General features: G+C 42.2%; 2 protein-coding genes across 5 annotated transcripts; one reads left to right on the forward strand and one right to left on the reverse strand.

Annotated features, from left to right (window-relative positions):
* The first annotated feature begins 15,614 nt into the window (after nucleotides 1-15,614).
* On the forward strand, nucleotides 15,615-27,934 carry LOC120052632 (elongation factor 1-delta-like). 4 transcript variants are annotated; one of them, XM_038999663.1, is made up of 10 exons: nucleotides 15,686-15,744; nucleotides 16,268-16,277; nucleotides 20,342-20,462; nucleotides 20,679-20,750; nucleotides 21,332-21,388; nucleotides 22,010-22,094; nucleotides 24,862-24,971; nucleotides 26,973-27,170; nucleotides 27,346-27,540; nucleotides 27,701-27,934. In XM_038999663.1, the coding sequence occupies exons 3-10, from the start codon at nucleotides 20,346-20,348 to the stop codon at nucleotides 27,737-27,739; spliced, it is 873 nt and encodes a 290-aa protein (XP_038855591.1). In that variant the 5' UTR covers nucleotides 15,686-15,744; nucleotides 16,268-16,277; nucleotides 20,342-20,345; the 3' UTR covers nucleotides 27,740-27,934. The 4 variants fall into 4 exon arrangements, with proteins under 4 accessions (XP_038855590.1, XP_038855592.1, XP_038855591.1 ...); XM_038999662.1 differs by lacking the exon at nucleotides 16,268-16,277 and having other exon boundaries at nucleotides 15,615-15,744; XM_038999661.1 differs by lacking the exons at nucleotides 15,686-15,744; nucleotides 16,268-16,277 and adding an exon at nucleotides 18,496-19,859.
* A 5,863-nt stretch (nucleotides 27,935-33,797) lies between these two features.
* Nucleotides 33,798-48,379, reverse strand: LOC120052633 (leukocyte elastase inhibitor-like). Its single transcript, XM_038999665.1, has 7 exons — nucleotides 48,138-48,379; nucleotides 46,254-46,436; nucleotides 44,968-45,105; nucleotides 44,543-44,660; nucleotides 40,513-40,655; nucleotides 40,038-40,205; nucleotides 33,798-34,376 (listed from the first exon to the last, which is right to left on the reverse strand). Exons 2-7 carry the CDS (start codon nucleotides 46,416-46,418, stop codon nucleotides 33,969-33,971), a joined length of 1,140 nt encoding a protein of 379 aa, XP_038855593.1. The 5' UTR covers nucleotides 46,419-46,436; nucleotides 48,138-48,379; the 3' UTR covers nucleotides 33,798-33,968.
* Between the last annotated feature and the right edge of the window lie 23,710 nt (nucleotides 48,380-72,089).

Genomic DNA, 72,089 nt, shown 5'->3' on the forward strand with positions numbered 1-72,089 from the left:
ACGCAGCATGGTTCCCAGCATTCCATTCATGCGTTCCAGTTTTCCCATTAGGTCCGTGTAGTACTGAGCAGTCCGGTTCTGATTCTGCAGGAACACAGACATATTGTGGTCTGAGGAGAAAAACTGAAATTATACAACTGATAATCCGACCCCAAAACCAGAAGTACATTTTTTGACAGCTCCTGTTAGTTACAAGGGGACAGGGTTCAGGTCTTGAAGCACAGTTGACTGCTCCTACAGTTTTGCGTCGGTACTGCAGTTTAACGGACGCCAGGCCCAGAAAGACAATTTCCACATATGGCCATATAGAGAATTCAGATTAGAAAATTCCTAGTAAGACACTTTAGTCATAATTTTTGTGCACAAAACATCCATTGAATTATTCAAACAATTGTGGCTGAAGCAAAATTTTCCCCCATCCCTCACAGATGAAGATATTAACATTTTACATTCAGCCAATGTCTGCCATGTTTTTGGATGACGTGATGACGTTGTCGCTGCTCCCTGTGCATGTGATGTTGGTCTGTATACCGGATGCAACCCGGATATAGACCTTTTGGACGCAGATTCCAGTTATTATTATAGTGGTTAATTGGCTTCGCTAGAATATTTTCATCATGGCAGCAACATTACAATGTCTGGTTTTCCAATTTTGCCTTCAAAATAAAAGAAGTCTGCTGAAAAACGCAATGTTTATGATACAAAATTAATCATTTTGGCACCTTTGCATAGTGCAAAATGTTCAAATTATAACTACACTGGGTAATAATCTAAACTAAAGACAATTACTACTTTATATAAGATATAATTTAAAGTTTGAGTACAATGAGAAATGGTTGGAGCTTAAGTAACGTAAACTCACCCCATTCCGTACAAATGTGCGCAACCACAACATTCAAACGAGGCTACAAAGAAAACTAATGGGACTGTAGCGACAGTGTTGACTTCAAAATCGGGAGTGTGAACTACGTTTCTATTCAAGCGTTGATCGACATGGTAATGGCTGTATAGTATTGGAGAAAAGTTGAAAAAACGGACCCTCCGTTACATCGTGACTTGTCATGTCGTAACGTACAGCACGCATAAAGCAACTATTTCTGTCTTACAATCTCTCTCCACCAGGTGTAGCACTAATCTCATCCTTTAAAAACAAGAAGTGGACAGTGATGGGGGTAAGGGGGGATAACTAGTCATTTTTTGCATCATCGTTGCATGCGATCATCATTCTCAAAGCCGCTGTTTACTTCTAAGATCACTTTAGCACCGCCCTAAAAACCTGATTCAAATTCGACACAAACCTTCAAATAGGTATGTAATGACACATTATATAAACTCTTTATAGTGTTTTATTTACATTTTAGAGGCGATAAGGTGATAAGTTGGACAGATCGAGTGGGAAAAAAAGCAATTTTCCCACACATCTCTCCTTCTCACTATCACGCATTAGTTTCGCTTCCCCACCCGCCATTTTTAAAAAGACCCGACGGGGCTCATTGCCATCTTGAATCATGCAGACACGGGCAGCGTTTAGGTCATGTAATTGATTCTGTTGGAAAGGGGAGAAATTGTGCTTTACAATGGTATTGACATTACAGTTGATCTGGAAGTATTACGTTTTTGGGGCGCTAAAATAAGTCAATTGTACGGACCAAGGCGATGTACAAAAGTGAGTGAGTTTACGTTAATGAACGTAAAGAACATATTGTACAGACCCTTTTATTTTGACATTTTTTGAAATTCCGTGACGCCGATGTACTTTAGTGTTGCTGACGAGACACTGATCGCTAGAATAATGAATTATTTATGGGACTACGGATATCTGCAAATCTGTTAAATGCAGTAAATGATTCAGTCCCATTCTACTTGATTTCATATAAGATATAATTGATTGATAGTCGGAGACATTTGTATATACACGTTTGAGAATAAAATTTTGCGCCGAACGTGAAATGCTTACTTACAAGCCCTTATCCAACAATGCAGTTTTAAGACAATAGAGTTAAGAAAATATTTACTAAATAAAATAAAGTAAATATATAAAAAAAAATATATATAAAAAAAGAACTATAAAATAACAATAATGAGGCTATATACAGGGGGTACCAGTAGAGTCAATGTGCGGGGGTACAGGTTAGTCGAGGTAATTTGTACATGTAGGTAGTGGTGAAGTGACTGTGCATTGATAAAAAAAACAGCAAGTAGCAGCAGGGGGGAGAGGGGTCAATGCAAATAGTCCGGGTGGCCATTTGATTAATTGTTCAGCAGTCTTATGCCTTGGGGGTAGAAGCTGTTAAGGAGCCTTTTGGACCTAGACTTGGCGCTCCGGTACCACTTGCCGTGCGGTAGCAGAGAGAACTGTCTCTGACTTAGGTGACTGGAGCGACAAGTTCTTGGGCCTTCCTCCTTTAGCTGGGTTTACTAGAGTTCTATTACACTACTTTACAGTACAGACAGTAACAATCCTGGTTTCCCTTAGAAACTCACATAACAGCTAGATTACACTGCTGGTCTTACACAGTGTGTAGCCGGGGTTGTCATATTTTTTTTTGTCAGACATATTTAGTTTCTGGCGCCTCTAATGTCTCAGGGTCTCCTAGTGTTGACACCCTGGTTGACTGAGTGTTTCTGAACGAGTTCAAATGAAAGGAGTGTCAACCTACATCTTAACCCCTCATTCCCCCCATGCAGATCAAGACAGACCCCAAAAACTCCTCCTGAGATGGACTCCAACCTGAGAATTGGCTTCATCGGGGCAGGCAACATGGCTTACGGGATAAGGGAGTCAACAGGGTCAGTTTAAAAAATGAGAGCTGGTTGTGTTGTGAGATCCTCGATGTCACTGAGCTCCATTGTTAGTTTTTTTTAGCACCCCTGAGCCTGAACCAAACCCATCCTAGAAGTCGGTCAATTCAGCAAGTGATTTGAATATAACATTAAAAAATTCTGATATAAAGAGCTTCTCTTTAAGTTTATTGAGAAGTCCTTGAAAATAAACAAAAAAGAAACGCCCCTTTTTTAGGACCCTGTCTTCAAAGATAAATCGTAAAAATCCAAATAACTCCACAGATCTTCATTGTAAAGGGTTTTTAACACTGCTTGTTCAATGTTCAATGAACCATAAACAATGAATGAACATGCACCTGTGGAACGGTCGTTAAGACACTAACAGCTTACAGACGGTGGGCAATTAAGGTCACAGTTATGAAAACTTAGGACACTACAGAGGCCTTTCTACTGACTCTGAAAAACACAAAAAGAAAGATGCCCAGGGTCCCTGCTCATCTGCGTGCACGTGCCTTAGGCATGCTGCAAGGAGGCATGAGGACTGCAGATGTGGCCAGGGCAATAAATTGCAATGTCCGTACTGTGAGACGCCTAAGACAGCGCTATATGGAGACAGGACGGACAGCTGATCGTCCTCGCAGTGGCAGACCACGTGTAACAACACCTGCACAGGATCGGTACATCCGAACATCACACCTGCGGGACAGGTACAGGATGGCAACAACAACTACCCAAGTTACACCAGGAAAGCACAATCCCTCCATCAGTGCTCAGACTGTCCGCAATATGCTGAGAGAGGCTGGACTGAGGGCTTGTAGGCCTGTTGTAAGGCAGGTCCTCACCAGACATCACCGACAACAACGTCGCCTATGGGCACAAACCAACCGTCGCTGGACCAGACAGAACTGGCAAAAAGTGCTCTTCACTGACGAGTCGTGGTTTTCTCTCACCAGGGGTGATGGTCGGATTCGCGCTTATCGTCGAATGAATGAGCGTTACACCGAGGCCTGTACTCTGGAGCGGGATCGATTTTGGAGGTGGAGGGTCCGTCATGGTCTGGGGCGGTGTGTCACAGCATTATCGAACTGAGCTTGTTGTCAATACAGGCAATCTCAAAGCTGTGCGTTACAGGGAAAACATCCTCCTCCCTCATGTGGTACTCTTCCTGCAGGCTCATCCTGACATGACCCTCCAGCATGACAATGCCACCAGCCATACTGCTCGTTCTGTGTGTGATTTCCTGCAAGACAGGAATGTCAGTGTTCTGCCATGGCCAGCGAAGAGCCCGGATCTCAATCGCATTTAGCACGTCTGGGACCTGTTGGATCGGAGGGTGAGGGTTAGGGCCATTCCCCCCAGAAATGTCCAGGAACTTGCAAGAGTGGGGTAACATCATACAGCAAGAACGGGCAAATCTGGTGCAGTCCATGAGGAGGAGATGCACTGCATTAATTAATGCAGCTGGTGGCCACACCAGATACTGACTGTTACTTTTGATTTTGACCCCCCCTTTGTTCAGGGACACATTATTCAATTTCTGTTAGTCACATGTCTGTGGAACTTGTTCAGTTTATGTCTCAGTTGTTGAATCTTATGTTCATACAAATATTTACACATGTTAAGTTTGCTGAAAATAAACGCAGTTGACAGTGAGAGGACGTTTCTTTTTTGGTGAGTTTAGATGCCCTTTTTTCAAATATTGAATTTGAATTTCAGTTTACTTCCTGAATTGACTGCCTTCAATTGGAATTCGGCCGGGAATTTGGCCGGGCGGCCAGCAAACTTCTTCCATTAAAAAATGATGGAGGCCAATGTGTTCTTGGGAACCTTCAATGCTGCAGAAATGTTTTGATACCCTTCCCCAAATCTGTGCCTCGACACAATCCTGTTTTGGAGCTCTACAGACAATTCCTTCGACCTCATGGCTTGGTTTTTGCTCTGACATGCACTGTCAACTGTGGGACCTTATGTGTGTGCCATTCCAAATCATGTCCAATCAATTGAATTTATCACAGGTGGACTCCAATCAAGTTGTAGAAACTTCTCAAGGATGATCAATGGAAACAGGATGCAGCTGAGCTTAATTTCAAGTCTCATAGCAAAGGGTCTGAATACTTATGTAAATAAGGTATTTCTGTTTTTTAAGGCTGTAACGTAACAAAATGTGGAAAAGGTAAAGGGGTCTGAATAGTTTCCGAATGCACTGTATATATGTTCACTTCACGGATACAAAGCTCGCAAGATAAGGGATGAATATGTATGAACTTGTATGAACTTTCCAATTTGTAAGTCGCTCTGGATAAGAGCGTCTGCTAAATGACTTAAATGTAAATGTATAAGGCAGCTTTGCGAGGCTTGATCAAAGATGGTGGATAAATGAAGATGTTCACTCAGGCCGTTTACCATTGGAAAAAAATGTCAGTTCCGGTCTACTGAACTGGGTGTCTCCCATAGCAGCTGGATCTAGCATACTTAGTTCAATGAGGGTATCCGATTAATCTGGGTCGGGCGCCTGGGTAAGCGTGTTTTGCACTGGGTGAAAGTTGATTGCATTTTTTGGGGGAAAATTGCTACCTCCTGGGCGTGAGACAGGTGCCCCGTTCAAAGCCCATGGCGAAGTCGGCTCAAAACAAAAGTGACATAGGAGCATGTGGAGTAATGATTAGGATTCTGTGTTTTCACATGAAAAAGTGATCGCTTTTGATAAAAATGCTTTATCTGCCTTCCCAATAAAAACTAGTTTGAAAATTCAAACATATATTTTATGGAAAAGCGATGTATGTTTCTGGAGTATGTACCATGCTTTCTTGTCGACAACATGGCAGAGCGGCGCAAATTACTGTTCGATTGGAGAAGGGCACTCCTCCCTCACCACTTTTGCCCATTCACGCCACGGGCCAAAGACCGGTGCCCCGCGGCTCAGCAGAATCGAATCTGCCCATTGACTTTCATTGAACCAAAAGAAAAATAATAAAACAGCGAGGTGGGGTGTCTCGCTTCCTATTCTGTCTCTGGCTCTATTTTAGGGTTCTATATAATACTGTACGCTTTCTTGAATGTGTTCTGGATTTGGGGACTGTGAAAAGACCCCTTGTGGCATGTCTGGTGGGGTAAGTGTGTGTGTCAGAGCTGTGTGTATGTTGACTATGCAAACAATTTGTGATTTCCAACACATTAATGTTTCTTATTAAAATAAGTGATGCTGTCAGTCTCTCCTCAAGTCTTAGCCAAGAGAGACTGGCATGCATAATATTTATATCAGCCCTCTGATTACAATGAAGAGCAAAACGTACGGCTCTGTTCTGGGTCAGCTGCAGCTTAACTCGGTCTTTCCTTGCAGCACTGGACCACACGACTGGACAATAATCAATATTAGACAAAACTAGAGCCTGCAGAACTTGCTTTTTGGAGTGTGGTGTCAAAAAATCAGAGCACCTCTTTATTACGGACAGACCTCTCCCCATCTTTACAACCACTGAATCTATATGTTTTGACCATGACAGTTTACAATCTAAGGTAACGCCAAGTAATTTAGTCTCCTCAACTTGTTCAACAGCCACACCATTCATTACCAGATTCAGCTGAGGTCTAGAACTTATGGAATGATTTGTACCAAATACAATGCTCTTAGTTTTAGAGATGTTCAGGTCCAGTTTATTAGTGGCCACCCATTCCAAAACAGACTGCAACTCTTTGTCACGGGTTTCAGTGACTTCATTAGCTGTGGTTGCTGATGCGTATATGGTTGAGTCATCAACACACATACTTTGTTTAATGCCAGTGGCAGGTCATTGGTAAAAATAGAAAAGAGTAGAGCGCCTTGAGAGCTGCCCTGCGGTACGCCACACTTTACATGTTTGACATTAGAGAAGCTTCCATTAAAGAAAACCCTTTGAGTTATATTAGATAGATAGCTCTGAATCCACAATATGGCAAAGGTTGAAAAGCCATAACATATATTTTTTCAACAACAGTTTATGGTCAATAATATCAAAGGCTGCACTGAAATCAAACAGTACAGCTCCCACAATCTTCTTCTTATCAATTTATTTTAACCAATCATCAGCCATTTGTGTCAGTGCAATCAGTACATGTTGAGTGCCCTCTCTATAAGCATTCTGAAAGTCTGTTATTAATTTGTTTACAGAGAAATAGCATTGTATTTGGTCAAACACAATTTTTTCCAACAGTTGCTAAGAGCTGGCAGCAAGCTTATAGGTCTGCTGTTAGAACCTGTAAAGGCCGCTTTACCACTCTTGGGTAGCATAATTACTTTGGCTTCCCTTCAGGCCTGAGGACAAAGACTTTCTTCTAGGCTCAGATTAAAAATATGACAGATAGGAGTGGCTATAGAGTCAGCTACCATCCTCAGTAGCTTTCCATATAAGTTGTCAATGCCAGGAGGTTTGTCATTATTGATCATAACAATTTTTCCACCTCTCCCAGACTAACTTTACAAAATTCAAACTTGCAATGCTTTTCTTTCATTATTAGTTTTTTATGCATGAATACAATTGCTCACTGTTCGTTGTTGGCATTTTCTGCCTAAGTTTGATTACTTCATTGGCAAAGTAGGCATTAAAATAATTGGCAACGTCAAATGGTTTTGTGATGAATAAGCCATTTGATTCTGTGAAAGAATCTTTTCTGCCCATAATTTAATTTAAAGTACTCCAAAGTTTTTTTCCCATCATTCTTTATACCATTGATATTGGCTTCATAATACAGTTTCATCTTTTTGTTGAGTTTAGTCACAGAATTTCTCAATTTGCAGTATGTCAGCCAGTCAGATGTGCAGCCAGACTTATTAAATCAAATCAAAATGTATTTGTCACGTACAGGCCCTAACCAACAGTGCAATTTTTAAGTAAAAAATAGATATTAGGTGAACAATAAAAACAACAGTAAAAAGACAGTGAAAATAACAGTAGTTAGGCTATATACAGTAGGGAGGCTATAACAGTAGCGAGGCTATATACAGGCACCGGTTAGTCGGGCTAATTGAGGTAGTATGTACATGTAGGTATGGTTAAAGTGACTATGCATATATGACAAACAGAAAGTAGCAGTAGCGTAAAAGAGGGGTAGGCGGGTGGTGGGTGGCGGGACACAATGCAGATAGTCCGGGTAGCCAATGTGCGGAGGCACCGGTTAGCCGGGCTAATTGAGGTAGTATGTACATGAATGTATAGTTAAAGTGACTATGCATATATGATAAACAGAGAGTAGCAGCAGCGTAAAAGAGGGGTTGGGGGGGGGGGGGGGGGGGGGGGGACAATGCAAATAGTCAGGGTAGCCATTTGATTACCTGTACAGGAGTCTTATGGCTTGGGGGTAAAAGCTGTTGAGAAGCCTTTTGGACCTAGACTTGGTGCTCCAGTACCGCTTTCCGTGCGGTAGTAGAGAGAACTGTCTATGACTGGGGTGTCTGGGGTCTTTGACAATTTTTAGGGCCTTCCTCTGACACCGCCTGGTGTAGAGGTCCTGGATGGCAGGAAGCTTGGCCCCAGTGATGTACTGGGCCGTTCGCACTACCCTCTGTAGTGCCTTGCGGTCGGAAGCCGAGCAGTTGCCGTACCAGGCAGTGATGCAACGAGTCAGGATACTCTCGATGTTGCAGCTGTAGAACCTTTTTGAGGATCTGAGGACCCATGCCATACGTAACCTTCGTTATGTAGCACTATATTGGATCACTCCAATATAGTACCACAGTACCAGATTAAATTGGTAAACTAGGTAAGTGCCAGACAGAGAGCAAAGTCACGTAGGACTGAGCTCAAGGCAGTCATAGTTGCTATGTCCCTCTGTCCCCACTCAGGGAAGCGGAGGCAACAGCCAACACAGCCATTCTGACCTCATTGGCGGGGACAACAATGACTCGATAGTACCAAGAAATAGGTGTTAGATGATGCCCAACTGGCCGAGGCGCAAATAGTCATTGAGGGGACCTACCACGGTGTAGTGCCCACAATGTAGCTACGTCTCTCAAGACAATGTCCACTAGATTGTTCAGGACCCCGTGGGGTATGTGCTGCTCCCAGTGATGCCAAGCGAGTCTGGGCCAACAGCAAGACCTCCTGTGCCATTGAATCAGGAAATGCTGTCCTACCAGGTAAGGCTTGGCGAACCACCCTGAGCTCCAGCACATTGATTTGTTGACCACTCCATGGGGGAATCCAGCAGCCAGCTGCCTTTAAACACGGCACCTCAACCCGTCAGAGAGGCTTCAGTGCACACCAGCTTTCTTCGTTGGACTCTGATCATGCTCACCCCCTTTAACATGAAGGAGTGGGATAGCACTTCGCAAGGGTCCTGAAACATGCACTCATCATCAACAGTTGTCGGTGTCTGTGTTGTTTTGGGTGCCGGCCGTGGGAGTTGAACCATCACTGGAGTGGCCTGATGGAGAATGCCGAGCGGAACCAACAGTGAAGCCACCGTCAGTAAGCCGAGTAACTGTTGGCACGCTATCACCTACATGGCTCGTCTGAGCCGGAAACGGTTGAGGTAGGATAGGATTTTGTTACTCTCACCTGAGGGAGACGTGCCCTCATGAGAGTCGAGTCTATGGATATCCCGAGGTAGATCACCTCCCGTGAGGGGGTTAGGTGGTATTTCTTACATTGACAAGCATTTCACTAGACCCGCAATAGCATCTGCTAAATAGGTGTATGCGACCAATAAAAATTAATTTGACTCTTCCCCTCGTTTAGGGTGAGGCCCATAATTTGAATGTGTTCAAGAGGGTCCTCGTGTCCGTTGTGGCCTTTTCCCTGGATGAGGTAACGCAGTTACTCCTCCAGTAGAATGTGCCATCACAGCAAAAGGCAAAGGCCGGTGGGCCAGCCGAAATGATGCAGTAGCAGTGCCCACCATGTAATGTGAGAGTCCGGTAGGCTAGGCCATGGCCCAAACTCTCTCACCATAATTAACAAAAACTGATAAAGCTTTTGGCCTGCCTGCACCTGTGAAAAGTGTCCATTGCAATAGCCGGGCACAATACACTAGGGGAAGGTCCTAGTTGACCCGCAACAGCGAGAGGGGCATGTGTGGACAACTGCACTGGCCAGTTAACGTGTCCGTCAGACAGAACCCTTGGCCAGAATGAGGGGTTTGGATGTAGGTTGACACTCCTTCCTCTGAACTCTTTCAGAAACATTCTGTCAACCAGGGCGTCAACACTAGAAGACACTGAAACATTTGAGGCGCCAGAACTATAGCGGTGGCCAGCATCAGAATTGCATCACTGTATTCAGTGCCCATGGGAACTCCACTTGCCTCTCTCAGTTTGGCCTTTGGGCCTGTGAGAAGCTGCCAATGCCAGCAGGAGGCACCTCAGGGTGACTGCAGAGTGCCATCCTTCTTAGACACAGTCCACTGCCTGTGGCCACGGACACAGTTTCTCCCTGTGGGAAGAAGAGATGGGTACAATACCCTGCAGTATAACAAAAGAACATGGCAACCCCAGTTACACACTGCTTAAGAGCAGCAATGTAATCTAGTTGTTATGTGAGTTTCTAAGGGAAAATAGGACAGTTACTGTCTTAACTGTAAGTACAACAGGACTGGTAACCCCAGCTACACACTGTGCAAGACCGCAGTGTAATAGCTGAAAAGTGAGTTTCCAAGGGAAACTTCGGTAGTACTGTAAAACAGAGTTTTTGTTACAATCACAACCCAGCAACTGTGAAAAAAACACTACATTACACTACGGTTGGGCAAACAAACTCAGCGCAATACTAGAAAATGAAGCCAACAGTGTAATATTACTGTCTCTATAGTATACACTGCACAATACTGTACGATAGTATAGAATGGCACCTACAGTATCAGCGTTAGTCTCATACGCTATCTGAAGGAGAGGAGATGTGAATGGCTCTACCTTTTCCTTGTGGAAATAATTAACCCAACAGTGTAATATACTATGTTTATAGTAAACACTGCGCAATACTGTATAATAGTAAAGATTACCATGGACCCAGTATCAGCCTTTGTCTCATACACAATCTGAAGGAGAGGAGACACCAATGGCTGTAGCTTTTCGTTGTGGAAAAATAATTAAGCCAACACTGTAAACTGCCTGACCGTGAGGGGGAAAGGCATTCTACCTCACACGCATTTATTTCTTGCTTTATTCGTGTGGGTCAGCTGTATCTCACGCCACGTTTATAGTTTATCTCTTGCTATATACTTGGGGGTGCTGGTTGGCAGGACTTGAGAGAAAGTGTGTTTATAACCATACTTAGTCCTGCAATGCTCTCGTTAAGCTAGCTACTTTGCATAGCTTGTTTACCGCGGGAACACACACGTCTAGGCAAGACGGCTGTGCCCTGTGAGAGATGAAACGTGGTGTATGGGATCAATATCATGCCAAATGTAAATGTAAATCACCAATCCACAAATGTAAATCACTGTTACGTTCCCCAGTTTCTGTGTTGTATTTGAGTGTGTGTGTTTCAGGAGATGGCTTCCTGGAAGCCTCCCCAACCAGCTGATTGGTCGACTCAATGGCTAATTGATGATTGGAGAGCTGACCCCGCCCCCTCGTCAAGAAGCAGCTGACTCTAATCACTATTGCCACCTGAAGCTATAAAAGCCAGTGTTCTGTTCAGGAGGGAAAGAGAAATGGTTAGAGAGAGAGAGAGAGAGAGAGAGAGAGAGAGAGAGAGAGAGAGAGAGAGAGAGAGAGAGAGAGAGAGAGAGAGAGAGAGAGAGAGAGAGAGAGAGAGAGAGAGAGAGAGAGAGAGAGAGAGAGAGAGAGAGAGAGAGAGAGAGAGAGAGAGAGAGAGAGAGAGAGAGAGAGAGAGAGAGAGAGAGAGAGAGAGAGAGAGAGAGAGAGAGAGAGAGAGAGAGAGAGAGAGAGAGAGAGAGAGAGAGAGAGAGAGAGAGAGAGAGAGAGAGAGAGAGAGAGAGAGAGAGAGAGAGAGAGAGAGAGAGAGAGAGAGAGAGAGAGAGAGAGAGAGAGAGAGAGAATTTTTTTTCTGGAGAATTTGATTGTGATAAAGTGTTGGTTGTTTCTCAAAGAGATTTGGTATGTACTATGTAAGTTGTTGCTGAGGGAGCTGATTGGTTATGTCTGTTATGTGTTATAGGACGCACTGTTTTGATTATTGAAATTGTTTGTTGTTCTGTTTCATTTGTTCCCAGGGGGGAAGGGGAAGGCACTTTGGGAGTGCTTAGGCAAGAGGCCCGGGGGCATACATATACCCGTAGTATATTCACTGTCTAGGCACACTAGGTAAGACCTGGGCGGACCTCCCCCTGTATTTTGGTTAGGGCACCAGGTGGTGCAAGTTAGGTAAGTTAAGTGGGTAGGCAGGTTAGATAGGAGAGGGGGAGCTTTGATATTTACTTTCTTTGCTTTGGTTCCATCCAGCCCCTTTTCCCCATATTACCGTGTAGGAAATAAATCCTAGTAAACGGTAAATTCTGCTTTTCATTCCAAGGGCCTTATTAAGTAAAATGACTGCCAGAAAAACAAAAAGTTATCACTCATAGAAAGCGATTTGTAGTCGTAGAAAAAAAAGTTGATCCCGTAAAAGTTGATCCCATTGATGCTGTTGACCCGGATCACTGGTTGCTGCGGAAAAGGAGGCGGTCAAAGGGAGTGAGTGTAAGCGGTGTGAAATGGCTAGCTAGTTGGCGGTGCGCACTAATAGTGTTTCAATCGGTGACGTCACTTGCTCTGAAACCTTGAAGTAGTTGTTTCCCTTGCACTGCAAGGACCATGGCTTTTGTGGAGCGATAGGTAAGGATGCTTCGAGGGTGACTGTTGTCAATGTGTGCAGAGGGTCCCTGGTTCAAGCCCAGGTTGGGGCGAGGAGAGGGACGGAAGCAATACTGTTACAAAGTCATATCCTACACCTCCCCTCTACCTTTTACATGCCTCTCCTGGGGAAATGGTTAGAGGCCTCAGGAATACTTATATCTCCTTAATGCTCATCGTCTGTGCAACATGAGACAACGGATGGATTATAATCACGTACATCCGTCACATTTAGTGGTGCTATCACACTGGCCAGCTTATTCAACTATTTGGGTGATGAACAGGTCTACACCGCAATAGTGTTGCAAATCTAGAGTAATCTAGGGCTTCGATTATTTACGTTGGACATACTATGGTTACACATATGATTAACATATTATGGTTAACATACTATAATTTCTGCAGCCTTGAAAAGCAGGCATCAACATGGCCGAACGAGAGGCTGCCAGCGATTTATAGAAATCGCTTTCTATGGGTAGAAACCTTTTTTCTATGAATACAAATCGCTTTCTACCGTGATAACTTTTTTTTATATGTGTGAGAACTTTCTGGCCGAGGTCCAAACACCCTCGTCCACTTACCCTCACCTTATGCCCCTGGGGGAATCCCCGTCGCCATTTTGGAGGGCGGTCCAAATGATTAGCCTAGCAAGGGAAGTTTGCAGCGTAAGCCCCTCAGCCCTCGTTTTTAGTCAGCTTTGCGAGTGTACAATTATGTTCACTCCGGAGTCGAAACTCCCCATAATTCAATTTGCGACAATTGTACGGACTTCTAAGAGAAGTCCGCAAAAACTTAAAAACAACATCAATGGAGAAGTCAACATACAAGTGTAAGCGAAAACAAATGCAAATAAGTTAGAAATTGTGCTACTGATGCACATGACGGCACAAACATGTCTCGTAAAAAGTAAGTTACATATATTTTGGTTTGGTTATCTTTTGGAAATTGTATTAATAAAACATTTTCCTTCAGAAGTTCAAGCTAGGCAGGCTAACGTTAGTTAGTGAATTAATTTGCTAGCTATTATACAGTAGGTGGATATTAAATTATATATTTAATATAAGTAGGCATGCAATCATAGTTGACTGCAGCGCATATAAATAACCACAAGCCGGTGGCTGAAAACACAATCATTGCTGTGAACGAGTGACAAATTTCCGGCCAAGGGTGGTCCATTTAAAAATCATTCCTTCCTCCCTCGCCCCTTGTCCTGCAAGTGTATACTCGTCAGACGTCATGAAACGTCAACAGAAATGTCAATTTAATTTGAGGGCTGAGGGGATAGGGTGTGTCTTTTAAGTGTTTGGGTTTCAACCTTTGTCTTGTCTTTTTCTTGTCATCAATTGTCAAATCCCTGCCAAAAGTCAGTTGACCTAAGTGCTTCCAAATATGGAGCTGCAGGGTAGCCAATCATCAAATCCCTGCCAAAAGTCAGGTGACTTAAGTGCTTCCAAGGCTTGCAGTCATTTTACTTAAGGCCCTTGGAAATGACCTGCATATCTGCAGTTATAAACAAATTATAATGCAATATATCGATTTACAAATACAAATCAAAAAGTGTTTGTTTGTGGATAGTGATTTACATTTGTGAATATTGTAACGACCCTGGGTTTATAAACGCGGAAATCGACTCTGCCGCACGAGCATGCTTTTTTGGCACTGTCGATAGCGCGCCGGACCTCGGGCTAGAAGGTCGAGACCTGCTCCCTGCTGTTTCATTATATTGGTGTCAGAAGTGATCGGACCTTGAATCCACGACAGTGCGTGTGCATGGCCGGTGAACGAGTTCCTGTAAGACGTAGTCGCAAGCTAGCGCGAGGACGCGCTCTTTGAAAGGAGGGAGTAGTGTACCGACCCTGGGTTTATTCGCGCGGAAATCGACTCTGCCGCACGAGCATGCTTTTGCGGCACAGTCGATAGCGCGCCGGACCTCGGGCTAGAAGGTCGAGGGTTCGAGACCTGCTCCGTGCTGTTTCATTACAATATATTTGGCATGATATTGATCCCATAGTGGTGCGCCTCGCGACACCTAGCTCACTCTCAAAGGAGAACTGCAAGCCCGCTGGAGCGAAACATACAGTCTCCCGATCGTGCGGGCTAGGCGAGGTCCACGAACCTGAAGGCTATAACCGGGAGAGTTCCGGTTGATTGACAAGTCATGCAGACAACTAAGACCAACCCTCAGCGCCGCAAAAATAGTAGACTAAACCGAGTATCGCCCAAATTAGTACACTATCACTAGGACGCAAACCAAACGAGATGGCACAAATCACACCGAGTTGGAGGACAGCAGAGCACCCTGATGGAGAGGCTAGCTGCTCCGAGCTATTGAATATCTGCGGGTATGCTTATGCACTCCAACATACAGCTCTTATCAAACGAATCCTTTCTGGAATGAGCAGAGAAAATGAAGAGGTGGAAGTAGTGCCCCGGTACACTGGACTAATCTGAAATTACTCGGAATGTATCCTGCCGCGCGGATGGATACCCTATTGGAGTGATACAATATAGTGCTACATAAGTGATACAGCTAATTCAATCTAGCTTCCGTTTCCGCTGAAACCTGGATGAGGAAAGTCCGCTCAGCCGTTTTCATTTAAGCCTGCTACGATAGGTTAGCGTGGTTAAAACAACCCTAATGATTGGTTGACAAATAGTGCCTCTCATAATGCAGATGATGACTGCATGGTGCGGTTAGTGAGAAGCAACTGCAGCGACTTCATCAAAAACGGACCTTTGATCATATTATTTATGTAAAGTGCATGCAGTTGACATGTCGTCGCAAGTCTGAAAATGTTTATAACCATAATGCCACACACTTTGAAAGGTGGTGACAAACGATGGTCAATGAATTCAGCCTGCTGGCGAAATAATTTATGATTTAGTTCTTGATTCTGTCATGAGCAAGTGCAGTGGGAACATACCAACCCTAAATAAAACTGATGGACAAAAATAATTAAAAACAAAATCATTAATACACTGTTCTGGACATTCATAATATGTGGATAAAAAAATTATATTTTCACTCGTTTGAGTGTAAAACAACCGGGTGTTTAAAAGAACAGGGCCCTTTCCCCCTCCCCTTCGGTTCACACGCATTTTATTTTCCCACTCGTCACTCTTTCTGTTCTAGGCTCCCAGCTGAACAATCGCACGAGGACCACCGGCCCGGTTAACCACCGACATACAGAACAGTAAGTAACTGACAGTTCGCTTTTCGAGCCGGGGATTCTCGAGAAATTAACATGTGAGTCGTTAGTCAACTTGTTTGGTGGGAGGGAGAAATAATGTGAATGGTTAAGAAAAGAGAAATGTCGTGAAGCCATGATGGGCGCCCAAAACGGGGCCGACCGGCTAAAAATGAATGTCTACGCAAACGGAGATACCTAGGAAACATATTAAAATAATCCAACATTTTCAGCGAATTCGTTGCTAAAGAATATAGATGTGTATTAAGGCTTTAATTTGTCACAACCTGCCTCGATATCTTGAGAGCGATTGAAGATGTCGACACTGCAGTGGCAGTGCGAGCTGGTGACCTGAAATAGTTGCATTGTAACGTTAACACCGATCAAACAAAGGAATAGCTCCGCGGTTGATACAATGTTGCTGTTAGTCAGCTAATAACAAGCTATAATGTATTACTGTGTCTTGTCACTGTTTACAATACGACAACCTCTAATAGTATGCCTCTGTCCCCTTTTCTATGTTCTCAAGAATTGGAAAAGTGAGTATGATTGCGACGTGTAGCCTAACATTAGTAAAATGTGGTTTAGGCTATTGATTATTCCTCTAATGACATACACATCTAAACGTTTTCGTTGCAACGATGCAGTCTTTATAGCCTTTCCCACCCCCACATGGCCCCACTCCAAAGGCAGGCATTGAATGAATACCTTAGATTTCCTCTATAACACGTTGCTCTTGCATGCTCCATGGGGAGGATCCAAAAGGAAGTGAAGGCACTTTAGACTAATTATGAAGCTGCCACCATTTAGGCTACTGTAAACACACTGTACACGCCTATACTGTACCCTATTCCCAAAAGTGTTGGTGTTCCGGTAGGTCTGTATGGCGTATTAGGCTATAATGTTTGTTTGTTCATGGCTGGCGGCTGCTGAATGGATGAACATGTTGAACATTCTAATCTAATCACGACCGTTTTTGGTCTTATGCTCACCAAGGAAGGTGAGTTACATAGGGTTTCATATAGGCCAACTATACACACACCTGTCATGCACAAAATCATTTTCTGAATGGTGAATTCATCAAGATTTGAATAATTGTGACAATAAACAAATATTTTTTAATATAATTTAAAGCACTTTGCTCAGCAATAGTATCCTACAGCCAAGTTTGATATTAGTAGGCCTAAAAACAATTGGGGGAAAAAACATGGAAATCGGTATAAGGAAATGTATTTTCTGTTTCACAATACTACTGTATGAATCATGAATGATGCATGGACCGTCCTCCTTCATCAAAACCACAGCTGCATCCCACACTGCTAATGACTGTGGCAGGTTATGTTGTGTAGACATACTGTATAGCATCTATGATTCTCTTTCTATGCTGTGTACACAGAACACACAGGATTTGTCCCACATTGCACCCTATTCCCTTTATAGTACACTACTTTTGACCAGAGCTCTAGCACTATAAACGGAATAGGGTGCCACTTGGTCCGCTCCACAGTGCGAGTTGGTCTTACCTGCATTAGTTCTGACTGAGCATGCCGGTGCTGTTACTGTTATCACCATTCACCACTACACAACACATCATTCATTCACCAAGGCCGCCCAGTAACCTTGCTGAGTGATCATATTACATGTTTTGCCCTTTACGGTTATGCAGAAACCTTTTCAGTTTGCATGCAGAATTTGCATGTTGATATATGCTGTCATTATTGGCATTTGCTTGCGATAGTCGTCTTTACAGTTTCACCATTTCGAAGTAGTCAACTGGGTGGGACTTTCTATCGGTTAAGGAGGCATCACATAATTCCATCCAGGTCATCAGTAGGACTCAGCCAATGAATTATACTCCAATTGGCTCATTCATCCCCCCTGTAACTATTTCCCAGGTCGTTGCTGTAAATGAGAATGTGTTCTCTCTCAATTTACCTGGTAAAATAAGGGTAAAACAAATACGTAAAATGAGCAAGCATTACATAACTGCAGGTGGCAGTAAATCGCCAACCTTGGCCCAATACCTGTTCAAGCAACACACTCCAGGTGGCAGTATGCACCCTTTCAGTTTGTTTACCAACTCATAGAAGTAATAAAATAAGAAAATTGACTACTTCAAAATGGAGCTGGCCTCAATGGCGCTGCCCATTTTCTCACAGACTCCATAATGGGAACGATACAATGTTGTGTCCTCTACCTCCGTGTAGACCTGAATAGAAGTAGTCCAGAGACATGCTGGTTAAAGGGGTGTTTATCTACTATGGGTAGCCTCTGAAGTATGAGAATCACAAGAACTCCAGATTGTAACATTGGACATCAGGAGTTGTGTTCAGAAGGCATGAAATGGGAGTAAAACTTGTGAAAGAGGCACTAGCCTATGTTACTTAGTGTACACTTTGAATACTTTTTTCTCTTGTTTGTGTTCTTCAAACACAACCAGTGAAGTGGACATCATCCATCGTTCAGTTCATTTTTCATAATCTATTGGTCTGCTTGATCTGGTTCTTTTCACTTTCTTTTCCGCTCTCTTCCTTTCCTGCATGCCTAAAAGCATTCTGGGATTGGTCTGTTGAATTCTCTCTTAGCTCTGTTAAACTGAAAGTTGCTTTGTAAGTAAAATTTACAAAGATACTAAAATTATAAGATATTTAAAAGACATATAATCTATATGGATCAATCTGTCTCTCTAAATTCCTCTCTGTGTAACTAACCCTCTAGCCTGTCCCTGTCACTCTCTTTCTCTGCTTCGGATCAAAGATGATGCCTCAGAGGAACCCCTTGTGTTCAGCAATGGACCAGTCCGATCCTGATCTCCCTTCCAGACGCTGCCAGGTGGACTGTACCACTGAGTTGGCAGTGGAGGGAGGTCAGAGGAACGGGGGTGGTGCCGCTTCGTCCTCCCCAGAGAATAGCAGCGTGAACGGAGACGGCAATGGGAAACGCAGTGGGAAGAGGCGTCGCCGTCGTAAACGCTCCGCTCAACCCGATAACCGCCCGGCTCCTGTTGCCATGGTGACTCAGCTGCCACCACCACCACCTGGCCAGGAGAAAGGGGAGGAGCCCCAGCTTTGCCAAGGGGGCAGTAGCCGTACCTCTCCCGACCCTGCTCCTGACTCCCCCGGCGCGGTCCTGCTCGGCCTGCGGTCTGAGTGTGGTTCAGTGTGGTTTGACCACAGTGTATATGAGCAGGCTGAGAGTCTGTATCAGTGCTGGTTGGCACACTCTGCCAACGGGGTGATGACACGGCCCAGCGGCTCACCCCCAACCCTGACTACTGACAACCACCCCACCTCCCCTCAACCCTCACTATCACCCCAAGCCCCGAACCACCCCAGCAACCATCCACCCATAGTCGCCAAAGAGCATTGCATTGTTGCAGAGCCCCTGCAGCCAGCAGCCCCAGATTTCCTAGCCCTCCCTGCCAACAGCCCCAGCACACCAGCCACGCCAGACGAGGGGTACCTGTCCCTGGCCCAGACCCCCCAGGCAGCCTCCACATCCCCACTGACCCCGGCCCCTGGCCAGCCAGTGAATGGGCTCCCCTGTCTCCCCATGGAGCTGCTGAGGGACGTGTGGCTGGAGAAACCTCTCTACGACCGGGCCGAGGCAGCCTTCTACCAGAGCCTCTATGGAAACAACCGCTCTCCCACCGGCAACAACCTGGGTGGTGGAGCTTCCACCTCACGTACCAACCCCAACGCTCCCTCAACCTCCAGAGGTAGTGGAGACCACCCACAGAGTCTTGTTGAAGAAGAGGAGGAGGAGGAGGAAGAAGTGGTAGAAGAAGAAGCCGTGGTCTCACAGGGGAAGCTCGAAGTCTTCCACGCTCTGCGCACCATTCAGGAGGAGGAGGAGCCTGCTGACGTCACAGAGGAGGAAGGTGTGGCCATGTCGATGGGAGGAGTCTGTTACTTCCTGCATCCAGACAGCGAGAGGGTTTGGCTGGACCAGAGACGCTACGAGGCTGCAGAGAGCCGTTTCTACAGTTACCGCCAGATTGTACCTGCTGAGTCAACAGTAGCAGACAGAGAGGGGGCTCGTGGGCAAGAAGATGCTGTGGTGTCGGCAACATTGTTACCACAACCGCCATCGGTCGCCTGCACCGGCCCTCTGAGGGACAAGTATGACCCATCCCAGGAGACTGGACCTCTACAAACACAGCCAGCTTCATTTACTCTTTCTCCTTTATTCCCCCTTATTTTTTTCTCCTTTTTAGTGTTGTCTGTGTCTTGATTTGGTTCATTTGCTTGTTTCACATAATTTATTTAACTTTGTGTTTTGCTTGCTCATTTGTCACTTTGTTGTTTTATTTGGTTTTAGATGTTATCCTTTTCCATTTATTTTTTGCATGCTTGATTTATTTTACTCAATGTTAGTGGTTTTCAAAGATGTAGCTTACTTCTAAGGATGATGTTAGTGTGGGGGTGACTGGGAAAGAGAAGTGGTCTTGTCTGTAAATAGTGGGACACAGATGGTTAAAACAGAGGGACACAAGCTTTCTGATGGACTGAATGTTACTTTACTAACCATTTGTTATCCTCTTTCTGTCCCTCTCTCTCTCTCTGCCTCCTCTCTGTCCCTCTCTCTCTCTCTGTCCGTGTAGCACCATGAGTTCAGCAGTAGACTACTTTGTCCAGGAAAAGATCTGGTTTGATAAGCCTCGCTATGATGATGCGGAGAGACACTTCTACGAACGCATTAACAGCACCTCACACCCAGCACAGGTAGGTAGAGCATCTCTTTAGTTTGGGTGTATGTATGTGTGCCAATGCTCTCCCCCACATTGTCTGTCTTTTCCTCACACGTGTCGCCACCTGATATCGATTACCGCATTGTTGGGAAGCAAGAAAGGCGTTTCGCTGTACTTAAAACTTGATACGTCTCTGGTGTGTGTATGCCTACATCCTGTCAGACCTGGTCTCCTGTACTGTGCCCTATAGGAGCTGGGAGCCAACACCATCCTGCAGGACATAGCCCGGGCCAGAGAGAACATCCAGAAGTCCCTGGCAGGAGTGAGTATAATATAAACTCATCCGAGCCTTCATACAACCCATATATCACACATTATCTGTTTTTAAAGCTGCACTTAAAGTAAGATACTTTATTAAATGCCGTTTTACAGGGACAGTGCACACCATTACTGTAAATATGCCAGTTTTAGCCAGCCGGATAGTTTTCTACAGCAGTCCCTGTATGTTTAGTTTCTGTTACATGGTCAAAGACACACACACACACAAACGTGTAAGCTAGGCTGAACCAGCTATATGTGACCACACGGCTAAGGCTACATGTCACAGGGAAAAGCAAGGTGTGGATACCTTGACCCTGAACTGCTGCTAAGAGCATTGAATAACCTGGGTCGTATTCATGAAGCAAGATTTCATTTTATTTCTTCCCGAAAGCATGATTTCTTGCATTGCTGGCTAGCCCTTAATTTCTCTGATTCCTCTTTAGACCAACCCTGGGTATACTTTAACTTTGCCTGATCCTCTTTTATAGCTTTCTCTCTCTTTCTGCTAGTGTCCCTTCTGCATCTCCAACCTCATTCAACTCTCTCCCTCTTCCCCTTCCTCCTTCCCTCCCCGCACCCCAGCTGAAGAATTCGCTGTTACCTAGCAGAGGCTTTGATCAACCCCAGAACCCCCATCCCGTAAGTGTCCCACCCTGTGTGACAGTAGCTAGACCCCCCCCCCCACTAAGAGCAATGTCACAGACTTGTGCACACACACACACACACTCACACAAACAAACAAACCCAACCACCCTCCTTCATTCTCCCTGTATGATGGGTCTGCTTCTCTCTCTATCTGTCTCCATAGTCTGCCCTGTCCTTGTCCACCCTCCACTGAGCTTACTCTCTCTCTAGGTGGTGCTGAGATGGACACTTGTTTCTTTGGTTTTTGAAGAGTTGTGATTGGTCAACTTCAGGATTCTAATATTTGGACACCTCCCATGTATAATGCTCCAAAGGGGTTACCTGGATTTCCTGAAACTTTCCTCTGATCATCACCATGACCACAGACTCTAAAGTACTTTTTATTCCTGAGTGAGACCGCTTTGCATGAGCTGCAATTGTAGCTGTCGTTGTCCAATCTGTGCCTCTAGGTGATGGTGGTTATTTATGTGTACAGGTGATATGTGTTGCTCATTCTCTTCATGTCTGCCCTGTCTCCTCAATTTAACTGGTTGTGGTGGTACCTGAGTTTAGCCACTAGAGTTTGCTGGTGATATGCTTATAGTGACATGCTGACACTCTTTCGTGTGTGTTCAGAGTGCAGCTAATGGGGCAGGAGATCAAGGCGAACTCATCACACGGATTAAGAGTCTGGAGCTAGAGAACCACAGTCTGAACCAAGGTGTGTGTGTGTGTGTGTGTGTGTGTGTGTGTGTGTGTGTGTGTGTGTGTGTGTGTGTGTGTGTGTGTGTGTGTGTGTGTGTGTGTGTGTGTGTGTGTGTGTATACTGAACAAAAATATAAATGCAACATTTAAAGTTTTGGTCCCATGTGTCATGAGTTGAAATAGAAGATCCCCAAAATGTTCTATACACATAAAAATGTTGTCCACAAATTTGTTTACATCCCTGTTAGTGAGCATTTCTCCTTTGCCAAGATGATCCATCTACCTGACAGGTGTGGCATATCAAGAAGCTGATTGAACAGCATGATCATTACTAGGGATGCATGATATACTGGTGAACATATCTGAATCGACCGATATTAGCTAAAAATCCCGACATCAACATCGGCCCGATGTCTAGTTTAACACCGATGTCAAAGCTACCGTGCATATCTATATAGCTTAGGTACATGACGTAATAACGGCACGTAAAATTTTACGATAAACGTGCAACACAGCATTCCTAACCTAGCCCACACAATGTCTCCTGTGGATCGAGCAGTCAACAAGTCGAGCAGTCATTTGAAAGAGTACGTTGCCCTTGACAATCAACCGTTCTCTGTCGTGAGTGATGTTGGTTTTCGCTGACTGGTCGAGCACCGGTACACACTACCAAGTGCGCTATTTTTCAGATGTTGCCCTACCGGAGTTACACAGTAATAGCATCACTGCTATTAGCTTCACGACATACATACTATGGAACGCCGTTTGGGTCTTGGCGTATCATAAAAGATATAGTAGCACTGTCAAAGCTGTACAAAAGTCTGCAAACACCGGCCACGAACGATGTGTTTACAATACTGCGTTGGTAATAAAGCATCAATTGTTCAACCCCAACTTCTGGGATAGCTGGCTTTAGCTTGGTACCTAGCTAGCACCAATACAACCAGCCTGAAAACAATGACCAGTAGAAACTGCAGTCATTTTCATTATTCTTAGCAATGATTTAGGAATCCTTGTGAGTAAGTATTAGCTAGGTTGCCACTTGTTGTTTGCCTATTGAAATTGAACATTGAAAGTTCATGAAAATAAATAGCTAGCCAGCTACTTAACCCTGTTTCCCAAAGCTAACGTAATAAGCAGCCAGCTAGCTTCATCTGGCTAGTGAGGCTCGACCGGACTGGGTTATGTGTTGTGAAGATGGCCACAATAAGGATTAGGCACAATAGTAGAATTTGCAGTTTGCCTTCAAAATAAAAGTGTCATTGACAGTGATGCAAATGAATACAAATAGTAGAATTATGCCATCCTTTTATTTTGAAGGCTAACCGCAAAGTCCACTATTGTGCGTAAACCTTATTGTGGCTAGCTTCACACAGATGGGTCTGACCACCATTAATCAAATAAGAACTGTCATATGAACTAGGGTTATTTTAGATGACACCTAGCTATATAGTTAGCTAGCTAACTATAGCTACTGAAACAGATTGTTGTTATTGGACACGTCAAATAGTTTTATTTGACGTGTATCTTTTTTGACATGCAAAGACCCAAACGGCATTCCATATAAATCCTGGTTGAGAATGAAACGACTGAACAAATGAACCACGAAACAGCACAGCAAGTAAGTGAAATAAATAGGTTTTGATTATGTTTTACTGGTAATGTGGACATACGGAAATGGCAACAATATTACTTTTTGGTGTGTGTGTGTAACCTTTTATTTAACTAGGCAAGTCAGTTAAGAACAAATTATTATTTACAATGACGGCCCGGATGACGCTAGACCAATTGTGCGCCGCCCTATGGGTCTCCCAATCACGGTCGGATGTGATGCAGCCTGGATTCGAACCGGGGCTGTAGTGACGTCTCTTGCAATGAGATGCAGTGCCTTAGACAGCTGCATCCGTGTGTGTGTGTTAACTATTAACTGCTAGAATGCTTAAAAGGCAGCTAAAATTCTAAATATCAGGTATCGTTTTTTTTTTTGCAAGGAAAATATTGGATATTGGTATCGGCCAAAAATGTAATATCGGTGCATCACTAATCAATACAGGTGCACCTTGTGCTGGGGAAAAGACAAAAGGCCACTAAAATGTGCAGTTTGGTTTCAACACAATGCCACGGATGTCTCAAGTTGAGCGAGAGTGCAATTGGCATGCAGACTGCAGGAATGTCCACCAGAGCTGTTGCCAGAGAATGGAATGTTAATTTCTCTACCATACGCCGCCTCCAACGTCGTTTTAGAGAATTTGGCAGTACATCCAACCCGCCTCTCAACCGCAGACTGTAACCACGCCAGCCCAGGACCTCCACAATCGGCTTCTTCACCTGCGGGATCGTCTGAGACCAGCCAGCTGGACAGCTGATGAAACTGAGGAGTATTTCTGACTGTAATAAAGCCCTTTTGTGGGGGAAAAAATCATTCTGATTGGCTGGGCCTGGCTCCCAAGTGTGTGAGCCTATGCCCTCCCAGGCCTACCCGTGGCTGCACCCCTGCCCAGTCATGTGAAATCCATAGATTAGGGCCTAATGAATTCATTTAAATTGACTGATTTCCTTATATGAACTGTAACTCAGTAAAATCGTTGCAAATGTCGCATGTTGCGTTTTCATATTTTTGTTCAGTGTATGTATGTGTGTCCACATGTTTAGAGATCAAATTACCCTTCTGTAATGTTACTGAAAGGTGTTTGTTTCCCTATCTGTATACAGAATGTCTAATCTGTATTACAGATGTTATAACTCATCTGTAATCTTACTGACTTCCTTTGTGTGTGTTCAAGTGGTGGAGGACCTGCGGTTGGCTCTGTCTAAATTGGAGTGTCGGGTAGCGGTGCTGGAGAAATCACCGTCACCAGCTGCAGCCCCAGTCTCTGCAGCCCCCTGTACAAACGTAAGTCCCTCGCTCTGGTCCTATGTGGCTTAGTCGGGAAGAGCATGGTGTGCGCAATGCCAAGGTTGTGGGTTCAATTACCGCAAGGATCGCATACACATACTAAAAATGCACTCACTTCACTGTCTGTCGCTTTGAATAAAATAATCTGCTAAGTGGCCATTATCTTACGAGACAAGTGGGGCGGCAGGGTAGCCTAGTGGTTAGAGCGTTGGACTAATAACCGAAAGGTTGCAAGTTCAAATCCCCGAGCTGACAAGGTACAAATCTGTCGTTCTGCCCCTGAACAGGCAGTTAACCCACTGTTCCTAGGCCGTCATTGAAAAATAAGAATTTGTTCTTAACTGACTTGCCTAGTTAAATATAAAAAATAAAAGGTAAATTTGTAAGTCGCTCTGGATAAGAGCGTCTGCTAAATGACTTAAATGTAAATGTAACAAGTAGCCATGGACTATTTTCAGTGCAGACTGAATCTTCTGACGTCACACAAAGCGGCATATATTTTTATTATGTTCATATGTCTACCCGGGGGTGTGTGTGTGTGGTACCAGTCAAACGTTTGGACACACCTTCATGGTTTTTAAAAATTATTTTTTACTATTTTCTACATTGTAGAATAATAGTGAAGACATCGAAACTATGAAATTACACATGGAATCATGTAGTAACCAAAAAAGTATTCAACAAATCTAATTATATTTTAGATTCTTCAAAGTAGCCACCCTTTGCCTTGATGACAGCTTTGCACACTCTTGGCTTCACCCGGAATGCCTTTCCAACAGTCCAACAGTCATATGCTGAGCACTTGTTGGCTGCTTTTCGTTCACGCTGTGGTCCAACTCATCCCAAACCATATCAATTTGGTTGAGGTCATGTAATTGTGGAGGCCAGGTCATCGGATGCAGCACTCCATCACTCTCCTTCTTGGTCAAATAGCCCTTACACAGCTGGAGGTGTGTTGGGTCATTGTTCTGTTGAAAAACAAATGATAGTCCCACTAAGCACAAACCAGATGGGATGACGTATCACTGCAGAATGCTGTGGTAGCCATGCTGGTTAAATGTGCCTTGAATTCTAAATAAATCACTGACAGTGTCACCAGCAAAGCACCATCACACCTCCTTCTCCATGCTTCACGGTGGCAACCACACATGCAGAGATCATCCGTTCACCTACTTTGTGTATTTCAAAGACACAGCGGTTGGACCCAAAATTCTCAAATATGGACTCATCAGACCAAAAGGACAGATTTCCACAGGTCTAATGTCCATTGCTCGTGTTTCTTGGCCCAAGCAAGTCTCTTCTTCTTATTGGTGTCCTTTAGTAGTGGTTTCTTTGCAGCAATTGACCATGAAGGCCTGACGTATACATCTCAACAGTTGATGTTGAGATGTGTTTGTTACTTGAACTCTGAAGCATTTATTTCGGCTACAATTTCTGAGGCTGGTAACTCTAATGAACTTATCCTCTGCAGCAGAGGTAACTCTTCCTTTCCTGTGGCGGTCCTCATGAGAGCCAGTTTCATCATAGTGCTTGATGGTTTTTGCGACTGCACTTGAAGAATCTTTCAAAGGTCTTGAAATTTTCCAGATTGACTGACCTTCATGTCTTAAAGTAGGGATGCACTGTGGTTTCTCTTTGCTTATTTGAGCTGTCCTTGCCATAATATGAACTTGGTCTTTTACCAAATAGGGCTATTTTGTGTATACCACCCCTACATTGTCACAACATAACTGATTGGCTCAAATGCATTAAGAAGGAAAGAAATTCCACAAATTAACTTTTAACAAGGCACACCTGTTAATTGAAATGCATTCCAGGTGACTACCTCATGAAGCTGGTTGAGGGAATGCAAAGAGTGTGCAAAGCTGCCATCAAGGCAAAGGGTGGCTACTTTGAAGAATCTCAAATATGAAATGTGTTATTTCATAGTTTATGTCTGGTACAATATATGTCTGGTACAATATATGTGTGTGTATTTCAACCACCTCTTCTCTTCAGGGAACCTCTGTCCAGCAGCAGAAGACCAGCCCCCCAGTGGAGGATGAAGATGATGATATGGACTTGTTCGGCAGCGATGAAGAGGAGGATGCGGAGGCTGAGCGAATCAAAGAGCAGAGGCTGAACGAGTATGCAGAGAAGAAGGCAAAGAAACCCACCCTCATCGCAAAGTCCTCCATCCTATTGGACGTCAAGCCTGTATGTCACATAGACCCCGGGCTTTTCCTAATACTTTCTCCAATCACTATACACTATTTAAAAAAAAATATGAATGGAATTTTGGTCTCTTCCTCTGTGTGTTTGTGTTCCTGACATTACTATCTCCCCATCCCTGCCCTCTCTCTATACCCCACCTCCCTCCCCTCTCTTACAGTGGGATGATGAGACAGACATGGCTAAGCTGGAGGAATGTGTGAGGTCTGTTGTCGCTGACGGTCTACTTTGGGGTCAGTCTAAGCTGGTTCCTGTGGGTTATGGTATCCGGAAGCTACAGATCCAGTGTGTTGTCGAGGACGACAAGGTCGGGACAGACCTGCTAGAGGAGGAGATTACAAAGTTTGAGGACTTTGTGAGTACAGGCGCGCACACACACACACACGTAATCCTTCGGGGGTCCACAATGAAATATAAAAATGTAACTGACACTTTGTACAGGTTAGCATTCCCAAATTAGATATGGTTATGTACTTTATTTTGATGAATGTTATCTCTAGTCTCTTGTTCTGCAGGTCCAGAGTGTTGACGTAGCAGCTTTCAACAAGATCTGATTCCGACCTTCCTCTTCATTGGGCCCGTCCCACGTGGCACTCCATTCAGTCTGTAGTGCTCTACCTTAAGCCCTATGAGCTGTTCAAAGGTAGTGCACTATATAGAGAATAGCGTGTCATGTGGGACGTAGCCATGTTTCCAGTCCGTCCCTTGCGTCACACGGTTAATAATAAAGAGCTTTTGGTGCACTTTAACTAGTTTCTTGTCTGTCTCTCTGAGTATTAATACATGTATGCAGCCACGTGGGGAACAATGGTAGGAAATAAAGGAAATAAATGTATCCCCTAGATGTATGAGGTAGCGGCATGCTCCTACAAGATATATCAGTCATTCTCTTTATTAAGAGAATGCTCTGGACCCCTTTATCAAATCAACTGTTCTTACATTGTGTGCATTTCTGTATCCAAACAAGGCGAGGTGATCACTTATGGATTTAGATTCTTTTTAATTTGTGAATTATTTTGAAAGTTGACAGCAAAACGGCAAACAGTAGAAGAAGTTATAGCTATACGAATGGGTAAAATGGCTGGGATTTCCCAGCCCATTCCTTAGCACCTATCTGTCAACTCATCTCTTGCTAACATAATGATTATTCATTGTTCTACAACATCTTAATACTTATAATAATCATAATCTGTGTAACCGTGGGGCTTTGCTGCATGCTCTTTCTCCTTTTGTCATATCCCCACAGTGGATCCCAAACCAAGATAAAACACAGGGTAGAAATCCTCAGGGAATTCAGTCTTTACCGTATGGAGGAGTTTGTTAACAGAAATGGTGCCTGTTCAAGAAGGAAAGAGCAACGGGGATATTTTTCACATTATTGATGGCATTTGAGACATACTCATGGATTTTGTCAGATAACGCCATAAAGCTGTGTTCACATTGGCAGTTTGAAGTGACTCAAAACCTATTTATTTGCAGATCTGATTCAAATATGTGCTTTTTCCTGCAGTCTGAACAGCCAAAACGCACATGGAATCGGATATTTCAAACTAACTTCGTAGTTGGTTCATACAAATCTGAATCCCAGCCATGTGACTTTTGTCTAAATGGTTAACTGCAGTTCAAGAAGAAGAAAATATTTACCAAGTAACACAATAACAGTAACGAGGCTATATACGGGGGGCACCGGTACCGAGTCAGTGTGCAAGGGTACAGGCTAGTTGAGGTCATCTGTACATGTAGGTGGTGGTGAAGTGACTATGCATAGGTAACAAACAAACAGCGAGTAGCAGCAGTGTACAAGGCGGGTCAATGTAAATTGTCCGGTGGTGATTTTTATGAATTGTTCAGCAGTCTAATGACTTGGGAGTAGAAGCTGTTGAGGAGCCTTTTGGTCCTAGACTTGGCACTCCTGTACCGCTTGCCGTGAGGTAGCAGAGAAAACAGTCAATGACTTGGGTGACTGGAGTCTCTGACAATTTTATGGGCTTTCCTCTGATACTGCCTATTATGAAGGTCCTGGATGGGAGGAAGCTTGGCCCCAGTGATGTACTGGGCCGATCACACTACCCTCTGTAGTGCCTTACAGTCAGATGCCGAGCAGTTGCCATACCAGGCGGTGATGCTCTCGATGGTGCAGCTGTATTACCTTTTTGAGGATCTGGGGGCCCATGCCAAATCTTTTCAGTCTCCTAAGGGGGAAAAGGTTTTGTCGTGCCCTCTTCACGACTGACTTGGTATGTTTGGATGATAGTTCGTTGGGGATGTGGACACCAAGGAACTTGAAACTCTCGAACCGCTCCACTACAGCCCCGTCGATGTTAATGGGGGCCTGTTTGGCCCGCCTTTTCCTGTAATCCACGATCAGCTCCTTTGTCTTGCTCACATTGAGGGAGAGGTTGTTGTCCTGGCACCACACTGCCAGTTCTCTGACCTCCTCCCTATAGGCTGTCTTATCGTTGTCAGTGATCAGGCCTACCACTGTTGTGTCATCAGCAAACTTAATGATGGTGTTGGAGTTGTGTTTGACCTCGCAATCGTGGGTAAACAAGGAATACAGGAGGGGACTAAGTACACACCCCTGAGGGGCCCCAGTGTTAAGGATCAGCGTGGCAGACGTGTTGTTGTCTACTCTTACCACCTGGGGGAGGCCCGTCAGGAAGTCCAGGATCCAGTTGCAGAGGGAGGTGTTAAGTCCCAGAGTCCTTAGCTTAGTGATGAGCTTCATGGGCACTATGGTGTTGAATGCTGAGCTGTAGTCGATGAACAGCATTCTCACATAGGTGTTCTTTTTGTCCAGGTGAGAAAGGGCGGTGTGGAGTGCGATTGAGATTGCGTCATCTGTGGATCTGTTGGAGAGAGATGCGAATTGGAGTGGGTCTAGGGTGTCCGGGAGGATGCTGTTGATGTGAGCCATGACCAGCCTTTCAAAGCACTTCATGGCTACTGACATGAGTGCCACGGGACGGTAAAATGCCACGGGACGGTAAAGCGGGCTACCTTCGCTTCCTTGGGCACAGGGACTATGGTGGTCTGCTTGAAACATGTGGGTATTACAGATTCGGTCAGGGAGAGGTTGAAAATGTCAGTGAAGACACTTGCCAGTTGGTCCGCGCATGCTTTGAGTACACGTCCTGGTAATCCGTCTGGCCCAGCGGCTTTATGAACGTTGACCTGTTTAAAGGTTATGATCACATCGGCTACCGAGAGCGTTATCACACAGTCATCCAGATGCATGCTTCAGTGTTGCTTGCCTCGAAGCAAGCATAAAAGGCATTTAGCTCGTCTGGTTGGCTCGCGTCATTGGGCAGCTCGCGTCTGGGTTTCCCTTTGTAGTGTGTAATAGTTTTCAAGACCTGCCACATCCGACGAGCGTCAGAGCCGGTGTAGTAGGATTCAATCTTAATCCTGACTTGACGCTTTGCTTGTTTGATGGTTCGTCTGAGGGAATAGCGGGATTTCCTATAAGCGTCCGGATTAGTCTCCCGCTCCTTGAAAGCGGCAGCTCTACCCTTTAGCTCGATGCGGATGTTGCCTGTAATCCATGGCTTCTGGTTGGGATATGTACGTACAGTCATTGTGGGGACGACGTCATCGATGCACTTATTGATGAAGCCCATGACTGATGTGGTGTATTCCTCGATGCCATTGGATGAATCCCGGAACATATTCCAGTCTGTGCTAGCAAAACAGTCCTGTGGTGTAGCATCCGCGTCAGCTGACCACTTCCGTATTGAGCGAGTCACTGGTACTTCCAGCTTTATTTTTTGCTTGTAAGCAGGAATCAGGAGGAAAGAATTGTGGTCAGATTTGCCAAATTGAGGGCGGGGGAGAGCTTTGTATGCATCTCTGTGTTAGGAGTAAAGGTGGTCTAGGATTGTTTTCCCCCTGGTTGCACATGTGACATGCAGGTAAAAATTTGGTAAAACTGATTTAAGTTTGCCTGCATTAAAGTCCTCGGCCACTAGGATCGCCACTTCTGGGTGAGCGTTTTCTTCTTTTCTTATGGCCTTATAGAGTTGGTTGAGAGTGGTCTTGGTGCCAACTTCGCTTTGTGGTGGTAAATAGACGGCTACGAATAAAACAGATGAGAGCTCTCTTGGTAGATAGTGTGGTCTACAGCTTATCATAAGGTACTCTACCTCAGGTGAGCAATACCTCGAGACTTCTTTAATATTAGACATCGCGCACCAGCTGTTATTGACATAAAGACACACACCCCCACCCCTCGTCTTACCAGAGGTAGCGTCTTTGTTCTGCCGGTGCATGGAAAATCCCGCCAGCTCTATATTGTCCGTTTGTTCGTTCAGCCACGTCTCGGTGAAACATAAGATGTTACAGTTTTTAATGTCCCGTTGGTAGGATAATCTTAATAGTAAGTCATCGATTTTATTTTCTAACGATTGCACGTTAGCAAGGAGAATGGAAGACTTTGGGAGTTTATGCGCTCGCCTCCGGCTTCTCAGAAGGATCCCTGATCTGCTTTCCCTTTTCCGGTGTCTTTTCTTCAAGCAAAAGGTGTGGATCTGGGCCTGTTCCCGAACTTATTAAAGGAAATAGTTTCTTCCAGTCCGCTGTGAGTCATCGCTTTTCTGATGTCCAGAAGTTATTTTCGGTCATAGAGACGGTAGCGGCAACATTATGTACCTAATAAGTAAAAAATAAGTTACGCATTTTTTTTTTACAAAATTGCACAATTGGTTGGGAGAATGTAAAATGTCAGCCATGTTCTTCAGCGCCATCTTGATACCTTAATTGTACACACATTTACATAAGTTTTCAGACCCTTTACTCAGTACTTTGTAGTAATTACAGCCTCAGCCAGCCTCGCCTTTGGCAGCAATTACAGCCTAGTCTTCTTGGGTATGACGCTACAAGCTTGGCACACCTGTATTTGGGGAGTTTCTCCCATTCTTCTCTGCAGATCCTCTCAAGCTCTGTCAGGTTGGATGGGGAGCATCGCTGCACAGCTATTTACAGGTATCTCCAGAGATGTTCGATAGGGTTCATGTCCGGGCTCTGGCTGGGCCACTCTAGGACATTGAGACTTGTCCCAAAGCCACTCCTACATTGTCTTGGCTGTGTGTTTAGGGTCGTTGTCCTGTTGGAAGGTGAACATTCGCCCCAGTCTGAGGTCCTGAGTGCTCTGGAGCAGGTTTTCATCAAGGATCTGTCTGTAAAGAGTTGAATCTTGTTTTCTTCCAACCAGAGAATCTTGTTCCTCATGGACTGAGAAACAAGGTGCTTCCTTCCTTTTCCTGAAGAAAATAGAATGCACCTGAGCACAAGGTGCCGTTTGGCAAACTCCAAGCGGGCTGCCATGTGCCTTTTACTGAGGGGTGGCTCGATCTGGCCACTCTACCATAAAGGCCTGCTTGGTGGAGTGCTGCAGAGATGGTTGTTCTTCTGGAAGGTTCTCCCATCTCCACAGAGGAACACTGGAGTTCTATCAGAGTGACCATTGGGTACTTGGTCACCTCCCTGACCAAGGCTCTTCTCCCCAGATTTCTCAGTTTGGTCAGGCGGCCAGCTTTAGGAAGAGTCTTGGTGGTTCCAAACGTCTTCCATTTATGAATGATGGAGGTCACTGTGTTCTTGGAGACCTTAAATGCTGCAGACAGTTTTTGGTACCCTTCCCCAAATCTGTGCCTTAACACAATCCTGTCTCAGAGCTCTACAGACAATTCCTTTGACCTCATGGCTTGGTTTTTGCTATGACATGCATTGTCAACTGTGGGACATTATATAGACAGGTGTGTGCCTTTCCAAATCATGTCCAATCAATTGAATTTACCACAGGTGGACTGAGTTGTAGAAACATCTCAAGAATGATCAATGAAAACAGGATGACCTGAGCTCAATTTCAAGTCTCATAGAAAAGGGTCTGAATACTTATGTAAATAAGGTATTTTTGTTTTTTCGATTGAAAAAAATGAATAAATGCTTTCACTTTTTCATTGAGGTAGTGTGTGCAGATTGATAAGTAAAAACAATGAATTTAATTCATTTCAGGATACGATTGTAACATAACAAAATGTGGGGTCTGGATATGTTTCGAATGCACTGTATAGCCATTGATTTTTGAATATAACTCATACATCCTTCTCACGAGTTTAGTTCAAATCTGTTATGATATTGTAAACAAACACAGCTTCAAAACATGGTTAAAAATGGATGGTCAGTCCTTGCATCTTTCGCTCTGCCTATGTATTTGAGTGGTTGCATTTGTTCAACCATTTCAGTGACCTTGTGTTTTGAGTGGCTCGATCCCCGGCCGAGTCATAAAAAGGACTGTAAAAATAGTACCCAGTGCATATATCTTCTTAGCACTCAGCATTAAGTAGACAGATTGGGGTAAGGCCCTGCGATAGACTAGCGTCCTGTCCAGGGGGTATACAAGCTGCCTCACGCTACAGAAACAGAAGATAGGCTCCTATGACCAGTCTATCGGCTTGTGCAAGGCTACTTTACTACATTTCTCCAGCCCCAACTCTCAGCTGTTTACTCCTCCCCCTTGTTATTTGAATCCCAGATTGCTCTGTTGTCAAAATAAGTGTATAAGGGAACCAAGATCGCACACAATGATACTTTTCAAACAGACAAATGTAGACATTTTCCTTTATTTCTTTATAGCGGATTCAATCAAGGGCTGATGGAACTAGCTACTAGCTAGCTTGCTAAATCTGGCACATTTACAGAAATGTTGAATGATGTTCGTTTGTCCCTGTCAAATAAATGTTATAAATGAAATGAAATCTTCCCTACGCTTTTTTAACCAGTCTTCTACTGAGGAGAGGAGAATCTGCCGAGGAAGAGGATGCTTTTGCTCTTGTTATGCCTGATGAAGAAGAGGAAGGGATGGTCAGCTGTGAAGTGTTCCTCTCGGATCATACAGAACGCTATTATCCCAGCAGTGGCGGCGGCAGCCTCCGTCCCCTCCTCGTTCACCTCCACAAAGGCCTTATGGGCCACCGTAGACAGGAAGAGCCCCCCCTCCCCGTTCATCCCAGACAGGTCGGCCCTGCCCCCATCAAACACGTCCTTCATTCCCAGCTGGGTCAGGGGCTCGTTCAGCTCGTAGTCCTCCTCCAGTTTAAACTTGGGCAGGTGAACTATGACCTCTGTGCCCGTGTCCATGTTGTCCCTGCTGGTCCACTCGTCCAGTTTCTTCATGGTCAGCTCTCTCTCCAGCTAAAATGGTACATACAGTTAAAACCCAGTCAGTATAGAAAGAATGTGAAACACACACAGTTAAAACCCAATCAGTGTAGAGAGGCGTAGCAGCATTGACACTCCATACAGATGATAGATGATACTGTAGTAGTGTGATTTTCAGCAGCCTACCCGGGCCTGAGCCAAGTCCACCACCTAGTGGCAAATGATGCTTGGAAAATGCTAATATAGGTACCATGACTTGCATTGGATTTAGCCACAAATGCTAAAACGTTAGCATTTGGAAACCGTGCCAGGGAGACAAAACCAACGCATGGAATGCTGTCACAGTGGTTCTTCTTTAAAGGTTTAGAGCTTAGGCCGTGACCGTTAGTGGTAGATTCTGTCATTGCACCACACTATCACAAGGGGGAGTTAGAACGCTGATCTATCGGTAGTCTAAACTGTGGCACAAATTGACAATCTTTTCGAAAAATGTATGGAAATATTTTCAGTCTGAGTCTCTCTTCTCTGGCACTAGAGGCCTGCAATCAGGCAAAAAAACTGTTGGTGGTCCTGGAGTTAAGAGAGAACTTAACTCCAGGACCATCGACTGACGATTTTTGAAAAATAGGCAGGGTGGGCTTTTGGTTTCTCTCTCTGAAAACAGAAATAAATCATTCTAAATAAAAAACTGGCTTTATTTACCACAGTGTGAAAGAGGGATAGCCCCTCTATATAAAATGACTTTCTGAAACACGGAGTCCTTCTTTGCTGATGTGAAGAAGAAACAGAATGAAAGAGTCAGCATTTTGTCAGCATGAAGCTGAGTGACTCACTCATTCATGGCTTTGGATCAAAATAAATACTCTTTCTGATAGTCTTTAAAAATACATGTTTTGACTGTTTTGACCAAGTTAATCTGCTCATGTTGTGTGTGTCCAATTATTCGTGACATTGTGGTTACAATGAAAAATGTAAACAAAACAAATCATATTCATAATGAATAATCAGATGCATGTTGCAAGCTTTATTTTTCCAGCTTTTTTCTCCTACTCATTTATTTTATCTCCAGCACTGCGTCACCCTCCACCTCATGGCCTCAAACTGCACCATTTTGTTTCTCTCCGTCGCCCACACGCACTTTAAACATTTGGATAATAAAGCATTTAAAGGCTGACATTGGTTGATTTTAGTACTTCTAACAGCCAAAATTCTAACTTTTAACATTCCCAGAAGGCATGGATTATTATAAACTATTGCAGGCCTAAAACCTATGGGTTTAATCTTCTGAATTAATGATTATATTGAAGACAGAAGCCGCCCCTTAATGAGTTCCGAAAGCCGATCTGTTATCCAACGATTATTATTATTAACCCTGCATTCTAATTATATAAAAGCCCCTTAGATATTCTCACAGACCAGATTTGTACTAACGAAAAATGCCCCTTAGATCTTAATTTAGAATCCTCCAATCCTCTAAATTGAATTAGATCTACAGGGACAACAGCAAAATGTTGGATGAAGCATATAATGTGCAGTACAGTATTTGTTCATCAACATCTTTATGCTTTCGTCAATAAAATAATGATAAAAATACTCTTTCAAAATGTAGATGTTTATATCAACTACTGTACATCTCAGCTACATAATCCCCAAGTCTAACAGTATTTTTGTAATGTCTAAAGTAGATTTTCCATTCCTCCTGAAAGCCATAATCTGCTCACTTAAATGAATAGAGATCCTGGTCATGGTGCTACAGTATGTTGTTACAGCATAATCAAAGTGAGGACAATCAGAGATCTGCTGTATACTTACGGCCTATTGTAACCTGAGGTCACACCTTTCCTACTTCTCACCCGACCCAACCATCCATGGAGATCAGTGGACAAAGGGCTGGACAACAGACAACAGAAAAAATGCATGGTTCCCAAAAAAGCAGTTAGTTTAGCTAGATTCTTAAAATGTGTTTCTGTACGCAGCATTTGTGTGTTTGTAGTCACTTTTAATATTCATTTATCTACTGTTTATTCTATAGGCCACTGTAATCGATGGGGCTCAGGGTGGTACCATTCTGCTCATCTGATGAAGATGCACATGGATCAGATTCAAACTTTGAAGACCGAGATTAAGTCATTGAAGGCAGACCATCCGAAAGAGAAACATTCTCTGAGGGCAGAGATACGGGCGACATCTGATGCATTGGTCCAGAGCCAGGCGGTATTGGCGGAGAGTCAGGTGGAGAATGACGCATTGAAGAGGGCGAGGAACGAGATGGAGTCACAATCCATGCCAGGCACACCTGTGAGCTCTGGAACTTCACCTCCGACAGGCAGAGTCAACATACCTGGCGGGTTCATCAGTTCGTCGGTTCACCCTGACATTTCCATTCCTCTTCTGACAAGAAAACTTGACGAACTGCTCACCAGGCACAGCAAGAGCCGTCCGGACCGTTCCAAGGATGTGTAACCAAAGAGAGATACCACGAGAGGACACAGAATACCAACTGGGATGGATCCCGAGACAAATGTGGCTTACCAGTGAACCTCCGGGTGTGTCTCAGAAGTTTCTGTCCTTGACTGATGGAAACCGAAAAAGCATTAAAGACCGAGTTAATGAGTACTTGAGGTCACAGAGAAAGTCTGGACATGGCCTGCTCTCCCTTACGTAAGGAATTAGGCACTTTACCATGTTTTCTATGTACTGTAGTCTATGTTTACTTGTCAGGCTGCACAGTAGCTTAATAAACATACATTTCAAAACAGTTTAAAAAAAAATCTAATTTAATAATATATTTGTACCACTGTAGATGCTGTTTTTATTTACAGTAGTTATGTACAGCTGGAGGAATTTTGAAAACATGTTTTCAAACACTTGTTTTTCACAAAAGGATACTCTAATAGCTTGGCTAGGTGTGAAAAATCCCCAAATTTGTGCCACAGTTTAGACTACCGATAGATAGTGCGGTCAGTTAGAGTTGAGTCCTATTGTAAAGTGTAGCCTAAAGGCCAAAATGGGCAAACTACAATGTATTCGCTGCTTAAGTACTCTAAAAACAGATTTGCCCCAACAAAAAAATGCATCAACCCCTACAAATATATTAATTCATTATTAACCCTGCATTATAATTGTATAAAAGCCCCTTAGATATTAATTTAGAATCCTCTAAATGTAATAAGATTTACAAGGACATTTTATTGATCTGCCAGTATTTTCATTGAGAGATTCCGGTAAACTCTTTGATGTTTCCTTTTATGTGTCCTACCAACTATTATTGGATTATTCACCATGGCAACAAACTAAATGTATTTCTTAGTTAGGTTGGCTTTTGTGGAAATCAGACTGTTTTTATTTGCAGGGATATTTGTGCGTTTTTGACCAAATGTAAGTCAGAACAAATACTTATTTCACTTTTATAATATTCCTGTTGCTATTGCTATATGTAAATACAAAAAACGTGGATGTAACTTTCTTCCCCAGTTCCCTTACCACTTTGTACAATTGTGTGATTAATGTTAATTATCTTGAGAGGAACTATGGCGTGTTATTTTTCTCTTATTGTCAATTGTGTATAGAGACTGTTGACATTAGTATTTAATGTAATATTGTTTATTGGATTTACATTGTAGTATTTTCTATTTCTTTTATCCTGTTTCCCTCTGTACACAGAGCACATGTATACTCTGGTTCATCATTAAAACTCCTAGACTGGTCTTCTGTGTCTGTCATCACTCTTTGATCAGAGTGCAGTACAGTATCCGTTTACTCCCAGTGGCCTATCCACACATTAGAGAGCACCAGACGCTGTTTTAATAATAGAACTTATTTTGAACGAAAGCCAGGAATGAGTAAGTCACTCAGCCCTATGCTGTTTCTGCTTCTGTTGTCTATTCTCATTACCCTGTTGGTTTCGTCAGACTGCACAGTAGCCTAGTAAACGTATTCATTTTAAAACAGTTTTTTAAAACCCAATTCAATAATATATTTGTACCACTGTAGATCCTGTGTTTTTATTTTTTAGAATACAGTTGATTTACAGTTGGAGGCATTTTGAAAACATGTTTTCCACACAGGTTGTTAACAACGTTTACACTCTGAGAATGAGAATGGTAAATGACTGTAATTAAAAAAATGTATTTAATACATTGGAATACAAAAGAAGCCATCCACCGAGGATGGGCTATTAGCAGGACAATAGGAAAGGATGGTAGGGGGACCAATGTATTTAAAGACATTGCACAGTAGCCTAATACACATATGCATTTCGAAATAGTAAAAAAAAAATTGAATTCAATAACATATTTCTACCACGGTAGATGCTGTGTTTTTGGTTGATGGCCAATATTAAAACAGTCAAATGCATTAGTGAATTCAATTGCTTTAGCTGACATGTTGTGGTTTATTCATTGTTGAATTATTTAAGGCTCTTTTCTCTTTGTGCTGGAGTTCTTGAATACAAAAGAAGCCTTCCACCCTTGATAGGCTATCAGAAGGACTATAGACTCTTGCCGAGTTTAGGGACTTTCATTTTATTAATGGATGTCTGCGAGGCATGTCACCTCTCCCATACTTTTGCATAGCCCACCAAATGCACTGTTTTCTAACCACATCTGGATGGATCCATAACAAATTACTATGGGAATAAATATCACTGAATAACAGAAATATTGGAATAAAGTAGGCTAAAGAAGGCAACAAATTGTTGTTTACTGAAACTCCCAAAGTCATCCAATTGTTATAATAGGATTTGAAGCAATAGCCTACCCGCGTGTGGTCAACTATTTACTATCTCTGAGACGAGCATGGGGACTGGGCTTGATAAATCAATGAGATTTTATACCAATCTCAATCTCCGTTTAATCTCCGATACCCAATCTCCGTTTGGGTATTGGTTAGCCTACAATTAGGGTGGGAAATGTTAGGATTATTTTGCTCTTCACTCGCAGTCACTTAGTAGCCTAGGCCTACTCCCGACCGGTCACGTTGTACAGCGCCATATTTTCTTAATATTAAAAACCGGCAAATGCATTCCTGAATTCAATCACTTTAGCCGACATGTTGAGGTTTATTCATTGTTTAAATAGTCATGGCTCCCTTTGTTATTTCAATTTATAACTAAAATGCTTGAATGCATTTAAAGACATGTAAGACTTGTATGCTGTGTGATGACACGCACAAATTAACTAATGATTGATTGATATACTGTATATTGAAGTAGGCCTGTATGCCAATAAGTAAGTTACGCTATAACAGCTCTTAAGGACTCTTAAGTCTACAGCTCCATGTCATTTCAATAACTTAACTTCTCAAAGATGCCCTCTGGTGGTCAAACTAGCATTAATGGCAACAATGGCTGACACTTAAATAACATGCCATAGAATTCTGCGGCACCCCACAAGCTGTGCTGCAGTATGACACAACTTTCAAAGGAAGAACCACTGTACCTTGTCCATAGTCTGTTTTCAGAGTAAGGAAACCAATGTAAATTTGTAATTTGGGTGAAGTATCACTTTAACTATAGGAGGTTTTGTAGTGTATCGAACAGAGGGACAGCGAAGCAAACCCGGGTTGCTGGCATGAAAGGCAAAACCCCCTACGCATCGAGCCAATAGGGTTAACCCACTTTGTGGGAATTGTAACATGGCTCATGAGTAAGGATTGCTTCAATAGTGTGAAAAGGTTACAGGAGGTTGTGTATACCTTCACTAGGGGATCAGATCCATCAGTGGCCTCCTCAGGTAGCAGGACAAACATACTGAGCTCCTCGTCCACATACGGAAGCTCCACGATCTGGAGGTTATAGTCTGGCACATAGTTAAAGGGGAACTTCTTCATCTGGTGCATCATCTGAACTGGCTTGCTTTCATTCTGAAAAATCCCAGAATATAACAGACAAGGAGAATGAGTTCATCTGACCACCATGTAATTCACAATAGGCCTATACAGTGTAACTTGAAGGTTTGTTTTGTCTCTTGGATGACACACAAATGTGTCAAATCTTTGCCTGTACCATTGCTAAAAATAAGGCCCATTTAAAGTGAGCTTTTGAATCCATTTTTGGTTTAATATACATTTTCATCATATCTTCTCGCAGTGTAGTATATAATTATATTATAATTCCGTTATTTAATTACTGAGCATAGATATCTATCTAAATATTATTGACAATATTGACCTGGTTTAGTTTGAAGGGCATCTCTTTGGTGTCTTTTTGGTCAAATCGATTCAGCCAGTTTCCTTTGAAGTAGATGGCGTTGACTAGAGCCAACCTTGTCATAACACTGACTGTCCCCGGCTTCAGCAGATCTTTGATTTTATCTGTAAACACAAACATACAAACACACATGCACGTACACACACAAAATGAAACAATCTAAACCAAAGGCAACTCTAAAACAAGAAGTACCATATGGTTCTAATTATGTCATTTAAGCAAAGACACATTTATTCATCTTATGTTGAGTTCCATGTTAGCTGATCCCAGTTACAGATCTGATGGTTCAATCAATCAAATGTATTTATAAAGCCCATTTTACATCAGCAGATGTCACAAAGTGCTTATACAGAAACCCAGCCTAACACCCTAAACAGCAAACATTGCAGATGTAGAAGCACGGTGGCTAGGAAAAACAGCCTAGAAAGGCAGGAACCTAGGAAGAAACCCAGAGAGGAACCAGGCTTTGAGGGGGTGGCCAGTTCCCTTCTGGCTGTACATGGCCATTAAGGCTAGATTGTTCTTCAAGATGTTCAAACGTCCAGCGGTCCAGCAAAATTAAGGCAGTTATACATTTTAAAAACATTACATTCATAACAGATTTGACAACATATTAAGTGTGTGCCCTCAGGCCCACATATCTATAACGTATCTATATGTTGTCATGTGTTATTTGACCAGCAGGGTCAAATAATAATGGTTGCTGTTCTTTAATCTAATCTAATGTGTGTGTTTAGTGTATGCTGTTGTATTTATGTTGTGTTTTTTCCTCCCTGTATTGCACTAAAAATTTCCCAACTTGGACAATATACAGTACCAGTCCAAGGTTTGGACACACCTACTCATTCAACGGTTTTTCTTTATTTGTACTATTTTCTACATTGTAGAGTAATAGTGAAGACATCAACACTATGAAATAGCACGTATAGAATCATGTAGTAACCAAAAAAGTGTAAAACAAATCTAAATATATTTTATATTCTAGATTCTTCAAAGTAGACACCCTTTGCTTTGATGACAGCTTTGCACACTCTTGGCATTCTTTTCCAACAGTCTTGAAGGAGTTCCCACACATGCTGAGCACTTGTTGGCTGATTTTCCTTCACCCTGCAGTCCAACTCATCCCAAACCATCTCAATTGAGTTGAGGTCATGTGATTGTGGAGGCCAGGTCATCTGATGCAGCACTCCATCACTCTCCTTGGTCAAATAGCCCTTACACAGCCTGGAGGTGTGTTTTAGGTCATTGTCCTTTTGAAAAACAAATGATAGTCCCACTAAGCGCAAACCAGATGGGATGGTGTATCGCTGCAAAATGCATGATCTCTTATACACTATTTTAGGTCCAGCTGTTGGAACTTTGGCTTTCCTGAATATAGCCACTATATCGTGATCACTGCATCCAATGGGTACGGATACAGCTTTAGAACAAAGTTCTACAGTATTAGTAAAAATGTGATAGATACATGGGGATGATCTTGTTTGTAAACACCTTGGAAGGTTGATTAATAACCTGAACCAGATTACAGGCACTGGTGTTATTAGGCCCGAGACTTTGAAGCAAGTCTCTTCTTCTTATTAGTGTCCTTTAGTAGTGGTTTCTTTGCAGAAATTCGACCATGAAGGCCTGATTCACGCAGTCTCCTCTGAACAGTTGATGTTGAGATGTGTCTGTTACTTGAACTCTGTGAAGCATTTGAGGTGCAGTTAACTCTAATGAACTTATTCTCTGCAGCAGAGGTAACTCTGGGTCTTCCTTTCCTGTGGCGGTCCTCATGAGAGCTAGTTTCATCATAGCGCTTGATGGTTTTTACGACAACACTTGAAACTTTCAAAGTTCTTGACATTTTCCGGATTGACTGACATTCATGTCTTAAAGTAATGATGGACTGTCGTTTCTCTTTGCTTATTTGAGCTGTTCTTGCCATAATACAGTGGCTTGCGAAAGTATTCACCCCTCTTGGCAATTTTCCTATTTTGTTGCCTTACAACCTAGAATTAAAATTGATTTCTGGGGGGTATGATTTGATTTACACAACATGCCTACCACTTTAAAGATGCAAAATATGTTTTATTGTGAAACAAACAAGAAATAAGAAAGAAAAAAACTTGAGTGTGCCTAACTATTCACCCCCCAAAGTCAATACTTTGTACAGCACCTTTTGCAGCAATTACAGCTGCAAGTCTCTTGGGGTATGTCTCTATAAGCTTGGCACATCTAGCCACTGGGATCTTTGCCCATTCTTCAAGGCAAAACTGCTCCAGCTCCTTCAAGTTGGATGTGTTTCGCTGGTGTACAGCAATCTTTAAGTCATACCACAGACTCTCAATTGGATTGAGGTCTGGGCTTTGACTAGGCCATTCCAAGACATTTAAATGTTTCCCCTTAAACCACTCAAGTGTTTCTTTAGCACTATACTTAGGGTAATTTTCCTGCTGGAAGGTGAACCTCCGTCCCAGTCTCAAATCTTTGGAAGACTGAAACAGGTTTCCCTCAAGAATTTCCCTGTATTTAGCACCATCCATCATTCCTTCAATTCTGACCAGTTTCCCAGTCCCTGCCAATGAAAAACATCCCCACAGCATGATGCTGCCACCACCATGCTTCACTGTGGGGATGGTGTTCTCGGGGTAATGAGAGGTGTTGGGTTTGTGCCAGACATAGCGTTTTCTTGATGGCCAAAGAGCAATTTTTTTTCACATCTGACCATTGTACCTTCTTCCATATGTTTGTGGAGTCTCCCACATGCCTTTGGCGAACACCGAACGTGTTTGCTTATTTTTTCTATAATAATGGCTTTTTTTCTGGCCACTCTTCCGTAAAGCCCAACTCTGTGGAGTGTACGGCTTAAAGTGGTCCTATGGACAGATACTTCAATCTCCGCTGTGGAGCTTTGCAGCTCCTTCAGGGTTATCCTTGGTCTCTTTGTTGCCTCTGTGATTAATGCCCTCCTTGCCTGGTCTGTGAGTTTTGGTGTGCGGCCCTCTCTTGGCAGGTTTGTTGTGGTGCCATATTCTTTCAATATTTTAATAATGGATTTAATGGTGCTCCGTGGGATTTTCAAAGTTTCTGATATTTTTTTATAACCCAACCCTGATCTGTACTTCTCCACAACTTTGTCCCTGACCTGTTTGGAGAGCTCCTTGGTCTTCATGGTGCTGCTTGCTTGGTGGTGCCCCTTGCTTAGTGGTGTTGCAGACTCTGGGGCCTTTCAGAACAGATGTATATATACTAAGATCATGTGACAGATCATGTGACACTTAGATTGCACACAGGTGGACTTTATTTAACTAATTATGTGACTTCTGAAGGTAATTGGTTGCACCAGATCTTATTTAGGGGCTTCATAGCAAAGGGGATGAATACATATGCATGCACCACTTTTCCGTTTTTATTATTTTTAAAAAATTTCATTTTACTTCACCAAATTAGACTATTTTGTGTATGTCCATTACATGAAATCCAAATAATTTCAATTACAGGTTGTAATGCAACAAAATAGGAAAAACGCCAAGGGGATGAATACTTTTGCAAGGCACTGTATGGACTTGGTCTTTTACCAAATAGGGCTATCTTCTGTATACCACCCCTACCTTGTCACAACACAACTTATTGGCTCAAACGCATTAAGAAGGAAAGAAATTCCAAATTAAATTTTAACAAGACACACCTGTTAATTGAAATGCATTCCAGGTGACAACCTCATGAAGCTGGTTGAGAGAATGCAAAGAGTGTGCAAAGCTGCCATCAAGGCAAACGGTGGCTACTTTGAAGAATCTGAAATCTAAAATATTTGTTTAACACTTTTTTGGTTACTACATGATTCCATATGTGTTATTTCATGGTTTTGATGTCTTCACTATTATTCTACAATGTAGAAAACTGAAAAAATAAGATAACCCCTGGAATGAGTAGATGTGTCCAAACTTGTGACTGTTACTGTATGTGATTGACTAACTGAATGATTGATTGATATGTTGAATGATCATACTCGCTGTCTGCTGCTCCACCCAGCCGTTGATCTCTCCTCTGGTCTCCTCTGCTGCGCCGAGGAAATCCACTGCCTTCATGTCTGCATGGTAGAACTTGTGGGTGGATTCTAAAAACTCCTACAGCAGAGTGAAACAGTTCAATTAGCATATAGAGTACAGTAAAACCCATACAGCAGAGACAACAGTTCAATAAGCATATAGGGAAACACAGTAGAACTTCTGGGGACAGTAATAACACAGCCAGTCTGTTGTCTGTTTCAATAAAGCCCTATTCGCACAGGACTAGTATTACTAGAGAACATTGGGTATGTAATTATTACCTCAGCATATCCGTAAATGTGATAAGATTGTGTAGATTAGTAAACTGTAAAGTGGTAGTGTGGCTGTTACTTGCATGAAAAGTATAATTTATAGTGAAACTCACAGTCAGGAAGTTGCAGGTCTTCTCTCCATACAGACGGTTGGCCAGTTTCAGGATGTAAGATGCAGAGGGAGAGTTGATATCTCCATTGAGTGTCTGGAAATCTGTGTGGACGTCTTTCGTCAAGTTGAATGACAGAACCTGGGGAGAATTCAGAGAGGAAAGATGGTTAAAGTGATGATGATGGGGGTTAGGGTTGCAAAACAACTGATAATTTACCAAAGTTACCAGCATTTTTGGTCATTTACAGTTAATCTATTGCAATTGATGGTAACTTTGGTAAATACTGTATACTTGAATAACTTTTTAAAAATGTATTCGTACAAAATATTCATTTTTATATCTGTGTCCATGTTGTCCATGAGTTTCTAACGGATAAATTATGAGAAAATAGTGTAATTAATGAAAAAAACTAATTCTAATTAACAATGGAATCATTTTCAACTCTTCCAACTTTTTTCACAACTGCCACCAGTTAAGTGCCAAAACATTTACAACAAAGACATATTAACATACCAAAATAAATAAAAGAGTATAAAAATATTTAATGCTGAACTCCTCATTTTAAATACGAATGAACGCTACTCAACAAGTTGATGGTTATATTTAGAATAATATTTTACAGCTTTGTCAAAAAAATAAATACATTTTAAAATCCTATTATTTTATTATTTTATATATTTTACGTTATAAAAATGTCTAAATCATACCCTATTTTCCTAAATTCTGGTAGTTTACTGGTAAACTTAGAATATTATCGGTAATATACCCTCCCCTTGCAACCCTTTGAGCGATGATGATGAAATGAATAAAGGTGACTAAATCAAGCTTGGACTGTGTGTAGATAAAGTGCAGTGTACATCTCGCACACAAAGAGATTGTTATGGTGTAATACGCTACTGTAAATGTACAGCTTTGCTTGGACACTGACTGACTCCGGGGGTGCATCCCAAATGGCACCCTATTATTCCCTGCCTATAGCCCTATGGGCCCTGGTCAAAAGTAGTACACTATATAGGGAATAGGATGCCATTTGGGAAAAAGTAACCTGTGGGTTTATAGCCCTCTCCATGGTAACTAGCTGGACAGTGTCTTCCCTGACGTAGATACTGCTGTGGTACGTTCCTAAGTACAAGTCGAGTAGCAATAGTCAGAGTTAGTCATGTCTTCCATCTATGTTACACGTAGCCTACTTTAAGGGTGTGTATGTGTGTCTATCTCTCTCTGTGCGTATCTGTGTGTGTGTGTGCGTGTGTTCATGTCTGTGTATCTGAGTGTGTGTGCGTTACCTTTGCCATCTGAGCAGCTGTGTCTCCTTTAGCTCCCAGGTAGACCATGGCCAGAGCTGAGCTGATACTGAAGGGGGAGATGAAGACATTCCCTGTGTTGGTCTGACCCAGAGTGCGGTACAGCTCCAAGGCAAAGGCTGTGTTAGAGCTGCTGAGAGAAGCCATGGCTGATGACTGATCTGTCTGAAGAAAGGAGATTACAGTATTGTTTGACATATGCAGACTAATCAGATCTACACTGATTTTAATGTGACAATATGAAGTTTTGCAGCATCTTAAGTGACCAAAATCTACTCCACACATCTCCCCATCACTAGCCTATTTCATTTTGGAAATAAAGTTATCATTGATCCTGCATGAATTCTGATCCGATTCACTCTAGTTTGGGCCAACACTGTATAGGCTACTCAATGACATTGACAATAGAGAAATAGCTTCTAAGGCAGAATGTTATTGTTCATTTTAACCCAGTGTGCTTGCACCCATACATACCAATTACTACAGGTGTGTGCCTTTCTAAATCATGTCCAGTCAATTGAAAATACCACTGGTGAACTCTAATCAAGTTGTAGAAGCATTTCAAATCAAATCAAATGTTATTAGTCACATGCGCAGAATACAACAGACCTTACAGTGAAATGCTTACTTACGAGCCCCTAACCAACGGTGCAGATTCAAAAAAAAAATGGATAAGAATAAGAGATAAAAGTAACAAGTAATTAAAGAGCAGCAGTAAAAAATAACAATTTATACAGGGGGGTGCCGGTACAGAGTCAATGTGTGGGGGAACCGGTTAGTTGAGGTAGTATGTACATGTAGGTAGAGTTATTAAAGTGACTATGCATAGATGACAACAGAGAGTGACAGTGGTGTGGAGAGGGGGGGGGGGGAAATGCAAATAGTCTGAGTAGCCATTTGACTAGATGTTCAGGAGTCTTATGGCTTGGCTTGGTTGAAGCTGTTTAGAAGCCTCTTGGACCTAGACTTGGTGCTCCGGTACCGCTTGCCGTGCAGTAGCAGAGAGAACAGTCTATGACGAGGGTGGCTGGAGTCTTTGACAATTTTTAGGGCCTTCCTTTTACACCGCCTGGTATAGAGGTCCAGGATGGCAGGACGCTTGGCCTCAGTGATGTACTGGACCGTTCGCACTACCCTCTGTAGTGCCTTGCGGTCGGAGGCCGAGCAGCTGCCATACCAGGCAGTGATGCAACCAGTCAGGATGCTCTCGATGGTGCAGCTGTATAACCTTTTGAGGATCTGAGGGCCCATCTCCTGAGGGGGAATAGGTTTTGTCGTGCCCGCTTTACGACTGTCTTGGTGTGCTTGGACCATGTTAGTTTGTTGGTGATGTGGACACCAAGGAACTTGAAGCTCTCAACCTACTCCACTGCAGCACCGTCGTGGGAGAATGGGGGTGTGCTCGGTCCTCTTTTTCCTGTAGTTCACAATCATCTCCTTTGTCTTGATCACGTTGAGGGAGAGGTTGTTGTCCTGGCAGCCTCTCAAGGTTGATCAATGGAAACAGGATGCACCTGAGCTCAATTTCGAGTCTCATAGCAAAGGGTTTAAATACTTATGCAACTGTTTTTCATTTTTTATACATTTGCAAAAATGTATAAAAACCTGTTTTCGCTTTTTCATTATGGGGTATTGTGTGTAGATTACTGAGGAATTGTTTTATAAAAAAAAAAAAAATGTAATCAATTTTAGAATCAGTCTGTAACGTAACAAAATGTGGAAAAAGTCAAGGGGTCTGAATACTTTCCGAAGGCACTGTATATTCAACAGCTGAAAGCAAAATGCATGTAGGCTACAAGTGTAGGCCGACAAATCATGCTACTGTAGTGTTGCTTGGGATTAGGAAGACTAATATTTGTCACTTACCGGTTCTGCTTCTCTGTGTGTGAAAAGCCCCGATATCCACTGTTCCAGTGAAAGAGAAACGAAACAGACTTAAAGAAAGCAACTAGGTAACGCCTTCCTCAGCAGAGAACTGCAAATAAGCCCTGGAAATTTGCCGCATGCCCAAGTCATTTGGTGTGTCCTTTAATATAGGCTATGCACTGCTCTACCGAGCCATAAAACTGGGTGGGGACTGAATATACAGGCCTGTCTACTTTGCGTAAGTCAGTTCGCCTATTGATATTGTCAGTAAGAGTGAGTTCATTTTCACTAGGCTACTACCTGCTGGACTTTGGTCCCTCTGCCATACCTGCCCTGCTAAGATATAGGATGTCCAAGCAGGGAACCCACATTTCAGGATGACTTTAATGATTAACACATACACAACTTCAAAGCAGAGTCAGAGCAGACAGACGCCATTACCAGTCACACCTTGAAATAACCAATCAATATTAAGCCAGATGACTTTTGTTTTCTCTGATACATTCCTGTCTTCTTCAACATATAGCAGGCAGGTGAGTTTCTGTCTCAGTTCCGTTTCAGTTTCCACCCTTTTCTTTCTTATTTTTTACTTTTTTAATTTAACCTTTATTTAACTAGGCAAGTCAGTTAAGAACAAATTCTTATTTACAATGACGGCCTTATCAGTCACTCCAAATGGGGTAATCCATGGTGACCAATGCAGAACAAACATGACTGATTCTCACTACCAATACCTCGCCCCGCCCTCCCTTTCCGCCCCTCTCTCTCTCTCTTGGCTGAGGTCACCAACGCTCCCCGACAGTACCAAAACGAGGGAACAGACAAAGACAGAAAGGGGACATACAGACAGGGGGACAGAAACTGCCACACCTGATTCAGTTAGTCAAAGGCTTGATTATTAGTTGACTTATTGAATCAGGTGTGTCAGTTTGCGTTACATTTTTGGGGGAATGTCTGGGTGGGGGCCGAGGAGAAGGTTGGAAAACCCTGACGCTTTCTGACCTTGACTTAATTCCCTAATAATTCCAGCACCTTCACGCGCAAAAATACAATGAATAGTTAGTTAAACAGTTAAACAGCCCATAGTTAGTTAGTTAGCCCTGACCTCAATCCTATAGAACATTTTTGGGCAGAATTGAAAAAGTGTGTGCGAGCGAGGAGGCCTACAAACCTGACTCAGTTACACCAGCTCTGTCAGGAGGAATGGGCCAAAATTCACCCAACTTATTGTGGGAAGCTTGTGGAAGGCTACCTGAAACATTTGACCCAAGTTAAACAATTTAAAGGCAATGCTACCAAACACTAATGGAGTGTATGTAAACTTCTGACCCACTGGGAATGTGATGAAAGAAATAAAAGCTGAAATAAATCATTCTCTCTCCTTTTATTCTGACATTTCACATTCTTAAAATAAAGTGGTGATCCTAACTGACCTTAGACAGGGCATTTTTATTAGGATTAAATGTCAGGAATTGTGAAAAACTGAGTTTAAATGTATTTGGCTAAGGTGTATGTAAACTTCCGACTTCAACTGTACCCCCTTTATTTATTCTACGGTGCTGACTTGGTATACAGGGAGAATACGGTAAGAACGGCCCATGTTCTGAATTCTCTCGCTGTACATTTCAAAAGTGCTTAACAAATAGTTATATTGACTACGTCTGTCCTAGCTTGCTCATTATGGATTTCTTCTTATGCACTCATCGTCCCCTTATATCATAGTTTGTACATCTCAATTGTCAGTAGAAACCACATGTGTTTAAGAAAGTCAGCCATATCAGCTGTTTTTTTAAAAGACAGTAAATGAGGCTGAATGAACTGTTTCACTGCCAGACAAGGCTCAGCTAATAGCCAGGTGTAACAGTGGTAAGTTGTTGGCACTGCTGTTTGGCCCTAACAGTTTGTGGTCACCGCTATAGTCCAATGAATGTATTGTTTAGGGTTGTGTTGCATTGTTTTGTTTTGTGGCTTTTCTGGCATTGTCACGATCGTCAAAGGGACTGAGAGAGGACCAAGGCGCAGCGCGTGGAAAGTACATCTTCTTTTATTTTAAAGAAGGAAACAACAAAACAACAAACAGAACAGACGACCGTGAAGCTATACAAACATCAGTGCTGACACAAAACACTTCGACATAGACAATTCCCCACAAACAGCTAAAGCCTATGGTTGCCTTAAATATGGCTCCCAATCAGAGACAACAATAACCAGCTGTCTCTAATTGAGACCCAATTCAGGCAACCATAGACTTTCCTAGATACCTACACTCAACCATAGACACAGCTAGACTACTATACTAAACATAAACCCAACTACTCTAATAAACCCCCTAAACCTTACAACCACCCTAGACACTACAAAAAACACATACATTCCCCATGTCACACCCTGACCTAACTAAAATAATTAAGAAAACAAAGAATACTAAGGCCAGGGCGTGACAGGCATACATCTATTAACAATTTGGGGAGTTTGCCCCACCAAGATTTACATGTTAAATCGCCACTGAAAATGACTCAAGTAAAACAAGTCACCCAGTAAAATACTACTTGAGTAAAAGTAAAAAAATATTTGGTTTTAAATATACTTAATTATAAAACGTCAATGTAAATGCCTAAATATGCTTAGGTATCAAAAGTAAAAGTATAAATAATGAAAAATTCCTTATATTAAGCAAACCAGTTGGCACAATTTTCCAACAGTCAGACATCATTTACAAATTAAGCATTTGTGTTACATGAATCCTCCAGATCAGAGACAGTAGGGATGACCAGGAATGCTGTGTGTGAATTGGTCCATATTCATGTCCTGCTAAGCATTCAAAATGTAACGTGTCAAGAAAAATTTATGGAGTAAAATGTGTATTATTTTTGACAAGTAGAAATTGTCAAAAATATGAATAGTAAAGTAAAGTACAGATATTCAAAAAAACAACTTCAGTAGTACTTTAAATTATTTTTACTTAACTACTTTACACCAATGATGTTAGTTTTACCACATAACATTCTTGTTGAATACCCAGTTCTCTTTTTGAGTTAGCATTAAATAGTGTACACTCCCCTGTATTTTAGATTTTGACAAATAAACATTATTTAGAAATATCTGTATGTCTACCATCTGTTTGATGCTACAGAGCCCTGTACAGCTTATTCATATCTTCTGTGATTCCATAAAGGTAGACAAGTTTCGAAGATTAAATAAATATGGATATTTTCTATCAATGGTGTTCTATATGGTCTTATGCTGAGCCACAATGTCTGCGTTTACACAGGCAGCCCAATTCTATATATTTTCCACTAATTGGTCTTTTGACCAATCACATCAGATCTTTTTCAGAACCAATTAGTGAAAAAGATATCAGAATTGGGCTGCCTGTGTAAACGCAGCCATAGTCCTTTATCCGGCTTCAATACACTGGCAGTGGTGTTTGACATGGTGGCTTGTGAAAGCTGAGACTGTTTGTGCTTGTGGCGAATGGTCTTGTTTTGTAGACGTGTCTTTGTATTGTGTTTTGAGAATATGCAGAGAGAAGAATGAGGTAGTTGTGTCATTATTGTTCTAGTCTTGATTTTATACCTTTCAGGGTCCCTTGCTGGTTTTTGGCCCTCCATAACCGCAAGGTGTGTCCCCTCCGTCATGCTCTTGTACCCAAAATTCTGCCGTTTTGGTGTATTTTTCAGCAGGGCACTGTGGAAGGACTCCAGATAACCGTAGTTTTACAAAGAGAAAAGGTAAAAAGAGAAAATGGATAGACTAAATTGATTACATGGTCTGGAAGGTACTCTGTGTTCACCAGCCAAGCTTCTGGTAGAGCTTCTGGTAGAGCTTCTGGGACCATCGTGGTCCCCTTTTGATTAGGTACCCTGTGGTATTGGCATTTATTAAGCAAAAGCAGCAGCTACCTTTCTTGGAGTCCACATGAAACATGACATAATACATAGTACAGAACATTATTAGTCAAGAACTAAACTACATACATGTTTAACGTCACACAGCCTACATATCCATAAAAACACACAATATCTAGGTCTAATACATAACACTGCAAATTACAATACAATGTGTATAAAATGGCTTTCTCTTCACAATCCCCTTTGTGCAGGAAGGTGTTTGTAATAGCGTGTGTGTAGGTGGCAGGGAAGTCAGGCGCAGGAGAATCGAACTTGGCATAAATGGAGTTGTTTAATAGACTTAACAAAACTCCAAAACCAAATTTACAAAATCAATAAAAGTGTGTACAAGAACCCGTCGCGCACCAATACATAATACACAAACATACAGAAAAAACAATCTCTGACAAGGACATGATGGGAAACAGAGGGTTAAATACACAATATGTAATTGATGGGATTGGAACCAGGTGTGAAGGAAGACAAGACAAAACCAATGGAAAATGAAAAATGGATCAGTGATGGCTAGAAGAACGGTGACGTCGCCCGAACAAGGAGAGGGACCGACTTCGACGGAAGTCGTAACAGTGTTCTTTTGTCTGTTTTTTGAATCTGGTTGTATTGCTAGCTTGAGTTACCTGGGGTGGCAGAGTTACATGTAGTCTTGGCTCTATTTAATACTGTGCATTTCCCAGACTCTGTTCTGGACCTGGGGACTGTGAAGAGACCTCTCGTTGCATGTCTTGTGTTTTTCCGATGAGTATCCGAACTGTGTGCCAACTGTTCGAACATACAGTTCGTTATCTTCAACTGTCACGAGAATTTCTATCCCAATGTTCTAACTGAACTATTTTATATCTTTGTCTAATTCCTGAAGGTTGTAAATCTCCAGTTCAAAGAAATAGACAGTCTCAGCCTGCAATAGATCAATTCTTTATTCAGAGAGCGCTCTGCCCTTGAAGTGCAGAGTGAATCTTTTATACACACACACACAAACAAGTTCAAATCTTAAGCTACGCCTTGCTCAGACAGTCTGTTCTTTTCCACTACACACATACATTGTTTATCACACTTCTGCAACATGTTTCATCATCTTCTGCAAGCCTAGCCGTTTCTAACAGTTTTTCTCCTCCCTAGGGTGGGGAGGCCTCTTTCCAGTTATTAATTTCACCGTTATCACAAGTCGACAGTTCAGTTGTCCTTGAATGTCTCAACTATACCTTGCTCATATTGCGAAATAGTAACACAATGGTCTAGTCTTAAAAAGTCTAGTCACACACATTATTGGATTATGACTCTAACACATTTCATACAATTATATGGTTTCAGGGTGGAATACTTTAGTCATTATCTTAAACATACAAATTCTTCTATCATCAACACATCGATACCTTGCACAAAGACCAATAGTGATGCAGTCATTTGCTTCTCAACTTTCAGCCAGGAGAGATTGACATGCATGTTACTGACACTTGCCCTCCATGTACATCTAAGTGCGATACATGCTGCTTTGTTCTGGACCAACTGCAATTGATCTATGTCCCTTTTTGCTGCACATTACCACACAGCTGGGCAGTAGTCCAGGTGTGACAAAACTAGGGCCTTGGTCGACTTAAATGTCAAGAAGGGAAAGCAACGCCCTATCATGATTTAGCAATCATTGAATTTATATGTTTTGACCATGACATCTTTCTATCTAGAGTTATTTATATTTACTTACTATCCCTGTTATGTGTGGTTGTCCCAACTAGCTATTTTAAGATTAATGCACTAACTTTAAATCGTTCTGGATAAAAGCGTCTGCTAAACGACTAAAAAGTAAACTGACACTGAAATTAAAATATTCCCTCCTCAACATGAGTTGTACTAGCGAGTTGGTCAAGTGTGTACTGACATGACACTATGATGTCTCCTCTTTCCAAACGCGAGTGTCACACAGTTTACACACCCCAAAAAATACATATTACGTTAATGCACAATAATCGATGTGCACAATCCCAGAAATCCTTGTTAATATGTAATTGGGAGTGTCCAATCCCGGAAATACTTGTGTCAGTGCGTGGTCAGGAGTGTGCAGCAATTGACACACAAATTTGAGAAATTACAGCTTACCTCCTGCTCAAATTTCACAAAATGTGTACAGGTTGGAAAATACCCGGAAACACTTTTTGATTTGTAGTAATGTGACTACGGTGTATGTTTTCTCAAACAATGCATACTCATAATGGGGGACGGCTAGTTAATCAGCTTCTGATAGATGTAGTGTATGTTGCTAGCTTGATCCCAGTTCTGTTTGTGCTGTCTGCACTTGTGACAATGAGTGACAAGGAGTGACATTACCAAAACATCTGCGATCAGTCTAGTATGTTACTAGGGAGATAAGTGAAGCTTCAACAGGCTTTAACACATGTCCATTCTCAAATAATGTTTGACCTTATAAAACAGTCCTCATTGCTATTATGGCTTATCCATGAACCTTCTGAGTTACATACAGTTCAGGCCTGTCAGGAAGCCAGCTTATCATGGAAAGCACAAGGGATTCTACCTTGTTTTAGTTATTTATCTACCAACGTCCTCTAACACAGGACGTTTAGACACACACACACACACACACACACACACACACACACACACACACACACACACACACACACACACACACACACACACACACACACACACACACACACAGTAGAGATGACAGGAAAGATATGAAGAGATCGAGGCAAAGGGCAGTGTGCCACATCTGGCATATGTGTGCTAGGGCCGGAACATGTCCTATTTTTTGGCTGAACAGGGTGAAGGTCAAGGTGCTGTGTGTACATTACTTTGGGAAACGATGGTGGCTGGAATTTTGGCATTTGTGGAAGCTGTAAACCCTAGTCCATGCATGCATGCATGCACAAAAGATTACACATGATGGTCAGACAGCTTTCATGCTCAGACTCAGCCCAGTGTATCCAACACACACACACACACACACGCACGGGCACACACACACTGTGGCGGATGAATCAGAATTAGTTGGGTAACATAGATAATTAAGATGTTTTATTTGCATAATATGCTTATGTGAGATACTTGTCATTAGAATGTATCCTTTTGGACTATAGTGTTGGCATTTGCTCTTTTCCCTCAGCTAGGGCTCAGTCACTTGGGGCCCAGAGAGGGGAGAGGTCAGGCTTGTCTTTCATATGTCCCTGGTGCTATGCAGAATATCAGAAAGGGAAGAGGACAGAATGGAACATTGTCTTCATATGTGAATGTGTCTTTACCTATTCTTAAACCATGTGAAGGGATGGCATGATTAATGGGGAACCAATTACTTGTCTCCACAATGTCTGTGCGCCAGTCACTCCCTCCTTTTCCCATTGGGGGGAGGTGTATGGCAGTGTCTGGAAACATTGTATGTCCTCTCTGATCTTACACTTATCCTGGGATAGTGTATGACCTAGAGGCTCACTCCCCTCAGTGAGCTTGTCCAGGAGCGGGGTCAAGAGGGGGTTTACTTGAGATGGGAGTATCTAGAGTTGATAATTGATATATGCCATTGGATGAGTTGGTGTTTTTGTACTCTGAAGTACCAGGAAAAAGATTAGAACCTCGTCTGAGGGACCAAACTCAACGATAATTAATAGCGAATGTTATCTGGCTAAGGGATACTCCTTTCTCAAGAAAAAGCATTTCTTTGTGAACAGTTCCTTAGATCTGTGGTTCGTCATGTAAGTTGAGAGGGGTGTATCTTGGCTATAAAAGATCTTTGTATTTTTCTGTAGTCACTTCTCAACGGTTCATTAGAAATAGTGAATTGTTGAAAGTCAAATGCTAAAGCTTATTATTATTATTAAAGATGTAGTTTAAGTGTAACTCTGACTGGTGTGTAGTTTGTAACTCTCCTCATTTGGTAAAGCAGAAATATGCCACCACAACACACACACACACACACACACACACACACACACACACACACACACACACACACACACACACACACACACACACACACACACACACACACACACACACACACACACACACACACACACACACACACACACACACAAACAGCTGTGACCTTCTGAGGGATCCCACAGGAATCTGTCCTATTAAACTGCTAGTAAACTGTGTCAGGTTATACTGTTTATCATCTGTCAACACACAGACACACGCGGACACACACACACACTCAGTATATCATTCAAATTGAGTGATTTATCTATTGCAGTTTACACACCATCTCAGGCTATGCATGCTTCCAGAATACCGTACAGTTTATATGGAGATCTATAAATTGCTCTAACTAATTGTAGCCTACACAGCCCAGGACAGACCAGCCCTTTGAAGGCCACAATGTCTTCTGCTGCTGGTGCCTCTTGCCTGTGGCCTAGGTTGGTCTAGCAGTCTTAAGCTGCTGTCTCTGGAATACTGCATCATGGGTTAGAAACCAGCCTACTGCTATTTCAACACCTCTTGCCACTATCTTTCCTCTAGCTATCCTATCCAATAAAGAGAAAATACAAGAGGAGTGGGACGGCCCCACTCCTTCAAAAAACAAACAGAATTGCTATCTCAGAGCTGGACAACAAGGTTATAGGACTCTCCCCAAATAGTGTTCTATGATGACCTGTATTATTTACAGTAAGTTCCACAAAGAAATGTAACCCATCTGTCATAGCAGCCCTTTAGGACTTGACTTCAAAAGGATTTAGAGGACAAATGTAAAAACATAAGACGTATCACTCAATAAAAACGAAAGGCTCTATTAAATCTGTAAAGCTGAAGCATTATAGATTCCTCAATAAAAATGTAAAGTTAATTTCCGACTGAGCCGACTTAAATGCAGCGTTTACCGTGAATGCAGTCTCCGCTAAAGCGGAAACCTTGCCTTAAAATGTCAATCTCACTGTATAGCCTTAACTTCTGCAATGTGGATTAAATAGAGCCCGAAGAGTTTTGTCCCATTTGTTTACAGAACATGTCATGCATGGGGTTGTTAAATGACAGACATGTATTTGTCTGAAACCTATCACTAGATGGTTTAATTTCAGAGAGGCAAACAATCATGTTTTGTTGCAAAACGCTACATATCCACCTCACTCTCAAAGAAAAAAGTAGCACTGCAAGGTTTTACACAGTCAAATGTGACTATGCAAATGAGTTATTTGTGACATCAATATTTAAAAATAAATATTTAAAAAAATGTATCAATACAGTAATATGAGATCTGTATGTAAAATACATAGGAGAACATTCCATTCCAGCTAAACAATAGATACGTAGCATCTTGTGGAAACCCCCATTTTAATGCACATCTAAAATCTAATAATAGAAAATTAAAAAAACAAATATTTTACAGACACATTAAGCATTGATTTCTTATGAAAAAACACAAACGTGAAAAATGTGTCTATATTGCGTTTTGGAAATAAACTATTCAAACATAAGACGTATCCTTCCTATCATAGCCTATGATAAACTTGACACCTTAGGGGACTACTATCCCAGCCAACAACAAACGTTCCCACAACTTTAAAGAACGTTCCCTTAAGAGTCTCATTAGGTCATTACCTAGCGTTTTCATAGAAATGTTCCAGTGATGTGCAAGAGACCATTCCCTAAATGTCAAACAGAACTTACACAGACCATGGTTACTATCTTCTCGGAATATTCAGTATTAATATTCTCCACGTTTCATTGGAACGTTGCAAGAATATTCCAGTTTGCAGTTTTCTGAGGGTTAGGAGAAGAGTTCAACATCACACCAAACACACACAGAATATGGTTTCAGAATATAAGAATATATATAGACACGTTTCATGGGAATATTGCAAAAACATTCCTGTGTCCAATGACGTTTAAAACATAGGACGTTCTGTCATGGTCCCCTGGAGGTTTTTGTCTAGTTCCCAGTTTGTTCCGGGGACATCCCTAAAGACTTTTTAGGACGTTGCCTGATCGTCCCAAAGAGATGCTATCCCCCAAGAAACTACTTGCTTTTTTACACACCTCTTGTTACAGTTGCAGAGCCCATCAGTGCCCTGATTGGTGAACCACTGATCCATTTACAGCTCACCCCCACACACAGTGCTCTCAACATACTGTACAATGTTTTCAACTTACATACGTGATTCCATTATGCATGTTTATTTATACAGTAATTGTTATTCACAACTCTTGTTTCACAGCAATCTGATTTTCCTGCTACGCCACCATGTCTGCATCAGGTATCAGTTAATCTGACTATTTTCTCATCATTTATTTAATTGACTTAGTACAGCAATTTTTGGGTTTTCTATATACAGTAGTTGCCTAATTTTGGTGGGGCATATTCATCTGTTTTAATGCTACTTCTTAATCACTATGATAAATACAATACTTTTTCTTGAGTGTAATTTTAACAGAGCTGAGATTTACTTCAAAAGTGCAAAGTGTAGCAATACAGTAACAGGAAGCTCTGAATGCTGTGAACCAAGAGGTTGTGAGTTCAAATCCCAGGAGAAGACATGTTGAATAATAATAATCACTGTATAAATGAACATGCACAATGGAATCATGTGTGTCAAATAGTGTATGTCAGATGAAAGAACTGTGTGTGGGTGTTCCTAACCATGCCAACAGACAAAGTGCTGTGAATGGATTACTCAAATCCAATTTTATTGGTCCCATACACATATTTAGCAGACATTATTGCGGGTGTAGCGAAATGCTTGTGTTCCTAGCTACAACAGTGCAGTAGTATCTAACAATTAACAACAATACACACAAATCTTAAAGTAGAAGAATGGAATTAATAAATAAATAAATATTAGGACGAGCAATGTCTGGTTCACCAATCAGGGCTTTTTTTTTCTTCTTTGGGACCATCAGGCAACGTCCTAAGAACACATTTCGGGACATTTTCGGAACAAGCCCGGGAACTAGACAAAAAACCTCCAGGGGACGATGACAGAATGTCCTGTGCTTTAAACGTCCATAGACGCAGGAATTTTTTGCAACGTTCCCATGAAACGTATCTAGAACATTAGTATTCTATATTTTGAGAACATGAGAACCATGTTCTGTGTATGTTTGGTGTGACATTGATGGAATATTTTCCCAAACCCACAGAAAACTGGAACATGAATGTTCATGCAAAGTTCCTATGAAATGTGTCTATAACATTCATATCTTAAATTCTGAGAACATGGTAACATCGTTCTGGGAAAGGGCTATTTGACATTAAGGGAATGGCCTCTTGGAAACATTCCTTGCACATCACGGGAACATTCCAATGAAAATGTTAGTTAATGACCTAATGACTCTTGAGGGATCATTGTCTACACGGGCAGACCAATTCGAAACCTTTTTTCCCACTAATTGTCTTTTGACTAATCACATCAGATCTTATCACATAAAGATTTTTTCTTAGAGCTGATCTGATTGGTCAAAAGACCATTGGTCATAGTTTTATGAAAACAGCGAGCGAGAAAGAGAGTGATAGAGGAAAAGAGACATGAAGAGTGAGGGGAGCGCAGAGAGAAAGAGAGAGGGAAAGACAGAGCTGGGCTAAAGAGAGAGTAGATAGAACAGATATTTAGAAAGGGAGACAGGTATGCGAGAGGAGAGCTAGAGAGAAGGAGGGGATATAGAGTAGAGGTAAAAGGAGAATATATGGGTCGTTTCACCAGCACGTGCCATTTCATAAGTGTAACTTGGTAAAACATTTGATTTCACCTCATTTTAACATTCTATCATCAAGAGCATACCCTGAAGCCCAAGGCAAATACTTGGTATTTTGTTTGAACGACTTAGTATCTCGTTTGAACTACTAAGTCATTCAAAAGAGATAAATCATTCGAACGAGATACTAAGTCGTTTGAACAACTTACTTGTTATTTTGTCTAATTAGGCTTCATTTGTTATGCAGTTATGCTTCTCAGACCGTTGCTGCAGCCATATATTCACTGACTCCATCCATTGATATGATTATTCATTGATCGTTTTTTGATAGGGCTGCTATTGAATGCCACAGCATGTAAGTGGACCATGGTTATCTCACGGTTTTACCAATTTGACTTCAGATTCTGACGTTTATCCACGTTTCTCCAAACGTCAAATTTCAAAGTGTTTTTGAATCTTTATTTGTTTACTAAGTCGTTTAAATTAGATACTAAGTCATTAAAACTTGATACTGTCGTTCAAAGGGCACCTGTAAAAGCACATGTTCAACTTCATAAAAATCATGTTTTCACATCTCAAGAGGTTAAATTAAAAAAAGACTATAGTAAGTGCCTATTATATAAAATATATAAATAAAGTAACAGGGTCGACGATTTAAATCCCCTTGTGACAGGAGGAATGGATGCTTGTTGTGTGCAACAGGGAGTGGCAATTGAATTTAATCTTCACAAAACATTTTTTTAACGTTGTTACAACATTTCTAGCCTGTCTATCTATGGGTAACACGGTTGACGTGTTATCCTCGACTGGCTCAGTTTTCTACCACAAAACACCAGAACATTTCCTAAAATAGTAGAACCAGCTCACCTGCTTTTACGCTATGATTTGACTATTAGATGTTCAAAGTTTCTTCTGAAAGAATATTTGAAAAGGAATACTTTTTCCATATGAAAAAGAGTTCAGCTCACGTTAAAAGGTTAACCTTAAAATGAGGGACAGACGTAAATGAATCACTAATCACATTAAATAAATAATCATCTTCAGAAATGACTTTGTCAAAGAAACCAAATAACCATGGCTTTACAATGATTGTGAAAACTTGGAGAAATGTTGGGGTTAAGTGAGTTCAAATATTCAAAGAAGTGACACAGGGTTGATGGAGGGACAGGGCACTTTAGCAATCCAGCTAGTACAAAATGTTCCAAGAACTATATGTTTCTTAGATCTTGGTATTTCTTGGAATTTCATTACTTTAACAAAACGTTTCCTAAAAGTTGAAACATGGTTCAATGTAATAAATGTTTTGGTAATGCTCTAGCATCGTACTCCAACTGATTTGACATTGGGAGGGTTCTCAAATAGTTCAGAGAACGTTAAGAAACAACGTTCTTATGTGGGTACTTCAGCATAATGTTTCCTACAGGTTTTCTCATGGTTCTATTTCAAGTCATGTTCTCAAATTGTTCAGAGAACCTTAAGAAACAATAGTCTTCTGTGGGAATTTCAGTACTTCCACAGAACATTCCACACAAGATCCCATGTGGTTCTATTTAATGTCCTATTTTACATATTTTTATTCTGGGAACGTAAAAAAAAAAGGAAAAATGTGTGACTTAAGCAATGTTCTCAGAACGTTTAGAGACTATACAGTTCTCCTTTATGTAATGTATTGGCAATATTCTGGGAATGTAAAAAAAACAAGAATTCTACACATTAACATCAATTAGTTCTCAATTCCGTTCTCAGAACATGGAGAAAAAGTTCCATAAAAACCACAAGAACTTTAGTAACGTTCAGGAAACGTTCTAAGAATGTTATTTAAAAACATATTCATTCCATTCTCAGCGTCAACAGGGGTGTATTCATTATGTTTTGCAACGGAAACCATTTACCGTTTTAAGAACCGAACGGTATCAATTAGAGCAAACAGAACAAAACAGGTAAGAACCTACCTGCATGTATCCAATAGAATCTCTTGTAGAAACTGTTTTTGTGGAACAACCCATAAAGAAGAACAGACTTGGGGGATTAGAGCAGTGAGTGCCAGTGACCCTTGTGGGTTACGAGTTGTTCAGCTGGACCATAAAAGTCCTAAATATACTGAGTCCAGGTGGAGAGGGCCTTCCCACTCATAGCCTTATGGTTAACCGACTGTTAAACCTTATGGGTCTTTATGGCCAGCCATCCTGCACCCATAAACAATGACCTACAGTATATTCTTCTATTCTATTTTGAACCCCTTTCTGTTGTTCCTCCCTTTAACCCTGTGTTCATGCCTTTAAACCCCCATCCTCTGTCCCTTCTTTAAACCACCCAAAGTCCCAGTTGTCAGCCCTTTCTTACCCTTATTTCCCTTACACCTGTCTCCGCTCTTCTCTCCTCATTCTCCCGTACACCTCTGTCCCTGTCTCCCCCCCTCTCTCCCTGTCCCTCTCTCCCTCTCCCCTGTCCCTCTCTCCCTCTTTCTCCCTCCCCCGCCTTGTCCCCCTCTCCCCCATTGGGAGACACATGGCGCTACAGCATTCCAGGCGTTCCATTATAACAAGCCACATTCCCTGGAACACTTCCTCACTCCCATCTGTTCTTGTGGTCCTGGAGGGGTGCAGATATATAGACCCTCCTCTAGTTTGTATGCCTCCTGCCCCCCTACTCCTACTATACCACTCCTTCTCCACCTCCTGCTTCTGTACCCCTCCTCCCCCTCTTAACCCCTATTCTCTCTATATACCTCTCCTGCCCCTCCTCTCCTCTGTACCCCTCCTACTCACCCCCCAACCCCATCATCCCTCTATATTCCTCCTCACCCCCTCCATAGTATTGATTCTTATCCCTTCAGGGCCACTACAGATCACACTAACTCCAGCCCTGTACACTGAGTTGTCTTACTAAACACACACACAGGACAGAACAGACTCTTCTATTACCAGACCCGTCACTCCAGTGCTCAACTGAGCTGGGAAGTTTATCTTACTGTGCCCGCTGCTCATCACAGGAGAGAGGGACAGAAACAGTGGACAGAAGAGAAAGAGGAACTGCATCGATGAGAGATATGGGAGGGAAGGAGAAGAAAATTTTGGGCATTACTGATGTTCCGAAATACCAGGGGTGAGTGTCACTCAATCCAGTTTGCTTTTACAAATGAGCTGTGATAAATGGAAAAATAAGACTTTGATAATGCAAAACAATAATTCAATAATTTTTATACATTTGCATTCTGGTATGAAAATAGATTAGAGCCCTTTAGGTTTAACCTCTTGTTAGCGTTTGTTGTATCTGTGTTGGTCTCTGTTATTCTACAGAGGTTCTGTGCAATCCCATGCATGCACAATAACAATGCAATGAACGTTAACACCCCAGCTAGCAAATAACGTTCTGAAATCCGTGTTTCTTAGAGCTTGGTAAGAGCATGGTTGTCCTATGGTTATTTTGCATACAACCTTCCCACAACTTTCTGGGAATGGTGCAGGATAGTTGCTTGTCTTCGGAACATTCTCAACACATTTAACGTTAACAGAATGTTTCTTAAAAGTTGAAACATGGATACATTTAATTTAAATTGGTTTGACATTGGGAAGTTTCTAAAATAGTTAAGAAAAGTATTGTGGGATTTCCAGTACTTAAGGATAACGTTTCCTACATGTTTCCTCATGGTTCTATTTTAAGTAATGTTCTCAAATTATTCCGTGAATGTTAAGAAACAACGTTCTTCTGTGGGAGTTTCAGTACTTCCACAGAACATTCCACAAGTTCCGATGTAGTTCTATTTATGGTAATATTTTTACTACATTCTGGAAATGTGCTCAAAAATTGTGTAACTTAAGCGATGTTCTCAAAACGTCCAGAGAATATACGGTTGTCTATTATGGCAATTCTTGGCAATATTTTGGAAATGTAAAAAAAAAATGGAATTCTACATATTAACATCAAATAGCTTTCAATTCCGTTCTTGAATTTTCCATAAAAATCACAAGAAAACGCTCAGAAAACGTTCCGAGAATGTTATTTAAAAACATATACATTCCGTTCTAAGAAAATGAAGAACATTTACCATAAAAAATACAAGAAAACTTTAGTAACGTTCATGAAACGTTTCTTAGAATGTTATTTAAAAACATATATATTCCGTTCTCAGTATCAACAAAACTATCCCTAGCCTCTATCTTGTTAAGTATGTTCAGGTGTGCTAAAATGAACAGCTTTGTATGCATAAAAAAACATGCATGCTAGTCTCCATCCTGGCGGTGCAGTGGACTAATTCCTGGGCTAGAGAACAGAAGAGCATAGGTTCAAATCTCACTGTGTCAAAATAAGTGGTGTCCATGATTAATGCCTAAATGAATGTCCATGTGTCCTACTGTGCTTAGAGTTCAAAGAAGTTTACCCCAAATAAGATATCAGTGTAATTCTAAATAAACACATTTTGAGTGTGAAGAAAACCTTCAATAATAACCATAGGAAATTTTTCACAACATTTAGAGAATGTTCTCAGAATGCTATTTAATTACCTTCAAATAGCCTGTCTGACAGATACTTTTCCAACCACTTAGAAGAAGCCTGATGCAGGCCTATATCAGTCAACCTCTGGATAAGAATGTGATGGTCAATGGTATCGAAGGCCTTGGAAAGGTCTATAAATAAGGCAGCACAATGATTGTTATGATCCAAGCAATGTAATACATAATCTAAAACAAGCGTAGCAGCTGAAACTGTACTACGTCCTGGTCTAAAACCAGATTGGTGCACATTCTTAACTGAGAGTTAGTCTGGGATTCTAAAACTTTGGAAAGACAAGATCATTTGGAAATTGGACAGTAGCTATCTATGTCAGAAGGATTTCCTCCTTTATGTAGGGGGAAGACATGTACCGCTTTCCAGATCTTAGGGACAAAACCAGAAACAATTGTCAAGTTAAAAATACAGGTCAGTGGTTCTGTACTAAGTGGGGAAGAGAGCTGCAGTAAGAAGGGATCATGTGTATGCTTTTTTTTTTTTTTTTTTTACATCAATCTTTAACAAAGCACTTCATACATCATAGACATCAAAGGGTTGAAATGAAAATACATAGGTGGCCAGCTGAAGCAAAATGGCTATTAAAAGCATTACAAATGTCCCATTTTGTCTAGAATGGGACCACAGGCTGTCAAAACCTGCTGGGGCAATGAGGGGTTGGAGTTTTGTTTCAAATATTTGACCACTTTCCAGACGTTGGCTGGATTACCACCACTCTCTGATACACAACTCAAGAAATTTGTTGATTTACTTTTTAACCAGGGATAGACATCTATTTCTCAAATGTCTGAAGGACTGCCAATCAGACATAGAATCAGTCCATCTAGCCTTAGCCCAAGCTACATTTCTTTGCTGTACTTTCTCAGACAATTCATGGATTACATCAGTCTTTTACCCTTCATTTTTTGGCACGGCACATGTTTATCTGCAAAAGTGTTAAACAGGGAAATAAAACAATTAAGAGCCTGATCCAAGGTCAGTGATAGTTGACACAACCCCCCAGTCACTCAACCTCAGCTCAGACAAAAAAAAAAGCTCATTAAAATTACCAAAATGTATCTTTGTAATAATGCGTGAGCAAAATGTTGGTAGTTTAACATCTCTTACACAGGTAACGGAACAATGGTCTCTAAACTCATTGGCAAATATCCCATTGGCTGTAAATTTATGAGGGGCATTAATTAGGATAATATCTAACAGAGTAGATTTCCAGGGAGTTTAAAGTTGAGCTGAGTTAGATTTAGCTAGGTACAAATATCTTTCAGCCCATCAAATGCTGGCATCAACCAATCTAGATTAAGATCACCCACTATCAGTAAATCAGATTGAGCATAGTTAGACAGCAGGACACACAATTTTATTTTCTAAGAACTCATAGAGTATGGAGGCAGAGGGAGGGCGATAAATTCCCACTAGCTTCAGATTGCCATTTTTTACCAAGTCCCACATTTAGGACTAGACATTCAAATTGCTTAGGGACAGAGTTTGTGATGGATACCAACACATTTAAATAGCTCTTTATGTATATAGCGACACCCCCTCCTCTGTCAACTCTATCATCTAAAAACATTATAACCAATCAGATACACATCAGAGTCCTTAATAGACTTCTTTAGCCAAGATTCCGTTTAACCAGAATGTCCACGTTGGTTTGAAAGGCCGGAGTTACAATAAAATCCATTATCGAAAAATAACTTCTGGCATTTACATGAATCAGTCCAAGGCTGCATCTGCGGGATTTCAGATCAGCCTGAGTTATAATACACACATGCCATGTTCAACAGGTAACCCCCTACTTTGAAAAATGCCAAATCCTCCACCTTCCAGTAGGGGGCCTAGTCCCCTTCCGGACCACCCCCCAGACATCCTCACATACTTTGTACTCCCTCATATTTTGGGGGTGCATGTCACCCCTGCTGCCCAGTGTGAGAGATCTGATAAGGAGGAGGCCATAGTTGGATTTGTCTCCCACTTCAATCTTGGGGGTGACTGAAGCCAAGTGGGTGACTGAAGCCAAGTGGGTGACTGAAGCCAAGTGGGTGACTGAAGCCTGCTTGATTGAAGCAGGGTACATGGGTCCCCCTCCTTTCCCTCTCCTCTCCCCATCAATCTCTGTAGTTGGTTGCATCTCATAAAACCTAAGCAATTCACTTTTACGTGATATGATACATGATGTCACATTTTGTTACTTTGTATAGTTATTTCCCCCCAAGCATTCGGATGGGAGATGAGTGTTACAAATTATACAAATCAATGGGTCCTGCATACTATAGGGCGGCCGGGTACCTACAGTATATTAGGCTTAATGCCTCTAATAATATTTGTATGTCAAATTATGTCTCACTATTATTTCTCTACTTTATTTATCATTAGTGTTAAGGTTGATCAATATTTCAGCTATGCTGGCCAATTGTAAATGATCAAATACATATCTGATCAATGGATACAATTCTGAACAAATTGTCATTTATAATGTTAATGAAGGCAGAGGCACCAATATATTGTTCAGTACACTAATTGTATACTGTTTTCATGTACATTCCCTTATGTCTAAGTTTAAGGTGACTCAGGCGTTACTAATTCTTATGAAGCAAGGTATCACTGAACTGTATTCTGTAATGAGTTACAAAACAATAGATACGCAGTTGTGTATTTTTGCTTTTTGCCTGATATCCAACAGTCCATGATCAGTTCTGTCGACCATGAGATTATTCTGAGGAGAAAATGTGTTGAGGCATACTATTTAGGCTCGGAGTGACATGCCACCCATTGTTTGCCTTGTCTTCAATTACATGTGGCCATTGTTTACCTTGTTACCTGGCAACGACCACAAGGGCGTTTCAAAGAGCTATCAGTCAAGGTGAGCTCACGAATTTAAGCTCCCCCGTCCACTCGGGCTTCCTGATAGTTAGAGATGAGAGAAAAGGTACAATTTCTTCATTTCTGAACATTTTAATAGCATACAAATATTATAACGTTTTGGTCATTCAAAAGCTATTTTTACTTGGGAAATAGGATGAATGTGCGGGATCTTTTCTTTCAGTTTTACCAGTCAGCAAATGTATGGCTTCGTCCCTACAACCAAAGTGAAACCAAAAACATGCATTCCCACAACTTCAAAGGAACCAAATGTGCTAGCTGGGACCTCTTTCCCTACGGTGTTGGTTTCATCCCCTGCAAGGTGATAGCTAACAATAAACTCTGCACAGGAACATTCACAGTTTAGCTATTGTAGATTTAATGGTGCCCCATGGAACATGTAATAGATTTTTAAAACTATTGGCATACAGTATAGCCCTTAGTGAGGAATATTAACCTTGTTATGAACCCAAAAACATGATTTGCATGCATGTGAAGTCTTGTTATATCATTTACATTTCAACTCATGAACAAAAACCAATCAGGAAGGCTCTGCTGTTTGTAACACTGTCCTCTGAAGGTAGTCAGCAGGCCACGCTGACAGGAAAGACACTTCGTAACTTCATATCTTTTTAAAGGATGGTTATTTTTTCTCTCTCACGACACATTTACTAATTTACTACAACCCCTTGTTGTCCATATCAAAGAGAATATGGGTTATTAGCATATATACATTTTAGGGAATTCCCCTTTAAGATTACATGACAACACAAATCATTGAATATTTGAAGCAAATAATTATTGAACTGCCAGTACTGAACCCATACTGAATTGAAATGCAATGATAGCAGATGCTATATTGTCTACTTCTCCACTTCTTATAGTTCAGTATACCTCACTTTTTTACTTTATCAATATAATTACTTGTACTGCAAATAATAAAGGAGGAAATGAGTGCTATAACACTTACAGTATAATGCAGACTGCAACATCAACACCTACAACTGCTACAGTTTCACATGGCTGCACAGAGACATGAGGTACACATGCAGAAATTCACAGCAGGGAGATCTGAATGTGAGATTCCATCATGATTATTTTTGGTAATGCCGAATGTGAGTCCATCTGCTGCATACTAAAATAAGGACACTCTCTGCTTTGTTCTCTGCTGTGGAATGGAAAAGTACATTGGTTGGGAGGAGAAGGGTACAGTTACACTTTTCTGCAAGGTTGCTTGGCTGTCGCCGGTGTGAAGGCTGAGGAACGAGTGTGTTTGTGTGTGTTTTTGTGTTTGTGTGTGTGTGTGTGTGTGTGAGCGAGATAGAAGAGATAGATAGAGAGAGAAGAAAGAGACTTAGCTATCAGCAAGGTAAGAAAGAGTCAAGTGCAAGTGTTAGTTCACAAAATGGGGGGGGCTTGCTGTGGAATTATTTATGATACTCTTTGAAGAGGGTTTCAGATGGTTTCATGTGCCTTCATGTGTGTTTGCCGCATACATGCAGGCCTATAGACTTGGGGTTAGGTTATGGAGCATTTAGGTGTTGTAATCGTATACACCCCCAGTCCAGCCTTTCAGTAAAAGTAATGGTGATGATACTGTGATACTATGATCTGTGTGTGTGTGTGTGTGTGTGTGGAGGAATGTTGTTGGCTTGAATGGAGAAAATAAACTTGCTGATGGCTCACATATTATATTCAATTTATTTGGCATTAACCTACTATTAATTAGTGAAGTGGACTCTGTCACAGTGTCAGTTAGAGAGATAACGTCACGCAATCACACATCCTCTCTTTGAGGGCCTCTAAAGAGAGGGGACAAGGGACAAACACAATCTACTTGACCTCCTTTGGGATCTTTCTGGTAAACTGTGTTCATGTTTGGATAGTGTCGTCAATTAGTCCGGGGGTATTTGGAGATCTACACATTAGACTCTGGCTAAAGGCCTGGGAGCTGCCAGTCAGATCTACACGTTAGTCTCTGGGCTAAAAACCTGGGAGCTGCTAATCAGATCTACACGTTAGTCTCTGGGCTAAAAGCCTGGGAGCTGCTAATCAGATCTACATGTTAGTCTCTGGGCTAAAAGCCTGGGAGCTGCTAATCAGATCTACACGTTAGTCTCTGGGCTAAAAGCCTGGGAGCTGCTAATCAGATCTACACGTTAGTCTCTGGGCTAAAACCCTGGGAGCTGCTAATCAGATCTACACGTTAGTCTCTGGGCTAAAAGCCTGGGAGCTGCTAATCAGATCTACACGTCAGTCTCTGGGCTAAAAGCCTGGGAGCTGCTAATCAGATCTACACGTTAGTCTCTGGGCTAAAGCCTGGGAGCTGCTAATCAGATCTACACGTTAGTCTCTCTGGGCTAAAAGCCTGGGAGTTGCCAGTCAGATCTACACGTTAGTCTCTGGGCTAAAAGCCTGGGAGCTGCTAATCAGATCTACACGTTAGTCTCTGGGCTAAAAGCCTGGGAGTTGCCAGTCAGATCTACACGTTAGACTCTGGGCTAAAAGCCTGGGAGTTGCCAGTCAGATCTACAAATTCGTCTCTGGGCTAAAAGCCTGGGAGCGGGGGGGGGGGGTCAAAATCAAAAGTGTGGCCACCAGCTGCATTAAGTACTGCAGTGCATCTCCTCCTCATGGACTGCACCATATTTGCCAGTTCTTGCTGTGAGATGTTACCCCACTCTTCCACCAAGGCACCTGCAAGTTCCCGGACATTAATGGGGGGAATGGCCCTAGCCCTCACCCTCCGATCCAACAGGTCCCAGACGTGCTCAATGGGATTGAGATCCGGGCTCTTCGCTGGCAATGGCAGAACACTGACATTCCTGTCTTGCAGGAAATCACACACAGAACGAGCAGTATGGCTGGTGGCATTGTCATGCTGGAGGGTCATGTCAGGATGAGTCTGCAGGAAGGGTACCACATGAGGGAGGAGGATGTCTTCCCTGTAACGCACAGCATTGAGATTGCCTGCAATGACAACACGCTCAGTCCGATGATGCTGTGACACACCACCCCAGACCATGACTGACCCTCCACCTCCAAATCGATGCCGCTCCAGAGTATAGGCCTTGGTGTAATGCTCATTCCTTCGACGATAAACACAAATCCGACCATCACCCCTGTTGAGACAAAACCGTGACTCGTCAGTGAAGAGCAATTTTTGCCAGTCCTGTCTGGTCCAGCGACGGTGGGTTTGTGCCCATAGCCGACGTTGTTGCCGGTAATGTCTGGTGAGGACCAGGCCTACAGGCCCTCAGTCCAGCCTCTCTCAGCCTATTGCGGACAGTCTGAGCACTGATGGAGGGATTGTGCGTTCCTGGTGTAACTCGGGCAGTTGTTGTTGCCTTCCTGTACCTCTCCCGCAGGTGTGATGTTCGGATGTACCGATCCTGTGCAGGTGTTGTTACAGGTGGTCTGCCACTGCGAGGACGATCAGCTGTCCGTCCTGTCTCCCTGTAGCGCTGTCTTAGGCGTCTCACAGTGCGGACATTGCAATTTATTACCATGGCCACATCTGCAGTCCTCATGCCTTCTTGCAGCATGCCTAAGGCATGTTCACACAGATGAGCAGGGGGGCATCTTTCCTTTGGTGTTTTTCAGAGTCAGTAGAAAGGCCTCTTTAGTGTCCTAAATTTTCATAACTGTGACCTTAATTGCCTACCGTCTGTAAGCTCCGTTCCACAGGTGCATGTTCATTAATTGTTTATGGTTAATTGAGCAAGCATGGGAATTTTTTTTAACGAATTGTCTTTGAAAGACAGGGCCCTGAAAAAGGGATGTTTCTTTTTTTGCTAAGTTTACAAATACAGATACGTATTTCTTGTGCTTAAGATCCCGAAGTGCATCGTTAAGCTATGCACAGAGCTTCATATACCCCTTCAAAGTCTCTAGACTCTTTCTCTTGTTCTCTGTCTAGCGCGCTCTCTTTCTCGCTCACACACACAAACATTTACCACGCATACACACATTATGAAACGCATACAGCATTGTCTCACATTTTTCTTCTCTGTATGTCAATCCTATATTTAGCACTTTGTTGCTATCCCACATTCTCCCAGACGACTTTATAACAAACTGTCTTTTACCAATGGAGTTTTCCATTTCTGGTGACAGCATGCCTTCCTTTAACCTCTGTCCACAACCTTTGACCTGCCACCACTCTGCCCCTCTGATGCCCCAAAATAACCCTCTTTAAAGCAGGTGACCCCCAGTCACCTCCCCCCTGGGGTGACCCAAAGCCCCCTTGAGAAACACTAAGGACGATGCTGTGCTTCCAACTCTGTAGCAACAGTTTGGGGAAGGCCCTTTCCTGTTTCAGCATGACAATGCCCCCTTGCACAAAGCAAGATCGGTGTGGAAGAACTTTACTGGCCTGCACAGAGCCCTGACCTCAACCCAATTCACTTTTTGGATGAATTGGAACATTGACTGCAAGCCAAGCCTAATCGCCTAACATCAGTGCCCAACCTCACTAATGATCTTGTGGCTGAATGGAAGAAAGTCCCTGCAGCAATGTTCCAACATCTAGTGGAAAAACCTTCCCAGAAGAGTGGAGGCTGTTATAGCAGCAAAAGGGAGACCAACTCCATATTAATGCCCATGATTGTGGAATGAGATGTTCAACGAGCAGGTGTCCACATACTTTTGGTCTTGTAGTATATGTGGCCACATTATTATAGGACCACGTGGAAGAATGATGATGTGCAGCAGACAGCACATCTCAGTATCTTCTGTGCCTTTCTTGACTTTATAAACTGTTGAGAATAAAATTAGCACAACTAATGCAAATGGTTGAAACATTCAAATCACAGGGCTTTTGCACCGTTATTCAAATGACATTTTCACTGAAGCCTAGAATTTTGTACTCACATGTAAACAATAATGCAATTATCATTACATTGTGGTATTATAGGCTAGTCTAAGTAGGATAATTTGAAAATTATATTGTCCCTAAGCAAGATCATTAGGGGAGATTTTTGAGCTGCGTGTCTCATGTCTTCACTGTTCTTTCATGAGATGCACCCGCACTCTC

Source organism: Salvelinus namaycush, chromosome 8 (assembly GCF_016432855.1).
Source record: "Salvelinus namaycush isolate Seneca chromosome 8, SaNama_1.0, whole genome shotgun sequence".
Taxonomy (NCBI): domain Eukaryota; kingdom Metazoa; phylum Chordata; class Actinopteri; order Salmoniformes; family Salmonidae; genus Salvelinus; species Salvelinus namaycush.

What these genes read in the sequence shown, in the direction of transcription:
- LOC120052633 (XM_038999665.1), bottom strand. Translation starts at nt 46,418, where the DNA reads ATGGCTTCTCTCAGCAGCTCTAACACAGCCTTTGCCTTGGAGCTGTAC. An exon ending in CAGCTGCTCAGATGGCAAAG is followed by an intron (nt 45,106 to 46,253) that starts GTAACGCACACA and finishes AATTCTCCCCAG; the next exon opens with GTTCTGTCATTCAACTTGAC. An exon ending in TGCCCTTCAAACTAAACCAG is followed by an intron (nt 40,206 to 40,512) that starts GTCAATATTGTC and finishes GGGATTTTTCAG; the next exon opens with AATGAAAGCAAGCCAGTTCA.
- LOC120052632 (XM_038999661.1), top strand. Translation starts at nt 18,496, where the DNA reads ATGATGCCTCAGAGGAACCCCTTGTGTTCAGCAATGGACCAGTCCGAT. An exon ending in GCACCTCACACCCAGCACAG is followed by an intron (nt 20,463 to 20,678) that starts GTAGGTAGAGCA and finishes TGTGCCCTATAG; the next exon opens with GAGCTGGGAGCCAACACCAT. An exon ending in GAACCACAGTCTGAACCAAG is followed by an intron (nt 22,095 to 24,861) that starts GTGTGTGTGTGT and finishes TGTGTGTTCAAG; the next exon opens with TGGTGGAGGACCTGCGGTTG.